We start from the raw sequence: 72089 nt of genomic DNA on the forward strand, positions 1-72089 counted from the left end.
CCTTCCAGATTCTGAGCATGGGCCTGTATACGGGAAATGTCCATCCCTGTTTGCAATGAGGCTGTCAAACAATCTTTGAATATATGCGGTCCCAAACCACTCACAAACCTGTGCACCCGATCTCCCATGTCGGCCACCATAGTCGGGGCATACCTGGCCAAGGAATTAAACTGCATACTATACTCCCGGGCACTCATACTCCCTTGCTTCAAATTCAGAAACCTATCTGCCCTAGCTCAGCGGACCTCGGGTGGCAAGTAGTGACGGATAAAATCAACCACAAATTCCTGCCATACAGGTGGAGGCGCATTCTCTCCTCTTGATAGCACCCAGTTGTTATCCCATAAAATTGCCACGTCCCGGAGTCTATAGGAGGCCAACTCCACGGACTCGGTGTCAGAAGCATGAATAATTCTCAATGGCCTCAGTACCTCATCAATAAAGCCCTGTGGGTCTTCATCCGGCTTCGACCCAAAGAACTCCGGAGGGTTTAAAGTCATGAAATCACGGGCTCTAGTACTGGCGGATCGATCACTCGGGCCCGCATTCTGTCGTTTTGCTTGGGCGGCAACCAACTGTGTCAATAACTGGATGGCCTCGGTCATTTGTTGACCCGAAGCAGTCGATGGAGGAATTGGAGCTGGAGCTCCCCCTTGTTCTTCCACATTAGGCGGGGTGGAGGAAGTGCTAGATGGAGTCTCATTTTGCGACTCGCACTCGCCAATATTCACCGGAGACTCTCTTTCTATCCGCCTCTTTGTCATAGTCTTGCCCTTCTGGACGGCTGTAACTTTCCCCTTCGGCGGCATTTCTGAAATCACAACACACTATTAGAGAGGGTAAAACCTTATACATGGCTCTAGCGCACGATCTCATAAGAAGAAGGATGGTCATTTTTCCTAAATGCCCTGTAGCTTCCTGTTTATTAGCGTGGTGCGCAACACACCATAAACAAGACTATACTAGACACGGCTCGTAGACACTCCCTAGGACTGAACGGCTCTGATACCACTTCTGTCATGACTCGTCTGGGGGCCGCGACGGATACCCGGGGCCAACCACCGTGCATCCTTTGTCCTACTATCTATCATGTTCATTTTACAAGAACGTTTTTTTTCGTTGGGAGCATAAGTAGCCTCACATGCACAAGCCTTTTGGTCATTGAAATAATAATATACATATACGTATAATCATAACATTATGGGACCATACTACCTGCACATACGTATCTACGAGCCTCTACTAGAGTATTAGACATATGGACGGGACAGGACCCCGTCGTGCCCAAAACATACATATACATAGGTATCAAAACATGAACATAAGCACCTCCGAACGATGGAGTGCTTTCAATCAGCTGGCGGCTACTAGGAGTCTGGATCAAGCTCACCTCCCTGTCTACCTGTGGGCATGAACACAGCGTCCAAAGAAAACAGACGTCAGTATGAATATTGTACTAAGTATGAGAGGCATAAGCAATAACAATACATCAATGAATTAAGAAGGTGTCAACGAGGAGCAACCCGTACTGACTGTGAATTATAAGGAATTAATACATGCTGGCTTACTTTTGTAATCGTTATCATCTCATGTATACACAATATATATATATATATATATATATAAACATGCCCGACCATATAGGTATGGTGTAATAGTCAATAACATTAGCCCGCGTCTAGGCCTCCCGCGTCCGGGGTACCATCTCAAGCCGCCCACTAGTGGTGATCATGCCCGGCCCATTAGGCTCGGTGTAAAACATAGCAGCCCGCCTTAGCGGTGACATGCCCGGCCAATTAGGCACGGTGGAATCCTTTCATTACAAAATCAATTATTACACATTACTAAGAAGCATTCATTAAGCTTTGAGGACAACTACAACTGTATCGGGGTGACGTAAGGTCGTGACCCCCGATTTTCCTTATGGGCACTCATTAACATCCTGCCTCACCCTGAAGGGGACAATATATAAGGTGAGTGTAGACAATGGGTGGCATCATTAACATTTTTGGAAACATCCTATCATGAACATCTAGCACTTGCACGCTCTAACTCATTACCTTGTGTAGCAAATTAGGGTCTTAGCCTTTCCGGTATATTGAGAAATTCGTGAAGGAGAAGGGAAATCATGCTACAATATTCATGCCATAGAAAGAAAGGACTAGCCTCACATACCTTTGTCATTTAGCTAAGCTATGGTTAACTTGTTCTCCTTTCGCTTCACGTCTCTACCTTCAAGAGAGAATTCATATTATCGTTAGTTAATCGACTAATAGAATGCGTCACCATTTCTAGAAAGAATTGGGCAGCACTTCCCTTGTTTATACTACTCTTCCCATAATCTATATCAACTTCCAACGCTCACTACTACATTCACAATATTGTAGTCAACAATCATCATTTATATGCATTGACCCCAATCCACCACTTTTCTCCATTTTCCCCCGCATTTATTCTTATAATTCATTATTGCGTTTTCGTGTATATAATACTTATTTCATGATACAAACGTCATTTATAACGTATTCACAATCACAACACATCAACATTCATGATTCAACCCCACTACCATTCAACCATTACACTATTCACCCATTTATGACCCATTTGCTATGTCTTTCTACAATTCAAGTATTTCATCATTTAATCTCTCAAACCATTGAAGAAGAGTCATAAAACTTACCTAATAATGGATGAACAGATTTTGAGTGGAACTTCCTTCCTTGCACCAAAACCCTAACTCACTCATCTTGAACTCTTCTTGACTTAGATGAGCTTTTGATGGGTTTCACACACTTGATTCCATGGATTTGGTGTAATTGATCATGGTTTCCTTTTGATTTCTTGTGGATGAATGGTGGGGAAGGTTCTAGAGAGTTCTTGGGTGTGGGGAGAATGAGAATTAAATGAAATAAAATGAGGGAGGGGTCTTATATTATTTCATGAAATCAGTCCCGATCAAGATGCACGGAGCGATCGACGGAGTGTCGATCTGGTCGTCGATGACGTTAATTTCCAGTGAGCAATCTGTTATTTCCTTCATTTCGACGGTGAGAAGAACGGTCCGTCGATATGAAAGACGGAGCGTCGATATGTCCATCGAATAGTCTTAACCCTATTTCAACTTTACGGTGCGATCGACGAAGCGTCGACTGGTTCGACGGTACGAAGGACGGCCGTCGAACTCCCCTTTCACTGAACTTAGTCGGAGTTTATTCGATGAACTGTTCTTTCTTGCTGTTAACTTCTTTGGAATCTTAATTAAGATTATTAATGGTCCCCTTCTGACTTGTGGGGACTTCAGGTAAGTCTTAACTCACGTTAGTCCCTTCACCGCTCAGCAACCCCAAAGTTTCGAGGTATAACATTGGCTCCGCAGCTCGGCATATTCTTTCATGCATCGAAGGAAGGCCTCGTGCTGCAAAATAACAGACTGCGAAGAAGAGGAAAGTCTCAAATTAAACGCTGTCATAGTCTATAAGAGATAATAAAATTGGGGACGTTAAACATACCAGGTTGGTGGAGTGCATACCCTCGTTAAAGAGACATTGCCACGAGACACGGTCCTCATCTGAGACAAGGGGCCGAAGGTAGCTAGTCACTCCAACCGATCGAGAGATGAAATTTGTGTCCACCGGGATGGTGACAATGATGGACCTCATCTCATTCGAGTTAGCACTCGGAGCTAGAAAAATATCCACAAGATTTGGTCGAGTGACCGACTCGGTAGCTCTCAAAGGCCGTTTGTGCCCTTGAAAAATAGGAAATTTAGACCCTATAGGGTCCGCCATAGTGGTAGGAGTAGGGGCACCAGCCTCAAACATACCTTCAAAATCCTCTTGCTCGAGGAGAGGGGATGAAATAGTCTCGGCCACTTCGGACACTCGCTTCTCACCCAAGGGCGGGTCATATTCTACTAAAATAGGACTGATAGGGGTCCCGGTTCCCAATGAGCCAAGATTTGGAAAATTGGAAAATTGTACATCTCTACCCGCACCCTCGGCAGTCTGACCGGTTCCCACATTTCCCTCCGCCACTTTAGCTGGAGTATCACTTGTTTCAGTACCAGGGTCGATGGTCGCATCGGTACAGACGAATCTCATGAGAAGGTCATCCTCGGGAATGTCTCTCAATGTTCGAGTCTGAGTAGTTCTCTTCCTTTTCTAACCCGTCGAAGATGAGGGCTTGGAGAGTCTACTTCATTTCTTGCTCTTTGAAGCCTCGGCAATGACTTAATCCACACTTGCCGGATTAAACATTTCTTCTGTCGCCGGGGGAGCATCCGAAGGCTCAGGACTCAAATTAGGCTTGCCCCTCTTTAGATCTGCCTAGCAGATCATTGATCATCAGTAAAGATTACAAAGTAATACCAAAAAGGTGAAAATCAAATAAACGGGAAGCTTACCATGGTTTTTTGCAACCCACTTGCCTGCAGAAAGGTCTTTCCAACTACGGAGTTCATGGGGGTGATGTGCCATTATGGCATCCACCCACTTCTCAAAACCGGATATGGTATCCGGTAACCATTCTTTGGCTAGAGCAAGAAAAGAGTCAAAAGGAAAAAGTTAGACAAATAAAGAGTTTACAAGAAACGGAGGAAGTGAGAGTCGCCGAGGGCACTTACGAGCTTTATTCCACTGCTCGGGAAAGGGGAGATAGTGTCGAGGAATGATCTCCTCGATCTTGACTCGAATGAAGCATTCGATCCAACCTCGATCTGTGTTTTTCATCCATGCTGGAAAGGATCGGGTACTTTCCATGCTTTGTAAGCTTCACGATCCTACCACGAAAGATCCGAGGAGAGTAAACATGGATCAGGTGGTGCAGAGTAAACGGGACCCTGACGTTGTTAGCCAAAAAACGGATGCATGTGACGATCCCCCAAACATTCGACCCGATTTGTGCCAGGCACAATTTATCTTTCTTGCACATAACCATAATCACCTCGTCAATCGGAGGCTCTAGATTGAATGTGAAAAAGTAAGTATAGACGGACGATTACCCTTCCACATAAGTAGTAATGTCATCGTCGGGGCTCGCGATTATGATCTCAGAAGGGCGGACCCTCCAACCGCAATCCGAACGAACCTTGGAGTTGATAGTCGCATCAATCGCGGAGGGGTAACGCCTGACGTCATAATCCCGGTCGACTTTGTTACCCCTCGGGGGCTTTTCAACCATAAATTTGAAGTCAAAATGGTATATCGAGGGGATGACATCTTTACCTCAGGGTTCGTATGGGGCTTTTGCCTCAGTCTCGATCGACCGGGGAGATCCCGTCGGAGAGGCCTCATGAGAGGAAGACCTTAGGCTCAGAACCAATTTTTGATAAATATTTGGTGAAGGAAGAAAAGATGAAAGAAAATTTTATAAAGATTTATAGATCTGGGAAAATCTGAAGAACATGATGAAGATTCCGATGAGTAGTTTGAAGATTCCGACGAGTAGTTTGAAGATTCTGATGAGAAATTTGAAGATTCCAACAAAGGTTTGGCTTCTCAGATGTAGAAAGCAAGAGTTAAGAACGAGGAGTAACTTTTTTGAAGGCTGTAAATAGTAAAAATGAGGAGGGACGAACTATTTATAGGCGAAGGGTAATTATGACTGAAACTCGTTGATCAGATAACCGAAGGGACAGCCAATAAGAAAGGCACACGTGGTTGAAGCCAGACGGACGTGACGATTGACAAGACGTTTGGGGTTACCTCTTATTAAAAAAAATTTATAGGAGAAGTTATCGACGAGCCCGAAATAACAAAGATTCGAACGAAAAGAAAAATCCTGTTCGGTTCGGGGGAAATTAAAAACAGATGGCAACATTCACAATCTAAAAGAGATTGATTTAAGTCAAACAAGTTCCTACTACATTTGTGACGGATACCCGACTATCTCAGTTACATTAACCGCATAAAACAAAATGGCCTAACATACGGTCCTAAACTAGAAACGCAAAAAATCTAGTCCGGTATGGTAACCCGAAGGTTGAGAACTTCGGTTCACGTCCTCGGATGCTTCGGTGTATTCATGCATCAGCTAAAAGGCTTCAAATCGTACTCAGGCACAGCCGAACTATCACCAAGGCTGTTTTGCTCCAACGGATCATCTTCATCTAGAATAGTCACCGGGGTTGGTCCACCACGGGAGATCTCTCCCTCAGTTCACAGAATATGGTGTGATATGACTCGAGAATCTATCCCTAAAGGGGTGCTGAAGTGCTCGCAGTAACTCTCCGTCTTGTTGCCTTCACCGAAGCAGCTGTGTCACACCATAATCTCCCTAGGGTGTGATGGGCACCCGACCCTTACTTAGGGCCGAGCGAACCCTCTGACCCTTAGTGCACACATAACCTTTTTGGACTTTTAAATCAAATAAAGATGAAATACGTAGTACAACTTTTAGAAATATTCTTTTTCGTTGTTCTCAAATCAAACAAAATCTGTAATCATGTGGAATTCATATCATAATACAAAATGACACATCGGCTGATGGAGCCGCTTACAGAACTGACATTCTATACCCACGACTCTGTCTGCAAAGTCTCTAACATCAATCAGAAATCATAGCACATATACTCTAACTCGGCAATACTCCAGGAGGAAGTAGAGCTCGCCAATCCCGCTGGAACATCTTCTAGTAATATCTTCCACTCATCTGGGTGTACCTGCGTGGCATGAAACGCAGCCCCCGAAGAAAGGGGGTCAGTACAGAATATGTACTGAGCATGTAAGGCATGGAATACAGAAAACAGAAACATAACCGGAACAACGGTACAAAAAGTAAGTACATTAGCCAGAATACCAAGGTGCTTGTTTTTCGAACGTAAATCATGCGTACCGGTGTCATATGTCAGAAGAAGTACAGAAAATGAGTAAATCATCCAGAGTACCGAAATACTTACTTTCCAAACACAGATCATGCATGCCGACATTATATGTCATCATATACATATACATATAACAGATCCCGGCCCTCTAGTGAGGGACGCGGTGGATGGAGTCATCATGTATGCTGACATCATATATCATATACACATATAACAGATCCCGACCCTCTAGTGAGGGACGCGGTGAATGGAGTCATCATATATGCCGATATCATATATCATATATGCATATAACAGATCCCGACCCTTTAGTGAGGGACGCGGTGAACAGAATCATGAATGCATGTCAAAACCATATATCATATATGCATATAACAGATCCCGGCCCTCTATTGCGGGACGCGGTGAACAGAATCATCAATGCATGTCAAAACCATATATCATATATGCATATAACAGATCCCGGTCCTCTATTGCGGGATGCGGTGAACAGAATCATCACATGCCATCTTGGCCGCCATCCCCATATCATCATGTCATCATATACAGATGTACATATAACAGAACCCGACCCGCAAGGGAGAGGGACGCAGTGAACAATGCAGAGGAAGATGCACGATAACAGAACCTGGCCCGGGACGCAGTGAAGAACATACTAAGGCTTGCACGAGCAGAGTAGTGCGAAACCATATGCACATAAATCAAGACTCGATAGACAAGTATACTTACCGACATCTGAAGGCTCAGAAATAAGTTTCAGATCAATCCGACTTAGTATAAGAAAGTTATGGGCGTTTTAAGTACAGAACTTTCTACGAACGTTTCAGAAGCCATTTTTGGAAAATCAAAGCAACAATCATATCAAGTACCTTTCGGATATCGTTACGGATCAAATCAAATAGAGATTTTGGAACCATATGTACGTATCAAAATATATCAAAGACTCAATGGAATAATCAAACGCGCTATCATTTGAAAATCAAGACATTAGTCATATTAATTATCTCTCGAATGCCATTCGAAAACATATCAAATAGAACTTCGGACATCACAGGTACGCATCAAAACCATATGAAATAGGTTATGGAAGTCAAGAATATTAGCCATCCTAGTGGCTCTAAGAATCGGAATTTCTTTGAAATCATACATATACTTTGTCATGTTGGTTTCACAAATATCATGCCAAAAGAAAGAAAGGGTAAGCCTTACATACCTGTCCCACGTCCAATTAGCTACGCTTATTCGTCCAAACTTGCTAGTCTACATTCAAGAGAATTGACGTAACCATTAGACTCATCGACATGTACTTGTCTTAGTCTTTCAAATGAATTCGTTTATAATCTGCCAAAATTTCGGCAGCATTTCCCCTGTAAATACACCATCCCCGAGAATCTAACTCGGCCAATTTTATCAACAACAATCCGAGAATTCAACTCGGCCAAATTATCAACAACAATATCAACAATCACATCTCCAACTTCAACAATTATTTCAAATGCATTCTAACACTAGCAATTCTTTCTACACAATTCGACGGCATTTCATTTTTATTAAATTCGATCACATATATTCAAGCTAACACCAATGATCCCACATTCAAGTATTAATCCGAAATCATTATAACATGGTTCAAGAATACCTCAAATGATTCACATAATATTCCAAACAACCCAATCAACATTTTACTTCACCCGAAACCTTCCAAATTCAATAAGAACAATGACAACACATTTCCTTCCTTCGATTCATGAACTATACCAATGATTCACACACTAACAACATTATTCTTATAATTACAAGAAACCATATTAGAATCACATTAATTCCTCCAAAAATTTCTCAACGATTACAACTTCATTTCAATTCATCCAACCTTCATTTTCATCATGGAATTCACAACCACAACAATCAAATTACTAAATAAAATCAATTCATTTGTTCTACACAACACAACTATATTCGGCCACCACCAACATACCCATATTTCATGAATTTCATCCTTTTCTACATACTACAATACTCACAATCATCCATAACACATGAAAGAAGATTGAATACATACCTTTTTCTCTTAGCTTCTTGGCTTGGCTAGGGTTGTGAACTTGCACAAATATATGGTTTTATTGCTCCAACAACCACTCCATGTTAAAGAGGACGTTCCAATTGGTTGGAATACTAGAAGAAAATATTTTTTCTTGATCAACTCCATGGAGCCAATTGTCCTTAGCCATGGCCGAATGGCTCTTTAATTTTTCTTGAAGTTTCCTTGAGTTTTGAAGATGAAAATATGTCTTGCTTTATTCCTCTCTCTACATATATATATATATATATAGCTCCTTCCAATACCATGTGAACACATGCCCTCTTTCTTGAAGTTTCTTAAATATTAAAATAAAGATGACTAATTATTTTATTTTGTCATCACTTTTCCATATTTATATATATATATATATATATATATATATATATATATATATATGCCACACGGCCAAAGTGGCCTTCTTCAAGAATTTTCTTGAACATTTTGTGAAATTCCCGTTTTGCCCCTAGCCTTTCACAATATTACCATGGGCTACCTTGTGAATTTCCCTTTTTACCCTTAGCCTTTCTCAACATTTCCACACTAATGAACAGCTTGTACATTAAAATAACTTTGAAAAATAGCCTTGCCCTTAACTTCTCACAATTATCTTGAATTATCCGAACGTACAAAATACGGGCTATAACAAGCTGCTACATCCTTTTCTTCGACAGCATCTCCGGTATCCTCCTCCCTAATGTTTTCCCCCTTTAAAGAGGATCTCTTCGTAGGAAGTCCTGAAAACCAAGGGTTCGGGATCAGATTACAAAGTTAGAAAAATGGGCAAGGAATTTCACAAGAAGATTGAAACTTACCTTGGCTTTTGCCTCTCCACCCTTCGAGTGCCATGTTCCTTCAAGAGCAGCCCACATCACGAGAAGCACCTGACAGTGCAACTACCATTTAAAGATAGTGACGACTAGTTCGGGTTTGGCCAAAATCGGGGTAGGATTCCACACTTCGGGGAAGTTTACAGACAGAGAACAATGGAGTTGGTCTGTGCGGATCATGAAAAACCAATGCAAGCATCCCCTATCAAAATCATCCTCAGGGTCTATAAGGCGTCGAGCCCCATAAGAATACAAATGAACTATGCCACCTCGGATTACACGGGGTACGTAGATATGGATCAGGTGGTCGAGGGTAAAAGAAACCCTAGCTATGTTGGCCAAAATCTCGATGCAGCATACGAGCCTCCAAATCTGCGGAGCAATTTGGCTGATGCAGACGCCGTGTCAGCAGCGAAAATCCTCTATCACCTGGGGGATAAGAAGAGAAAACCCAATAACAAAAAGGTAAGTATAGGCTAATGAATAACTAGTAATGTGGTGGTTGATTCTTACCCCCTGATCAACGGGGAGGATGTCGATACCCGCACCCAAATTACAACCATTTCGAACTGTGGGAACGGTGGCAGCATCAATATGGGATTCGAATTTCTCCACGGATTCGAGGTGGTGAGAAGCTTTGCAGTCGTTCGTGTTACACTCCTTGTGTTCATAGTGGTAGAACCCATGGTTTCCTAGTCTGGTAGGCCCTCGGAATAGAGACTCGAGCCCGAGTTTAGAGGTAGAAAATGTCTTACCCCGTGTACAAGGGTACCAGCAGATATTCCTGGTGATTTATAGAGTTAAAAGTTGAGTGAATCGAATCGACGCAATCTGAACTGAATCAGAAAAATCTGCAGAACACCAGTCATCGTTGACAGGTCGTCGACATGCTCGACGGACCATCGATGTGCGGCATCGACAGGATCCCGCAGCCTTGCATCTACAGGCGCAGGTCGACAAAGCAAGTCAACGGACCGTCGACCTGCTCGTCGAACCGAACGCTGTAGCCTTTTTGGCTTCCAAGTATAAATAGGTGGTCCATGACCATATTTCATATTTTCCTCCTTCCAAAATCAGAAAAACCCTAAGATATTCTCTCCCAATATTTTTCATCATATTATTGAAGGTTTGACAAGACCCAGACCCCGTAAAGCCGAGATGGTGAAGAGAAAGGTTGCTTCTAGGGTTTCTTCAAGGTTGTAAAGTTGGGGAGTTGAAGTTGGAGTGATTCTTGGGATTCTTGGCCCCTCAAGGTATGTACATGTTTTCTACCCTTATATATTAAGTTGAGTATTAAGAGGTTTAGTGATTCTAGGCAAAGAGGGGATAGTTGTGGAAGTGGTAAGTGGATGAAAGATAAGATAGTGACTTAGGGTTATTTTAGAGATGATTGGGAATGGATTTGAATATATTTTGATATATATATATATATATATATATATATATATATATATATATATATATATATATATATATATATATATCTGTGTGTGTGTGTGTGTGTGTGTGTGTGTTGTCATTGTTGATGTGAGTATTGTAGTTGATGTGGGATCGATGAGGAGTTGTAAGCTCATAAAGGAAATTATTGTCTATAGTTCATTGAGCTTTATATGTATTTGAGGATGGTTAGTAAGCAAAGTAAATAGCCTAATTAAGCCCTATGTTATTTTAATTGTAGACTTGCAAGTTCGAGAGGTAGAAGTTGGACGATTGAGTATACTTCCAGGTATGTTAAGGTCATTCCTTTCTTCTTTTAGCATGTTCCTATGATATGATCGAACAAGCGAGTAAGCGAGATTTCATATTACTCTACTCTTAGAAGTATTAGGAGTACTTCAGTATTTGAGGTTCATTTACCCCATTTATGAGTAATCCTTCTGTTCATGGGTCCAGTGTTATGTAGCTAGTTCTGTTCATACAGCTTATTCATGCATACACTCATTATACATTTATGTACATTGACCCGTGACTAGAAGGCGTTATATACACATTACTATTATGATGATGATATTGATTATGGCCACAGAGGAGCCAATACGATATGACGAGATGCCATAGAGGCTTACAGGAGTTATATACGCACATACATCAGGCGTTATTTATGCACACATATCAGGCGTTATATACGCACACATATAGATGCACGACCATCATTGATAGGTATGAGCATGCATATTATGTGCCCACAGAGGCATTGTCAGTTACGCAGATTTATGCAGATTTAGGCAGATGCTAGTTCATACAAGTACATGCAGTTAGTCGTTTCAGTTTATGAGTTTAGATCTTATCCATGATTCTTATGTATATATATATGTTGTTGTTCTTAAGCCTTACATACTCAGTACATTATCCGTACTGACTCCCCGTTGCTCGGGGGTCTGCGTTCATGCCCGCAGGTATAGGGAGACAGACAGGTGGTCCAGCTTAGTAGGACCTCTAGATCTAGGAGTGGTCAGTATGCTCCATTTGATCCGGAGCTACAGTCAGTTTTGGTATGCCCCATTTTGGATGTGTACATATAGGTATTGTCACGACCCAACCCCGTAGGTCGTGACTAGTGCCCGAGATGGACACTCGTACATACTTACTAACCAAAATTTGTTTGCGCTTAACATATTAAGGACCTTCGTGCATGCTAGGCAACATATCACTTATATCGTTACTTATAATATAGTCCACAAACCGATCAAGTTATCGCAGTGTAGGGAAATGCCAAACATGAACCAAATTAACATAACCGGACAAAACGACCCATGACCCACATACATGTCTACAGGTGTCACGACCCAGCCCCGTGGGCCGCGACTGGTGTCCTGCTGGGACACCCCAAACGAACTCACACCCAGACCATCGCAATCAGACTCGTCCAAACTCAACGTACGTTATTCGAACTCAACATCGGAATCAGACATCTACCAAACACTTATCCTAAGCAGTCGCCCGTACTGATCAGACAAATCACAAATCAGAAAGGAGGCGGAATGTACATCGCCAAATTTCACACACACACATCAGAAGGGTGGCGGAATGCACATCGCCCCTAAATGCATACACATACATATAAACTCAGAGGCCGACTTGGCCATAGTAGCGTACGGGCCGCTTAAGATCGTAAAACAGACTCACATGCAAACACACCGGACCCACGACCCACACATCTGACTACAGGCCTCTAGACAAAACAGAACATACAAACTTAGGACGGGACAGGGCCCCGCCGTACCCACTCATCCAAATATACAGAGTACAGACACAACCAAAAGATATGTACCGAAAGTAGGCTCCGGATCAAGGGGAGCTCTTCAACACAGCCGAAAGAGTAGCCTAAACTGGAGGACCATCCAAACGAGCTTCGGTACCTGCGGGCATGAAACACAGCCCCCGAAGAAACGGGGGTCAGTACGGGAGACGTACTGAGTATGTAAAGCAGAAGGTATATAAATTACAAACACAGCTGGAGTCAGAAAGAACAAACACACCAACATCGTAAACAAAGCAAACCTGTGCGGGAGGCGAACGTACAAATGCAAATCAAATCATGCATAGGGTATAGGAACGTGGTCACCCCCCGACGCTGGTGCCACAACACATCATAACTCCAGAAGTTTTCAAATCTCCGTACAGTCTCCAGACACATCATATCACACACACATCATATCATCAGAACATATCAAATGCCATATCACATCATAACTCCATAAACGGTAACCGGCCCTATGGCGAGGCCTCGGAAACCGTAACACATCATAACTCCCGAATATATTATAGCGCGCACGATCACAAAGTCGGCCCGGGTACCGACGAACGAAGTCACAACAGACAGCACGAACAGAGTAGTGCAGAAACCATATGCATATCAAAATAATTTGTCGGACTCAACATATCGTTTACATATAGGTAGATACTGACGCCAGAAGGCTCGGAGTAGGAATCGAATTGATAAAAGTAGGCATATAAAGGTTACGAAGTTCCAAACTGTCAAATTCGTAAGAAGAACTGTTTATAAGTCATTTTCCGAAAATCTCACATCATTCAAAGTACAGAACGTACATTGATGGCATAGGAAGTTTCAAACACATCTTTGGGTCATAAACAGACGGTTGCGGATCATAACGGACACAAACGAATCAAACAAACCGAATAAGGGGAGCCTCGGGGCTCGCGGGCCCACCTCGGGTCAAATTGAGGCGGCGGGCACAAATCGCAGATTTTTGGCTCCATAGAGTCATTTACAAAAGTTTCGAAGAGTTTCGGACTCAACAGCACAAGTTATGGAGGTACGAGCGTTCTTTTACCCAAATGGGACCAAAAGGTTTCAATCGCGCTGAATGAATAGTGCTCGAACTTGAACCTCGATTTCCGAGAGCAGAGTTATTCCCGTGATTCCGAAATTTACCTAGTGGGTCTAGGACATGCCAAAAGAATGAGAAGTAGGCTTTACATACCTGGTTGGCGCCTTACGCTCCTCAAATCGCAATTCCCGTTTCGTCCAGAAACTGCAAATGGTCACTTTTACCAGTTACTATTCATGAGAATTAACATTTTAGTCTTTGGGCTATATTTGGCTACCGAAGTTTCGGCAGCACTTCCCCTATAAATCTAACGCCCCCGAGACTTAGCTCGGCTCAAAATATAACAACATCAACAGCCCAAACATCATTACACAATACGAATCACAATCAAACACACTAACTTCATAATTGCACCTTATTTCATAAGTTGATAATCCTATTTCCAAACTTCACAATTTCAACTCATACCCACATTATTGTATTCATTCATTCAAGATTATTCCATTACATAGCAAACAAGTTCCAAACCATATACAATCATCCCCAAGGTTCACTACTTTCCAATTTTTATTCAAAACACCAAAAGTTACGACGAACGTTCTAACTTACGTCGTTTCATTCCAAACTCATTATCATCAACCATAAATCTTATTTAAGGTCTTTAGTGTCATAAATATACTATGATATACACAAATATACCAAATGTATACGCTTTCCGATAACGTCCGAAATTATTTTCTAACACCAACTCAATTCCTTAATCAATCCTTTACAACATAAAGACCGCAACAACACATTATTCACATTAAACAAGATAAAATTCTTATGGCTTGCACCACACAAAACTCACGGCCAAACCCACACTTTTTACACACACACACCATGCACAAACACAACCCCATCCCACAATCTTCACACTAATTCAATCACCAACACCTACATATCCATTTCATAACATTAAAACATAAAAATCTTACCTTTTTCTTGAGTTTCCGACTTGCCGCAAACGTCGCTTTTTCTCCGAACTGCTTGTATCACAACGAAGAGCACCTCGAACTCACCAATTATTCCAAAGAGGCTAAGTGACGGGATTAGAAACAAGCCACGAATTTTTTTTTTCTTTCTCTTTCTTTTTCGGCCGAATGCCCTCTTTTGTGGGTGTTCTTGAAATTTTTTTGTGTTTATCTTGAAATCCCTCAAGTGTGTATAATATATATCCAAGTAGGAGTCATGTGCATAGCACATGACTCATTAAAAGTGGGCTTGGGCTTGCCTCCTTGGCCGGCCACCTTATTCATTGGGCCTAAATTCTTGTATTCAATTTTCTTGGCCCGATTCATTAAAAGTCCCGTTTTGTAATTTCCGAAACAAATTTCCGAAATTCCAAATTTACCCTCGGCCTTCCCCGAGGTCTTAACATTTATGACTCCATAACCAACATGTTCATATTCACCAAAATCAAAATATTTCCTCAACGCACACAAGTCTTCTTTCTTTCTTGATTTCCCGTTATACGAAAATACGGGACATAACATTCCTCCCCCCTTAAGAACATTCGTCCTCGAATGTTGAATCGAACTCATGGGTGTCGTACTACTCCGGGAGGGTTCTCTTGATAGTTGTCCTTTATTGATTTCTCTGACATGTCTTCTTTACCAATACTAGGGTAGATTCTTCACATCACTGACTCAAATACCTTCATAGTACCTTTTCTCATACTCTACGTAATCACCGATCTCTGCATTATATTCTTGTAAGGGACGGACGCTTTCCAGACATCGTCGTCAATATCATCTTCTTTTCACACTCCTGAGTTTCCTTACCTCATCGTCGTAATCTCACTTTACTTCATATCAGACACTTCATGCCAAATAGATTCAGAACTAAAGCCGGACACGCATAAACATATCGGACGGATTCATAATTGGAGGGCAGACATACTCAACTATGGCGGACGGATTCGTAGTCAACATCAAGGGGTACGGAAGCATATCAGACACATCTGAGATCGGAGTCAAACGTACAAAGGTGTAACAAACAAATTCGTAGACGGAATCAGACACACGGGGATATACTAAACGGATTCACAATCAAGCCAGACGTACGGATTCATATCGAACAAACCCGAAATCAGAAGCATACCGAATCGTGATCAGACAAACCGAAATGTATCAAACACACGCACGGTCAAAATCAAACGCACCGAAGCATATCAGATGGATGTATATCCAGAGTCAGACCCACAGAGGTGTGCCAGACAGAAACGGATTCAGAATCAAACGCACAAAAGGTTCATCGGACGGAACACAGTCGAACGCAGGAATACAGAGGCGTACTAGGCAGAGCCTCATCGGGATCGGGAGTGCAGAAGCACCACAGATAGATTGTCAATTTAGGATCAAATTATTCATATTAAGGCTCCACTAATTCATGAGAATTTCCCTTTATTTGCAAACTCACTCACCAAATCATCACACAATTCGTCTTGCGTCTTACGTATCGACTTCCTTCAAAATTCCACTTACTCACACTGCTTATCTTCTATTTACCACAACATTAGTTTCCGGGCTCGGCTCTTAGCCCTCATGGCCCTGAATGAAAATCATACACACACACATACACATACACATACACGTACACACGTTTACTCATACCTTACTGGCGAACATCTCTGGCTGTTATTCGAATTTGTTTAATTTCCCAAGAGGGGTCGTACCCTTTTCTTTTTGCCCATTTAGTCCGCCTCGTTCCGCGCGACTCTCGAAAGGGCACTAATTATTCCACACTCATTCTATTTACCTTTGGTTACCCCAAGTTTTCATTTTCCTTAATCATACTTACACTTGTGCAAAATTTTACATTACTTCCCAGGGGGTCACCCATCCAGGATTGCTCTGGCTTGAGCACGCTTAACTCCGAAACTTTCGCGCATTTTGACACGTTAAGGCTGATATAATTTCGTCAATTGCCCCGCACGACCTTTGTCACGTAATTTTAGGCCAAACGGGGCCTTAACAAATTTTTCGGAAATTTTTCGTAGCGGGTCCCACTCTCGGCTAAGCTGTACCATTACCTTGTCGCCTTTCTGAATTCCCAACATTCACTTTCATACACATATACATATGATCACAACTAACCCACGAGTCTAAGCCTCCAAATAATCGATGTGATCCGATAGGGATGCCACCGTAAGGTGTTCTCTGGCTACCGTCAGAAGAAAACTAAAGCCCGATAAGTATCGCGGGGCCTTTTGTACTTGGTCTCCATTTTTACTCCTATATTTCTGGAAAAATTTGGGCAGAGTTTCCTCTGTATTTCTTACTATCCGAAACCTGTACACCAGAAATACCAACCACGCCTCACAGGGCCAACACATATGCACACACATACATATCATATCACGTCGTAACGCAGCCACACAGGGCTGATGACTTCAAATAGAAATTACAACATCGTCGACACTTACCACACGTGCCCAACTCGAACGGCATCGGGGCACCTCCCTGTTTACCTTCATCCAGGATTTCCAAAATCACTCGAACGGTGGGGATATTTAGTCGCCCTTGCCTTGGGTCACCCGGTCTCTAATTCCCTTAAATTTCCGTCGTCTTCCTAGGACAACGTTTTTGCGAATATCATACATATTAAGAAAATTCTAAAAACTCATACACTTATAAATAGTCAATATCGGGTCTGACCTGGGGAGCTGCCGTGAGAGGTATGTCCACTATCATCCACGTCTGTCTGCTCCCTGCCTATCCGGTCTCCACTATCACCTGCATCTGAATCGGAGGGGTACGGACGATCAGACAAATCCCGGCTCACCAGTGACCCAGGCCAAGAACCGGAGAAATCCATAGCACTCTCCGAGGTGGCCGGGCTATCAGGGTTCTCCCTAATGACAAGAGCTGGCGCGTATTTGAAAATCTCCTCCTGAGTCATTCCAGAAGAATGCTCCGATGGGCCTGCCTCATCACTATCCTCCTCCGCGGAGGTAAGAAACTCCGGAGGGGTCATCGCCAGACCCTCCGAGATATCTGTGTCGTAGCCATCCTCCACGGGATCCTCCGCCCCAGGGATCGGGGACTCTGGAGCAGTCGTAGAGGGGTCCTCCGACGGATCCGTATCGTAGCTATCCTCCGGGGAATCCTCTGAAGGATCCGTCTCGATCGAGTAACTGGGGCCCTGCCTACTTGGCCCTGGTGACAGCCTGGGGGCCTTCTTGGCACCCCCATCCTCATCGTCGGAAGCCGTCCTCTTCATCCTTCACCAACCTACAATCACCTGCAGGAAGAGGGTCAGAATCATTTTTTTCCCAAATACCGTCACTTCTGCTCCATGGAGCCTTGTTGTAGGCACAGCAATTCGTAAAGGAGAATCATCCTAATCATATAGCTTTATCGCACGATCTAAGAATCCAAAGAAGGGGTAACATCCTAAATGCCCTGTAGCTTCCCGTTTATAGATGTGGTGCACAACACATCGATAAACAAGACTCTACTAGACACGGCCTGTAGACATTCCGAGGACAAACCGCTCTGATACCACTTTTGTCACGACCCAGCCCCGTGGGCCGCGACTGGTGTCCTGCTGGGACACCCCAAACGAACTCACACCCAGACCATCGCAATCAGACTCGTCCAAACTCAACGTACGTTGTTCGAACTCAACATCGGAATCAGACATCTACCAAACACTTATCCTAAGCAGTCGCCCGTACTGATCAGACAAATCACAAATCAGAAAGGAGGCGGAATGTACATCGCCAAATTTCACACACACACATCAGAAGGGTGGCGGAATGCACATCGCCCCTAAATGCATACACATACATATAAACTCAGAGGCCGACTTGGCCATAGTAGCGTACGGGCCGCTTAAGATCGTAAAACAGACTCACATGCAAACACACCGGACCCACGACCCACACATCTGACTACAGGCCTCTAGACAAAACAGAACATACAAACTTAGGACGGGACAGGGCCCCGCCGTACCCACTCATCCAAATATACAGAGTACAGACACAACCAAAAGATATGTACCGAAAGTAGGCTCCGGATCAAGGGGAGCTCTTCAACACAGCCGAAAGAGTAGCCTAAACTGGAGGACCATCCAAACGAGCTTCGGTACCTGCGGGCATGAAACACAGCCCCCGAAGAAACGGGGGTCAGTACGGGAGACGTACTGAGTATGTAAAGCAGAAGGTATATAAATTACAAACACAGCTGGAGTCAGAAAGAACAAACACACCAACATCGTAAACAAAGCAAACCTGTGCGGGAGGCGAACGTACAAATGCAAATCAAATCATGCATAGGGTATAGGAACGTGGTCACCCCCCGACGCTGGTGCCACAACACATCATAACTCCAGAAGTTTTCAAATCTCCGTACAGTCTCCAGACACATCATATCACACACACATCATATCATCAGAACATATCAAATGCCATATCACATCATAACTCCATAAACGGTAACCGGCCCTATGGCGAGGCCTCGGAAACCGTAACACATCATAACTCCCGAATATATTATAGCGCGCACGATCACAAAGTCGGCCCGGGTACCGACGAACGAAGTCACAACAGACAGCACGAACAGAGTAGTGCAGAAACCATATGCATATCAAAATAATTTGTCGGACTCAACATATCGTTTACATATAGGTAGATACTGACGCCAGAAGGCTCGGAGTAGGAATCGAATTGATAAAAGTAGGCATATAAAGGTTACGAAGTTCCAAACTGTCAAATTCGTAAGAAGAACTGTTTATAAGTCATTTTCCGAAAATCTCACATCATTCAAAGTACAGAACGTACATTGATGGCATAGGAAGTTTCAAACACATCTTTGGGTCATAAACAGACGGTTGCGGATCATAACGGACACAAACGAATCAAACAAACCGAATAAGGGGAGCCTCGGGGCTCGCGGGCCCACCTCGGGTCAAATTGAGGCGGCGGGCACAAATCGCAGATTTTTGGCTCCATAGAGTCATTTACAAAAGTTTCGAAGAGTTTCGGACTCAACAGCACAAGTTATGGAGGTACGAGCGTTCTTTTACCCAAATGGGACCAAAAGGTTTCAATCGCGCTGAATGAATAGTGCTCGAACTTGAACCTCGATTTCCGAGAGCAGAGTTATTCCCGTGATTCCGAAATTTACCTAGTGGGTCTAGGACATGCCAAAAGAATGAGAAGTAGGCTTTACATACCTGGTTGGCGCCTTACGCTCCTCAAATCGCAATTCCCGTTTCGTCCAGAAACTGCAAATGGTCACTTTTACCAGTTACTATTCATGAGAATTAACATTTTAGTCTTTGGGCTATATTTGGCTACCGAAGTTTCGGCAGCACTTCCCCTATAAATCTAACGCCCCCGAGACTTAGCTCGGCTCAAAATATAACAACATCAACAGCCCAAACATCATTACACAATACGAATCACAATCAAACACACTAACTTCATAATTGCACCTTATTTCATAAGTTGATAATCCTATTTCCAAACTTCACAATTTCAACTCATACCCACATTATTGTATTCATTCATTCAAGATTATTCCATTACATAGCAAACAAGTTCCAAACCATATACAATCATCCCCAAGGTTCACTACTTTCCAATTTTTATTCAAAACACCAAAAGTTACGACGAACGTTCTAACTTACGTCGTTTCATTCCAAACTCATTATCATCAACCATAAATCTTATTTAAGGTCTTTAGTGTCATAAATATACTATGATATACACAAATATACCAAATGTATACGCTTTCCGATAACGTCCGAAATTATTTTCTAACACCAACTCAATTCCTTAATCAATCCTTTACAACATAAAGACCGCAACAACACATTATTCACATTAAACAAGATAAAATTCTTATGGCTTGCACCACACAAAACTCACGGCCAAACCCACACTTTTTACACACACACACCATGCACAAACACAACCCCATCCCACAATCTTCACACTAATTCAATCACCAACACCTACATATCCATTTCATAACATTAAAACATAAAAATCTTACCTTTTTCTTGAGTTTCCGACTTGCCGCAAACGTCGCTTTTTCTCCGAACTGCTTGTATCACAACGAAGAGCACCTCGAACTCACCAATTATTCCAAAGAGGCTAAGTGACGGGATTAGAAACAAGCCACGAATTTTTTTTTTCTTTCTCTTTCTTTTTCGGCCGAATGCCCTCTTTTGTGGGTGTTCTTGAAATTTTTTTGTGTTTATCTTGAAATCCCTCAAGTGTGTATAATATATATCCAAGTAGGAGTCATGTGCATAGCACATGACTCATTAAAAGTGGGCTTGGGCTTGCCTCCTTGGCCGGCCACCTTATTCATTGGGCCTAAATTCTTGTATTCAATTTTCTTGGCCCGATTCATTAAAAGTCCCGTTTTGTAATTTCCGAAACAAATTTCCGAAATTCCAAATTTACCCTCGGCCTTCCCCGAGGTCTTAACATTTATGACTCCATAACCAACATGTTCATATTCACCAAAATCAAAATATTTCCTCAACGCACACAAGTCTTCTTTCTTTCTTGATTTCCCGTTATACGAAAATACGGGACATAACATTCCTCCCCCCTTAAGAACATTCGTCCTCGAATGTTGAATCGAACTCATGGGTGTCGTACTACTCCGGGAGGGTTCTCTTGATAGTTGTCCTTTATTGATTTCTCTGACATGTCTTCTTTACCAATACTAGGGTAGATTCTTCACATCACTGACTCAAATACCTTCATAGTACCTTTTCTCATACTCTACGTAATCACCGATCTCTGCATTATATTCTTGTAAGGGACGGACGCTTTCCAGACATCGTCGTCAATATCATCTTCTTTTCACACTCCTGAGTTTCCTTACCTCATCGTCGTAATCTCACTTTACTTCATATCAGACACTTCATGCCAAATAGATTCAGAACTAAAGCCGGACACGCATAAACATATCGGACGGATTCATAATTGGAGGGCAGACATACTCAACTATGGCGGACGGATTCGTAGTCAACATCAAGGGGTACGGAAGCATATCAGACACATCTGAGATCGGAGTCAAACGTACAAAGGTGTAACAAACAAATTCGTAGACGGAATCAGACACACGGGGATATACTAAACGGATTCACAATCAAGCCAGACGTACGGATTCATATCGAACAAACCCGAAATCAGAAGCATACCGAATCGTGATCAGACAAACCGAAATGTATCAAACACACGCACGGTCAAAATCAAACGCACCGAAGCATATCAGATGGATGTATATCCAGAGTCAGACCCACAGAGGTGTGCCAGACAGAAACGGATTCAGAATCAAACGCACAAAAGGTTCATCGGACGGAACACAGTCGAACGCAGGAATACAGAGGCGTACTAGGCAGAGCCTCATCGGGATCGGGAGTGCAGAAGCACCACAGATAGATTGTCAATTTAGGATCAAATTATTCATATTAAGGCTCCACTAATTCATGAGAATTTCCCTTTATTTGCAAACTCACTCACCAAATCATCACACAATTCGTCTTGCGTCTTACGTATCGACTTCCTTCAAAATTCCACTTACTCACACTGCTTATCTTCTATTTACCACAACATTAGTTTCCGGGCTCGGCTCTTAGCCCTCATGGCCCTGAATGAAAATCATACACACACACATACACATACACATACACGTACACACGTTTACTCATACCTTACTGGCGAACATCTCTGGCTGTTATTCGAATTTGTTTAATTTCCCAAGAGGGGTCGTACCCTTTTCTTTTTGCCCATTTAGTCCGCCTCGTTCCGCGCGACTCTCGAAAGGGCACTAATTATTCCACACTCATTCTATTTACCTTTGGTTACCCCAAGTTTTCATTTTCCTTAATCATACTTACACTTGTGCAAAATTTTACATTACTTCCCAGGGGGTCACCCATCCAGGATTGCTCTGGCTTGAGCACGCTTAACTCCGAAACTTTCGCGCATTTTGACACGTTAAGGCTGATATAATTTCGTCAATTGCCCCGCACGACCTTTGTCACGTAATTTTAGGCCAAACGGGGCCTTAACAAATTTTTCGGAAATTTTTCGTAGCGGGTCCCACTCTCGGCTAAGCTGTACCATTACCTTGTCGCCTTTCTGAATTCCCAACATTCACTTTCATACACATATACATATGATCACAACTAACCCACGAGTCTAAGCCTCCAAATAATCGATGTGATCCGATAGGGATGCCACCGTAAGGTGTTCTCTGGCTACCGTCAGAAGAAAACTAAAGCCCGATAAGTATCGCGGGGCCTTTTGTACTTGGTCTCCATTTTTACTCCTATATTTCTGGAAAAATTTGGGCAGAGTTTCCTCTGTATTTCTTACTATCCGAAACCTGTACACCAGAAATACCAACCACGCCTCACAGGGCCAACACATATGCACACACATACATATCATATCACGTCGTAACGCAGCCACACAGGGCTGATGACTTCAAATAGAAATTACAACATCGTCGACACTTACCACACGTGCCCAACTCGAACGGCATCGGGGCACCTCCCTGTTTACCTTCATCCAGGATTTCCAAAATCACTCGAACGGTGGGGATATTTAGTCGCCCTTGCCTTGGGTCACCCGGTCTCTAATTCCCTTAAATTTCCGTCGTCTTCCTAGGACAACGTTTTTGCGAATATCATACATATTAAGAAAATTCTAAAAACTCATACACTTATAAATAGTCAATATCGGGTCTGACCTGGGGAGCTGCCGTGAGAGGTATGTCCACTATCATCCACGTCTGTCTGCTCCCTGCCTATCCGGTCTCCACTATCACCTGCATCTGAATCGGAGGGGTACGGACGATCAGACAAATCCCGGCTCACCAGTGACCCAGGCCAAGAACCGGAGAAATCCATAGCACTCTCCGAGGTGGCCGGGCTATCAGGGTTCTCCCTAATGACAAGAGCTGGCGCGTATTTGAAAATCTCCTCCTGAGTCATTCCAGAAGAATGCTCCGATGGGCCTGCCTCATCACTATCCTCCTCCGCGGAGGTAAGAAACTCCGGAGGGGTCATCGCCAGACCCTCCGAGATATCTGTGTCGTAGCCATCCTCCACGGGATCCTCCGCCCCAGGGATCGGGGACTCTGGAGCAGTCGTAGAGGGGTCCTCCGACGGATCCGTATCGTAGCTATCCTCCGGGGAATCCTCTGAAGGATCCGTCTCGATCGAGTAACTGGGGCCCTGCCTACTTGGCCCTGGTGACAGCCTGGGGGCCTTCTTGGCACCCCCATCCTCATCGTCGGAAGCCGTCCTCTTCATCCTTCACCAACCTACAATCACCTGCAGGAAGAGGGTCAGAATCATTTTTTTCCCAAATACCGTCACTTCTGCTCCATGGAGCCTTGTTGTAGGCACAGCAATTCGTAAAGGAGAATCATCCTAATCATATAGCTTTATCGCACGATCTAAGAATCCAAAGAAGGGGTAACATCCTAAATGCCCTGTAGCTTCCCGTTTATAGATGTGGTGCACAACACATCGATAAACAAGACTCTACTAGACACGGCCTGTAGACATTCCGAGGACAAACCGCTCTGATACCACTTTTGTCACGACCCAGCCCCGTGGGCCGCGACTGGTGTCCTGCTGGGACACCCCAAACGAACTCACACCCAGACCATCGCAATCAGACTCGTCCAAACTCAACGTACGTTGTTCGAACTCAACATCGGAATCAGACATCTACCAAACACTTATCCTAAGCAGTCGCCCGTACTGATCAGACAAATCACAAATCAGAAAGGAGGCGGAATGTACATCGCCAAATTTCACACACACACATCAGAAGGGTGGCGGAATGCACATCGCCCCTAAATGCATACACATACATATAAACTCAGAGGCCGACTTGGCCATAGTAGCGTACGGGCCGCTTAAGATCGTAAAACAGACTCACATGCAAACACACCGGACCCACGACCCACACATCTGACTACAGGCCTCTAGACAAAACAGAACATACAAACTTAGGACGGGACAGGGCCCCGCCGTACCCACTCATCCAAATATACAGAGTACAGACACAACCAAAAGATATGTACCGAAAGTAGGCTCCGGATCAAGGGGAGCTCTTCAACACAGCCGAAAGAGTAGCCTAAACTGGAGGACCATCCAAACGAGCTTCGGTACCTGCGGGCATGAAACACAGCCCCCGAAGAAACGGGGGTCAGTACGGGAGACGTACTGAGTATGTAAAGCAGAAGGTATATAAATTACAAACACAGCTGGAGTCAGAAAGAACAAACACACCAACATCGTAAACAAAGCAAACCTGTGCGGGAGGCGAACGTACAAATGCAAATCAAATCATGCATAGGGTATAGGAACGTGGTCACCCCCCGACGCTGGTGCCACAACACATCATAACTCCAGAAGTTTTCAAATCTCCGTACAGTCTCCAGACACATCATATCACACACACATCATATCATCAGAACATATCAAATGCCATATCACATCATAACTCCATAAACGGTAACCGGCCCTATGGCGAGGCCTCGGAAACCGTAACACATCATAACTCCCGAATATATTATAGCGCGCACGATCACAAAGTCGGCCCGGGTACCGACGAACGAAGTCACAACAGACAGCACGAACAGAGTAGTGCAGAAACCATATGCATATCAAAATAATTTGTCGGACTCAACATATCGTTTACATATAGGTAGATACTGACGCCAGAAGGCTCGGAGTAGGAATCGAATTGATAAAAGTAGGCATATAAAGGTTACGAAGTTCCAAACTGTCAAATTCGTAAGAAGAACTGTTTATAAGTCATTTTCCGAAAATCTCACATCATTCAAAGTACAGAACGTACATTGATGGCATAGGAAGTTTCAAACACATCTTTGGGTCATAAACAGACGGTTGCGGATCATAACGGACACAAACGAATCAAACAAACCGAATAAGGGGAGCCTCGGGGCTCGCGGGCCCACCTCGGGTCAAATTGAGGCGGCGGGCACAAATCGCAGATTTTTGGCTCCATCGAGTCATTTACAAAAGTTTCGAAGAGTTTCGGACTCAACAGCACAAGTTATGGAGGTACGAGCGTTCTTTTACCCAAATGGGACCAAAAGGTTTCAATCGCGCTGAATGAATAGTGCTCGAACTTGAACCTCGATTTCCGAGAGCAGAGTTATTCCCGTGATTCCGACATTTACCTAGTGGGTCTAGGACATGCCAAAAGAATGAGAAGTAGGCTTTACATACCTGGTTGGCGCCTTACGCTCCTCAAATCGCAATTCCCGTTTCGTCCAGAAACTGCAAATGGTCACTTTTACCAGTTACTATTCATGAGAATTAACATTTTAGTCTTTGGGCTATATTTGGCTACCGAAGTTTCGGCAGCACTTCCCCTATAAATCTAACGCCCCCGAGACTTAGCTCGGCTCAAAATATAACAACATCAACAGCCCAAACATCATTACACAATACGAATCACAATCAAACACACTAACTTCATAATTGCACCTTATTTCATAAGTTGATAATCCTATTTCCAAACTTCACAATTTCAACTCATACCCACATTATTGTATTCATTCATTCAAGATTATTCCATTACATAGCAAACAAGTTCCAAACCATATACAATCATCCCCAAGGTTCACTACTTTCCAATTTTTATTCAAAACACCAAAAGTTACGACGAACGTTCTAACTTACGTCGTTTCATTCCAAACTCATTATCATCAACCATAAATCTTATTTAAGGTCTTTAGTGTCATAAATATACTATGATATACACAAATATACCAAATGTATACGCTTTCCGATAACGTCCGAAATTATTTTCTAACACCAACTCAATTCCTTAATCAATCCTTTACAACATAAAGACCGCAACAACACATTATTCACATTAAACAAGATAAAATTCTTATGGCTTGCACCACACAAAACTCACGGCCAAACCCACACTTTTTACACACACACACCATGCACAAACACAACCCCATCCCACAATCTTCACACTAATTCAATCACCAACACCTACATATCCATTTCATAACATTAAAACATAAAAATCTTACCTTTTTCTTGAGTTTCCGACTTGCCGCAAACGTCGCTTTTTCTCCGAACTGCTTGTATCAGAACGAAGAGCACCTCGAACTCACCAATTATTCCAAAGAGGCTAAGTGACGGGATTAGAAACAAGCCACGAATTTTTTTTTTCTTTCTTCTTTTTCGGCCGAATGCCCTCTTTTGTGGGTGTTCTTGAAATTTTTTTGTGTTTATCTTGAAATCCCTCAAGTGTGTATAATATATATCCAAGTAGGAGTCATGTGCATAGCACATGACTCATTAAAAGTGGGCTTGGGCTTGCCTCCTTGGCCGGCCACCTTATTCATTGGGCCTAAATTCTTGTATTCAATTTTCTTGGCCCGATTCATTAAAAGTCCCGTTTTGTAATTTCCGAAACAAATTTCCGAAATTCCAAATTTACCCTCGGCCTTCCCCGAGGTCTTAACATTTATGACTCCATAACCAACATGTTCATATTCACCAAAATCAAAATATTTCCTCAACGCACACAAGTCTTCTTTCTTTCTTGATTTCCCGTTATACGAAAATACGGGACATAACAACAGGCCTCTAATACAGACAACAGAATCATATAACGGGACAGGGCCCCGCCGTACCCAAAATAATCATAAACACAAAGGTATATATATAACAGAAGGATCTGTACCAAAAGTATGGGCTCCGGATCAAAGAAGCGCTTCAGAACAACATAATGTGTACCCTAGGCTGGCGGATCACCTCAATAAGCGTCTGTACCTGCGGGCATGAAACGCAGCCCCCGAAGAAAGGGGGTCAGTACGGAATATGTACTGAGTATGTAAAGCATGGAATACAGAAGACAGAAACATAACCGGAACGACGGCACAACAATAAAGGTATTATCCAGATTATTAAAGCGCTATTTCCAAATCACAAATCATGTATGCAGATGTCAGATGTCAGAAAAGTACAGACTCAGAATATCAGAATGATTATTTCCCAACACAGATCATATAGGCCGAAGTCATCTGTCAAAAGAAGTACAGAATACCAAAAAGCTTACTTTCCAAACACAATCGTGCAAATCGGAATCATGTATCGTACGTGTGCATATAACAGATCCCGACCCTTTCGTAAGGGACGCGGTGAACAGAATCATCTGATACCAAATTTAGATGTCATATATGCATGTAACAGATCCCGGCCCTTTAGTAAGGGACGCGGTGAACAGAAAATATCATATGCCAGAATCATATATCAGAAGAAATACAGAAGGTAAGTAGCTTATCCAGAATGTCAGAATGCTTACTTTTAAATCACAAATGATGCATATCAAAGTCATGCATGGGGCACAGGAGCATGGTCGACATTCCTGTCTCTGGCGCCATAACACACCATACTCCAAAAGATATCATATCTCCGAACATCTCCGTCACATAACACATCATAGCATATCCTCGGTACCCGGGGACATATAACACGCCGGGGAACCGGACACATCATACTTCGTAACATATACACGGTACCCGGGGACGGACAAATATACACAGTACCCCGAGACCGGACACATCATACTTCGGAATTCATATATGGAACCTGGCCCTCGAACAAGGGGCTCGGCGAACCATCCGCACGATACATACCGACCCGGGACCCGGTGAAAGAGATCATGACACATGCACGAGCAGAGTAGTGCGGAAACCATATGCATATACATATTTAAATGAATCCCAAGACTCGACGAATAAATACATATACATACTGATATTAGAAGGCTCAAGGTAAGCATCGAGTCCATCGGAATTAGTATACAAAAGTTACGAACTTTCAAATTACAAAACTTTCGAAAAACACATCATAGGTTAATTTCTGAAAATTTAGTATCATTCATTTTGAGGAACTTTCAAATAACATTATAGGGTACTTCAAACGGAGCATTAGAATCATATACACATATCCGAAATATACCATATAAAACATTTCACGAAGACTTGATGGAATAACACAACGACAAGTCAGGTAAAATAAATCGGACGGCGGAATGATACGAGGGCTGTCTCAAAATAGTATTTCTGGAATCGTATTTTCTCCTCAAAATGTATATCCGAATGTAACGGAGAAGTTAAAACACTATCCTTTGGTAGCTAGAACTATAAACAAAAGTTCCCTTTAAATACCATACGGAAATAAGTCAAATAGAACAATACAAGAAGGTCTCGGAAATCGTGGGCCCACCTCGGGTCAAGTCGAGAGGGCATACATAAATTACGAATATTAGACCTTATGAAGTCATCCACAAAAGTTGCAGGACAATCCGGTTCCATTTGTGAAAGTACGGACGTTTAAACTATTTTCTTATCAAAACATAAAGTACCTAATTCAATTTCATTGAATGAATAGGGGCCAAAATTAGGCTCGGATTTCTAGGAATGGAGTTTTCCCCAAGACACGTATCATAGCCTATTACGACTAGGACATGCCAAAAGAAAGAAAGGTAGGCTTTACATACCTTATTTGCTTCTTACGCTTGTCCAAACTCAAATCCCGTTTCCTCAAAAATCTACAATTGGTCACAATTGCCAAATATTAATTATAAGCCTTTAGGAATTCAATCTTAAATCCATACTTGTCTACATAAATTTGGGCAGCATCTCCCCTGTAAATGTGTCATCCCTGAGAATTCAACTCGGCCAAAAATACAACAACAAATCCGAGAATTTAACTCGGCCACAATATCAACAACAATACCAACAATTATTCTAACAATATCCACCATCGATTCAAAACGCATACTAGCATTAGGAATTTCGTTCTACAACTTCAACGGCGTCTCAATTATATTCAATTCATATTTGATCACACATTCAAGTACTAATCCAAGATCATTCAACACAATTCAAAGCATTTCAAATCATTTTACAAAATATACAACAATCCAACCAAAAACCATAATTCACCCGAAACCTCCAACCTTCGACACAACATTCACAACACATATTCTTTTTCCAATTTCATCAACAACGACAACAATTTGCATCTTACAATTCCATTCCCACAATTTCATAAATTATAATAAAATCACAAAATTTCCTAGAACAACTTAACAACCAATTTTTCATACCAACTTGAACTAGTATCCTTCCATTTACATTACAAGGCCACCACAACACAATTAACATAATAAATAAAATTTTGATCATTCCTCTCCATCAACAACCATTTTCGGCCACACACACACATACCCATAACACAAAATTTTCATGCTTTACATTCACTTCCATATACTACAACATATATATATAATTCTTACAAGAAAAAAAGAGTAAAATTCTTACCTTTTCCAAATTCTCCACTTCGTAAAAAAAGTACTTTCTTGCTTCCAAAGTTGTATCACATTGAAGAGGGCTTTGAGCTTAGTAGTAATTCCACAAGAGATGAATTTTTGAACTAAATATTTGAGCTCCAATTTTTTTTTTCTTTTCTTTTCTTTGGCCGTATGGCCCTTTCTCTTGGCTCTTGCTCTCAATTTTTTTTGTTTTCTTGAATCTTCTAAAAGAATATGACTAATGGCCCCCTTTATTTATTTGTTGTATTGAATTAATTTGGCCCATGGGCTTGGGCCCTAGCCCAATTACTTGGTTAAATAATTTGTAATTCACGAAACTAATTTCCAAAATTTCAATTTTTCCCTTAGCCTTCCACGATATTTTCGCGTCAATATTTTTCATGAACCTCAACATATATATTAACCAAAATCAAAATATTACCTCATCTCTTGCAAGTCACAATTATTTCAGATTTTTTTCAAATATGCGAAATACGGGATATAGCAGGTATGATGGGGCCCTATCCCGTCCCTTTCTACAAATTTTATTCCAGTAGAGGTCTGTAGACAGTTGTATGTAGTAGTCAGAAGATGTAGCCTTATCGGCTTCTATTCTTTGTGTACAGTTTATGTAGCAACCTAGCTGGCTTGCACTATTCTTCCGCATGTTGGGTATGTGTATGTTGATTGTACAGAGTTCTAATGTTTTCTTTTTATGAGATTACTTTATGCCATTTATGGGTCTTTGATGTTCAGTATGTTTCAGATAAGTGTTTAGGGGTGTTTGGTCGCTAGAGGTCAGACTCCCGTCACGGCTCATCGGTTTGGGTCGTGACAGAAGTGGTATCAGAGCAGTTTCGACCTAGGGTTGTCTACAGACCGTGTCTAGTAGAGTCTTGTTTATGGGTGTGTTGTGCACCACATTCATAAACAGGAAGCTACAGTACATTTAGGATGATGTCATTCTTTCTCTCTTAGATCGTGTGATAGAGCCATGTGTTAATCGTTCGCTTCTGATGAATTGTTCTGATTTCAGTGATGCCCCACAAGAAAGCTACAACCACCCAGAAGGGCAAGAGGGTGGCCGGTGAGGCCACTAGCCGTACTCGACAGGCCATGAGGGCCCAGGAGGAGATTCAGAGTGAGGGGGCATCTGAGACATCGCATACCCCGCCTCCAGCACCAGCCCCAGTTCCTCAGCCGGATGCAGAGGCCCAGGATGTACAGGATGCTGTATGATTGTTGACCAGATTAGTAGCCGCCCAGGCGCAGCGGCAGGGAGTTGGTGTTGACCCAGCAGACAGGGCCCGTAGTTCGAGGGTTAAGACCTTCCTTGGGTTAGGTCCTCTTGAGTTTTCTGTGGTAAAGCAAAATATGGACCCCCAGGATTTCATTGATGGTATGCAGAGGACCTTGAGGGTTTTGCACGCGGATGTGGTTGAGTCGGTACAGTTGGCTTCATATAGACTCCGGGATATTTCGATACAGTGGTATCAGGAATGGGAGGTATCTAGGGGAGAAAATGCCCCTCCAGCTGTGTGGCGAGAGTTGTCAGATGCTTTTCTTCGCCATTACTTACCTCTAGAGGTCCGACGGGCCCGAGCAGACAAGTTCCTACGTATTGAGCAGGGCAGTATGAATGTGCAAGATTATTGTGTACACTTCGATTCCTTGAATAGGTATGCCCCATCTATGGTGGCTGAGATGGAGGATAGAGTTCATCGCTTCATGGCTGGGTTAGGGCCACACTTGATAGATGAGTGCACGACGCCTGTACTAAAGCCAGGCATGGACATCTCCCGTATACAGGCATATGCACAGAATTTGGAGGATCGTAAACACCAGTAGCGGATAGAGCGCAAGCGTGACCGGAGTAGTGGTAAGAGAGCTAGATCTTTTTATATGGTTAGCGAGTTCAGGGGAGGACAGAGACAGCAGCATCCCAGGTATTCTTATTAGTTGGTAGGGAGTGCACCTCCATGGTTTCCAGGTCCGAGATTTGATCAGTCTTCTTATTCCAGAGCGGGCAAAATTTCTAGAGCGTCAGGCTCATAATACCGACCAGAGTCAGGTCAGATGAGGCCCCCTTTGCCGTGATGTGCTCAGTGTGGCAAGTTACACGCAGGTCAGTGTCGGTTGGGTTCAGATGTTTGCTATGCTTGTGGATAGCCCGGCCACAGGATGAGGGAGTGCCTGATGGGGGCTGGTACAGGTATGGTTCAGCCTATAGGGTCTGTGGCTGGCTCTTCTTCTGCAGTGCGCCCTCCAGGGTAGGTTTTTCCGACGCCAGCAGGGCGAGGTAGAGGGAGGAGTGGAGCATCCATCTCGAGCGGTCCTCAGCACCGCGTGTATGCATTGGTTGGTAGACAGGACTACGAGACGTCTCCTGATGTTGGTACAGGTATATTATCAGTTTCCTCCCACGATGTTTATGCACTGATTGACCCAGGTTCAACTTTATCGTATGTTACGCCCTTTGTTGCCAGCAAGTTTGGGATAGAGCGCGAGTTAATTAAACCTTTTGAGGTGTCTACGCCAGTTGGTGATCCGGTTATAGCTAGACGAGTATGCCGTGACTGTGTTGTTACAGTTTGTGACCGCCATACCGTAGCAGATCTAATTGAGTTAGATATAATTGATTTTGATGTTATTATGGGCACGTACTAGTTAGTTTCTTGTTATGCTAATGTTGATTATAGAGCAAAGATGGTTCGATTCCAGTTTCCAGGCGAGCCAGTCCTAGAGTGGAAGGGAAATGCTGCTTCGCCTAGAGGTAGGTTTATTTCCTACCTTAAGGCAGAAAGAACGATAAAAAAAGGGTATATTTTTCACCTAGTTCGAGTTCAAGATGTGCAGGCAGAGTTGCAGACTCTTCAATCTGTTCCTGTGGTTAATGAGTTTCCAGAAGTGTTTCCAGATGAGCTTCCAGGCATTCCCCCAGAGAGGGAGATTGATTTTGCTATTGACTGTTGCCGGAAACTCAACCAATATCTATCCCTCATTATAGGATGGCACCTGTGGAGTAGAAAGAGTTGAAGGAACAGTTGAAAGATTTGCTCGAGAAGGGCTTTATCAGGCCTAGTACATCACCGTCGGGAGCGCCGGTGTTATTTGTGAGAAAGAAGGATGGCTCTTTGCGAATGTGTATTGATTATAGGCAATTGAATAAAGTGACTATAAAGAATAAGTATCCGCTCCTGAGGATCGATGATTTGTTCGATCAGTTGCAAGGCGCTAAATATTTCTTGAAGATAAACTGGAGAACAGGATATCACCAGGTCAGGGTCAAGGAAGAGGATATTCCGAAGACGGCATTCCGGACTAGATATGGCCACTATGAGTTTCGTGTTATGTCGTTCGGGCTAACTAATGGCCCACCTGTATTCATGGATCTTATGAATCGTGTATTCAGGCCCTTTTTAGATTTGTTCGTGATTGTGTTCATAGATGATATTCTGGTTTATTCGCCGTCAGAGGCCGATCATACAGAACATCTGCGGATAGTGCTTGGAATTCTTCGAGGTAAAGAGTTGTATGCCTAGTTTTCTAAGTGTGAGTTCTGGTTGAACTCTGTGGCTTTTCTGGGTCACATTATTTTAGAGGAAGGCGTTAGAGTGGATGCCAAGAAGATTGAGGCTGTGAAGAATTGGCCAAGGCCCACGACACCAATGGAGATACGTAGTTTCTTGGGCTTGGCAGGTTATTATAGGAGGTTTGTAGAAGGATTTTCCTCTCTTTCATCCCCAGTGACCAAATTGACTCAGAAATCAGCTAAGTTCCAGTGGACAGATGCTTGTGAACAGAGTTTTCAGACGTTGAAGAATAAGCTAACTTCAGCACCAGTTTTGACTCTTCCAGAAGGAGCAGATGGCTATGTGGTAAATTGTGATGCTTCAGGTGTTGGATTGGGTTGTGTGTTGATGCAGCACGGTAAGGTTGTCGCTTATGCTTCTAGACGGTTGAAGAATCACGAGAAGAATTATCCAACCCATGATCTTGAGTTAGCGGCAGTGATCCATGCCTTGAAGATATGGAGGCACTACTTATACGGTGTCCATGTTGATATCTATACTAATCATAAGAGCCTCCAGTACATCTTTACGCAGAATGATTTGAACTTGCGTCAGAGGCGATGGTTGGAGAGGTTAAAAGATTATGATGTGGATATTCTATATCATCCCGGGAAGGCTAATATAGTAGCCGATGCCCTCAGTCGTAAATCTATGGGTAGCTTGTCTTACCTGTTGCCAGAGAGAAGAGAAATGGTCTGTGAGGTTCATCGATCGGCTAGCCTCGGAGTTCGATTTCTAGATTCAGGTGATGTAGGAGTTACTGTTCAAGACACAACGATATCATCCTTGGTAGTAGAGATAAATGAGCGTCCGTATGAGGATCCTGCTCTAGTTCATTACCGAGATATAGCCCCTCAGAAAGAAAAGACACCCTTTGTGATCACAGGTGATGGAGTACTCAGGTATCGAGGTAGATTGTGTGTCCCTAGTGTTGCAGGACTCCGTCAGCAGGTTATGGGAGAGGCACATTACTCCAGCTATTCTATTCATCCAGGCTCAACGAAGATGTACCATAATCTCAAGGAAGTTTATTGGTGGAATGGTATGAAAAGAGATGTAGCAAAATTTGTGGCAAAATTTGTCGCCCAGTGTTCAAATTGTCAACAGGTCAAAATAGAGCACCAGAAGCCTGGAGGTCTATTGCAGGCTATGGAGATTCCAACATGGAAGTGGGAGGTAATTAATATGGACTTTATTACAGGGTAGCCCCGTACTCAGCGGAAGTGTGATTCAATATGGGTCATAGTTGATAGGCTTACCAAGTCAGCTCACTTTCTGCTTGTCAAAACTACTTATGCAGCGGAGGATTATGCAAAGCTTTACCTTAAGGAGATTATACGACTTCATGATGTTCCTTCCGCTATTATTTCAGATAGGGGAGCACAGTTCACAACTAAATTCTGGAAATCTTTTTAGCAAGGATTGGGGACTCAGGTGAGTCTTAGTACGACATTTCACCCCCAAAGAGATGGACAGGCGTAGCGTACTATACAGACCCTTGAGGATATGCTTAGAGCTTGTGTACTTGACTTTCAAGGCAGTTGGTATGGTCATTTCCTCTTATCGAGTTTGCATATAAAAACAGTTACCATTCCAGTATTCAGATGGCTCCTTATGAGGCCTTACGTGGGCGGAGATGCAGATCGCCCATAGGGTGGTTCGGGGAGAATCAGTTACTAGGCCTAGACTTAATTCAGCAAGCAGTTGATAAGGTGAAAGTGATTAGAGATAGGTTGCTAACAGCTCAGAGCCGACAGAAATCCTATGCGGATAATCAACGACGTAAGCTAGAGTTCGAGATGGGTGACTGGGTGTTCCTTAAAGTTTCGCCTATAAAGGGAGTAATGAGGTTTGGTAAGAAGGGTATGTTGAGCCCTCGATATATTGGGCCATATAAGATTATTCGTATAATAGGTACAGTGGCATATGAGCTAGAATTGCCTTCTGAATTAGAATCGGTACATCCAGTATTTTATGTATCATTGCTTTGTAAGTGTATCGGAGATCCTTCAAGAGTGATACCAGTGAATGACATCCAGGTGACCGAGCAGTTATCATACGAAGAAGTTCTAGTGGCTATATTGGACAGACAGGTCCGTCGGTTGCGAACCAAGGATGTAGCTTCGGTTAAAGTCTTGTGGAGGAATAAGAATGTTGAGGAAGTGACTTGGGAAGCGTAAGAGGCAATGAATACTGAGTACCTGCATTTTTTCCCAGCAGTACAGGAGGTTCAGTCTGAGGCATCATCGCCTCCAGGTATTATTTCATTTAAGTTATCATGATTGGTCGTATGAGGCCATAGTATTGTGTGTTATAGTATGTGGCCCTGTGTGGCATTATTTTGGGTTGTTGCGTGCAGGGTGGATTGGTATAAGTACAAGGGAAACTCTGCCGAAATTTTTATAACCCGGGATTGTTCGAACCTTTGAGGACGAATGTTCCTAAGGGGGAGAGAATGTTACACCCCTCGTGTTCACAGTGGTAGAATCCATATCTTCTTAGTCGGGTAGGCCCTTGGAATAGAGACTTGAGCCCGAGTTTGGAGGTAGAAAATGTCTTACCCCGTGTACAAGGATACCAGCAGATATTCCTGGCAATTTATAAAGTTAAAAGTTGAGCGATTCGAATCAACACGATCTGAACTGAATCAGAAAAATCTGCAAAACACCAGTCATCATCGACGGGTCGCCGACATGATCGATGAACCATTGATGTGCGGCGTCGATAGGATCCCGCAGCCTTGCATCTGCAGGCGCAGGTCGACGGACAAGACCAAATATTTTCTTTAGGGTTGCATCTTAGTGAAGTTTTGACACCCGGACCCCGTAAACCCGAGATGGTAAAGAGGAAGGTTGCTTCTAGGGTTTCTTTAGGGTTGTAAAGTTGGGGAGTTGAAGTTGGAGTGATTCTGTGATTCTTGGCCTCTCAAGGTATGTAAATGATTTCTACCCTTATATATTCAGTTGAGTATCAAGAGTTTTAGTGATTTCAGGTAAAAAAGGGGATAGTTGTGGAAGTGGTAAGTGGATGAAAGATAAGATACTGACTTAGGGTTATTTTAAGAGATGATTGGGAATGGATTTGAATATATTTTGATATATATATATATATATATATATATATATATATATATATATATATATATATATGTGTGTGTGTGTGTGTGTGTGTGTGTGTGTGTGTGTGTGTGTTGTCATTGTTGATGTGAGTATTATAGTTGATGTGGGATCGAATGAGGAGTTGGAGAGTTGTTAGCTCACAAAGGAAATTATTGTCTATAGTTCGTTAAGCTTTATATGTATTTGAGGATGGTTAGTAAGCAAAGTAAATAGCCTAATTAAGCCCTATGTTGTAGACTTGCAAGTTCGAGAGGTAGAAGTTGGACGATTGAGTATACTTCCAGGTATGTTAAGGTCATTCCTTTCTTTTTTTGGCATGTTCCTATGATATGATCTAACAAGCGAGTAAGCGAGATTTTATATTACTCTACTCTTAGAAGTATTAGGAGTACTTCAGTCTTTGATGTTCGTGTACCCCATTTATGAGTAATCCTTCTGTTCATGGGTCCAATGTTATTTAGCCAATTCTGTTCATACAGCTTATTCATGCATACACTCATTATACATTTATGTACATTGACCCATGACTAGAAGGCGTTATATACACATTACTATTATGATGATGATATTGATTATGGCCACAGAGGAGCCAATATGATATGACAAGATGCCACAGAGGCTTACAGGCGTTATATACGTACATATATCAGGCGTTATATACGCACACATATCAGGCGTTATATACGCACACATATAGATGCACGACCATCATTGATAGGTATGAGCATGCATATTATGCGCCTACAGAGGCATTGTCAGTTACGAAGATTTATGCAGATTTAGGCAGATGCTAGTTCATACAAGTACATGCAGTCAGTCGTTTCAGTTTATGAGTTCAGATATTATCCATGATTCTTATTTATATGTATATGTTGTTGTTCTTATGCCTTACATACTCGGTACATTATCCGTACTGACTCCTCGTTGCTTGGGAGGCTGTGTTCATGCTCGCAGGTACAGGGAGACAGACAAGTGGTCCAGCTCAATAGGACCTCTAGATCTAGCACTGGTCAGTACACTCCATTTGATCCGGAGCTACAGTCAGTTTTGGTATGCCCCTTTTTGGATGTGTACATATAGGTATAGGAACGAGGGGCAGTGGATTAATTGACCTTGTCTAATCGGATAGGAACGTTTCGGACTCAGTCACCTGGACCCAGCAGTTCCCGAAGAGTTGCGTTTCTAGTTGGTGATAGTACGAGAAATTCTGCCCATTGCGGATTTCACTCTGCACGGCGCATCATGCAGCTGTCAAGCCCGATATTTCGGGGATCACTATCCATGATTTATTTAGTTACCTTGTCGAATACAAATACTTGTACTATAAATAGGCGGTAAATCCTCATAAGAGAGGGCATCTCATTTTTACTCTCCTTTATGCAATTACACTCAACGTTAACTTTTAAAGTTCTGTAAGCATCAAAGTCAATAGAATTCTCATAAATTGGATCGAAGTGCTTAAGCCTTAGTCTGTGCCATCCATTACAATCTTCGCTGAGGCTATCTCTTACCTTCTTATTCTCAATCTTTATTTCGTTATTGTTATTCTTTTGTTCTGTAAACGAATCAGGTCGCGTATCCTTTAAACCACATACAAATTTAATTGCTACCTTTTTGAGGGGTAAACATATATACTGATAATCCTTTTGTTTTCACTGTATTTAACTGTATCTCAGTGTTTACACTCAGAAAATGACAAAATGAAGAAAATACACTGTAATTAAAAAGGAAGAATACAATCAAAACCGGTCGGATCTCCAGTGAAATACAAAATACCATTGCATTTACACTAGAAGAATGAAGAATACATTCAAATCCTTTTAAAAATACACTGTATTTACATAGATCTGAGATAGATTCTGGTCAAATACAAAAAATACAATAAAAAAAATCATGAATACAGTCAGATCTAATATACAAGAAGGAGAAAAAATCATAGATTCCGGTCCAATCTTATGTCAAATACAAAAGGAATACACTAAGAAAATGACGAATACACTCAAATACATCTGAGATACAAGAAGGAGAAGAAGCCATGAATTCCGGTCTCCACCTTCATCAATGCCAGCAGGGCAATCAATTAGAATAAAATCAAGCCCACCTTCATCACGAGCTTTTAAAGCATCCACAAGCCAAACCAATGCTTTCCCATCAAACCCAATTGGCAATTTAGGTCTAGGCTTGGAAATACATAACAACTCAAAATTAGACCACTTTTTATCACGTACAAGTTCCTGATAAAGTCTATAATCATTGTTAAGAACCCTTACAACAACGTAATTAACCCAATTTTCTATCCCTAGAAGTAGGTCTAGGTTACGTAGGTGTTACATCTCGGAAATTTCGGATTGTTGCCTTGTGAGTAGGCTAACGTGAGCTTAAGGTGATTATGAAACCTTTACGAGATTGAGGAAAGTATTAGATAGCTTAAAGTGCATACTATAGGATTTTGGAATCATATGGGTATGTGAAATTTAGTTTGTTGAAGGAAGTGAAATGTAAGTCGCGTTCGGAAAGGTTTCGCTATAATTGAGCTAATATTTATTTGGTAATGTCTTGAGGGGCTGCTCTAGGGGATATTTTATAGTTAATGAATTGTTACATAAGTGCCAAGAAGGTTCCACGAGGATTAGAAGTCAAACGAGTCGACGAGAATGAAATTCGAGAATTTCCAGATGTACGGCCATTTGTACGGACCATATAATTTATACAGCCCGTATAATGGTCCATAGAAAGCTACCAGAGAGGGGTGATTTCATGGTGAGATTATACGGTCCAATTATACTGCCCATATAATTGGACGTATATCCGGGTCGGGCCAGAATTTTATTTCGTTATATATGGCCCACTTGTTCATTTATTTCATTTTCCACATTCTCTCCAAGTCTTGAGAGCTCCCAAAGCCCTTCTCCCAACATATTTCACTCAAACCCAAGAGATAACAAGGATAAAGAGGCAAGAATCAAGATATCCACGTGATAGAAGTCTTGCTAGGGTTAGTAGACTACAAGAAATTCTTGAGTATTGAAGCTAGGGTTTTCGCATAAGTTGATAGTTGCTCCAAAGCTCATTCTTATGAGATAAAGAGGTTAGTTTTCATGTTTATTTCATGTTATAAAAAATGTTAGTTGTTGAACAACTTGGGTAGAAGGAGAAAGTAGAAGTTGATGTCTAAATGTAGTTTTCATGATGTTTTTGAGTAGTGAGCTAACTTGAATCATGATTCTTAGTATGATATGGATACAATCTTGTTATAGAAGGTAATAATGATGATGAGAAAGAGTTCTATGAAAAATGTGCAAAATTTGGTATGAAGTTGCTAGTATGAGTTTAATGTGAGAACGAATATGGAAGACTTAATGAAATGTGATCACTTGATTGTGATATTGTAGATGTTGTTATGGTTGTTGGGGGTTGTTTTGTAATATGGTGGAAGTCGATGAAATAGTGAAAATGCTGCCCAATTTTCATTAACTCATGAATTATTCTAGTTTGGATTTGAGAGTATCTTTAAGGCTTAACCAAGGTATGAATCCCTTTAAACGTAGATTTTTCCAAGCTTCGATGGTGAACGTTAAGTAGTTAAGGAGACAGTGAAGTATGTAAGGCTAACTCTTCTTTCATTAAGGCATGGTCCCATTGCTAAATACCCTCATATGAGTTCTATAACGTCTTCCAAATGACTTCATTCCTAGAAGCGCTAAGGCTCATGATCCTTGATAAATCTCCTGATACCATTGGTCCCATCCTATAATAGTTGATTCTCTAAGGAAGGATATAATGAAAATGATGATGACGATGATAATGTTGAGAACGTGTATGTACTCCTATGTATACATATCTATGTATTAAAGTATGACTACTAAGAACACCGAGCTTATATGGCGGGGTATGATACCTATCGCGCGCACACCACTACAGTTGAGTACGGATAACACTGAGCCTTGGTAGGGCCAGGTACGTATAACACCGAACCTTATCATGGTCGGGTATGTAAGACAACGAACCTCTATGGTCGGGTATGATATTACTACTAGTATAAATGTATGAAATGGAAGGACCCCATTAGAAAGAGGGTAAGTAAATACGATGAACAACGCTAGAGGTATAAATGGTTTCATTATCTCATGACTTCTCTATCTTATGTCATTTATTATGCTTCTGTTATGATGTTGATCATGCTTTATATACTCAGTACATTATTCGTACTGACGTCCTTTTGTTTGTGGACGCTGCATCAAGCCCGCAGGTGGACAGGGAGATAAACTTGACCCATAAACTGCTTGCTCAAAGACTGTATAGAGGAGCTCCATTTGATTCCGAGCTGCAGCTTTTGGGTACTATTCTTTTCTGTATATATGGGCATGGCGGGGTCCTGTCCCATCCTTATGATGATGTTTCATACTCTTCTTAGAGGCTTGTAGACAGTCATGTATAGTAGATGTCTTTTGCCTTGTCGGCCCATACTTTTGGTATATTATTTTGTTAGCCTCGTCGGCTTTTGTGATGCGAATATGGGTGTAGTTGTTGATGTTGATATAGAAGTGTCATAGCCCAATGAGATTCGTATTATTGATGTATAGAAATCATGAGTAGGCCATGTGGTTCAACTAGTTGTGAATATGAATGTACGATGAGAGGTATCGGGTGGGTTAGCACCTGGTGCCCGTCATGGCCCTCCGGTTGGGTCGTGACAGTAGACCCACATCGCAACCAATAACGACTATAGAAAAAACCTAAATGGGCTAAGAAGAGACTGATATTTGCGGTGGTAGTGGTTTTGTTACACCTTGGAAAAATCCCCGTTAATGTACAGTGAATAGGCTAGCGAGGAACACGAGGTATACGATGATTTGGGTAAGTAAGAAATAGCATTTGATGGTCCTAATCGAGATTCAAAGACATGTGACAAAAAGGAAGAAGTTTTGGCAAAGAAAGTAAAGGATATGTTATGTGTCGGGTAGGAATTATGAGTGACAAGTTAATGATGGAATAATGATGTCTTAGAGAAGGGTGATAATGTCCCTTAGATTGGTATTGAGGTGTTAAACAAGTGTCAAGAAGGTTCCATAAGGATCGGAGATCAAACGAGTCGATGAGAACGAAAACGGAACAACTGGGCACTATACGGCCAAACATACGGACCGTATAAATTATACTGGCCGTATGTGAGGCCGTATAATTATCCAAGAGGGACACCACTCTCTGGATCAAACATATAGACACACATACAGTCCGTATAAAATGTATGGACCGTATGTTGGTCTGTATAAGTTGGTCGGGACAGCTTTGAATTTAATATAAGGGACCCTTTCTCATTTCATTTCATTTCATTTCATTTCCACTCTCTACACTTCAAGAAGCCTCTAGAATATTCTCCATCATTCATCCATAAGAATTCAAGGGAAAATCAAGATTTACAACACCAAATCCATGAAAACAAGTGTATGAAACCTAGCCAAAGTTCATCTACACCAAGAAAACTTAAGGTGAGAGAAATAGGGTTTTGGTGCTAGAAGAGTATTTCCATTCAAGGCTTGTTAATCCATCATCTAAGGTAAGTTTCCTGACCATACCATGTTGTTTAAGGTATTGGAAGGCTAAGACACTTGAATTGTAGAAAGACATAGAAAATGGGTCATAAATGAGTGAATAGTGGTTAGGGTGAATCATGAATGTTGGTATGTTGTGATGGTGAATATGTTATAAATGACATTTAGACCATGGAATAAGTATTATATATGAGAAAATGCGAGAATGAGCTATAACCATAAATTGTGGGGAAATTGAAGAGAAATGGTGAATTGTGGTAAATGTAGATAAATGATGATTGTTGCTTGCAATATTGGGAATGTTGTTGTGAGCGTTTGGGAGTTGATATAGAACATGGGCAAAGTAGTAGAAACAAAGGAAATGCTGCCCAATTTTCTCTAGCTTTGGTAAGCCGTTCTTGTAATTGTTAGCTAATGATGATATGAATTCTCTTGAAGGTAGAACATGTGCATTAAAGGAGAACAAGCAAGCAAAAGACTAGTTAAACGACAAAGGTATGTAAGGCTAATCCCTTCCTTCAAAGGCATGAATCCTTCAAGCTTTCCATGATCCTCCTATATGATGGAGCTTATGAGTCCGTAAATATACCAAACTACATACGAGTATGATAAAGATGATGATGAGTAAAAGTATAGAGATTCTAAAGTTCTTGATATGATGCTCCTATAACGTTAATGATGTCATTATGTTAACACTCACCTTATATACTACTTCCTTCGAGGTAAGTCAGGATACTCATAAATGTTCATAATATAATCGGGGGTTCACGACCTTACGTCACCCCGACATAGCCATAGTTGCCTTCAAAGTCTAATGTATGCTCCTAATGATAAATGTGAAATGCTGTTAAGTCATGATATGTCTATAAGATGATCAATAATGCTAGCCTGTAATATGCCTATGTTATGTATGAAAATGCCAAGCTATGATAAGATTATGATATGTTCATGAGATGTGTAATAATGATGGGTTATGAATGATTATATGATGATATGATTCCACCGTACCTAAATGGCCGGGCATGTCACTGCTAAGGCGGGCTGCATATGATTCCACCGTGCCTAAATGGCCGGGCATGTCACCGCTAAGGCGGGCTGCTATGTTTACACCGAGCCTAGAAGGCCGAGCATGATCACCACTAGTGGGCGGCATATGATGGTTACCCGGACGCGGGTGAACGATGAGGATTATGATGTGATGATATATGCGATGTGATGACATATGTACCACGATTATGTAAAATATGATATATGTACGAAATGTATTTGCCTATGAAACTCATGCAGGTTATATCTTTCTCTTATGGCTCATGATCCTTCTATTATATTTATTTCATTCTCGACTTACATACTCAGTACAATGTTCTTACTAACGTCCGTCTTCTTTGGACGTAGTGTTCATACCCACAGGTAGACAGGGAGGCGAGCTTGATCCAGACTCGTAGGAGCTGATAGCAGATTGAAAGCACTCCTTTGTTCCGGAGGTGCTTGATCATTCTTTTGTGTATATTTGTATATGTTGGGCACGACGGTGTCCTGTTGTCACGACCCAGCTAGGGACCGCGACGGGTACCCGAAGCTAGTTACCGAGCACCGCTCACTGTATTACTTATCTTACTCATTTAGTACTCTTTTATCAATTCTACATACCAATTGTAGGAAAATCATACTTAATCAAATATAAATACTTTATATACATTTGTCTCTCGGCCATCAAAATAATATACATACATAAGAAAACATCTTGTGAGTCCATCTAACCCACACTGCGTATCTACGAGCCTCTACTAACATAATGAATACATGGACGGAACAAGACTCCGTCATGCCCAAAATATGCATATATGAATGTACATCAAAAGAATAGTCATAAGCACCTCTGAACAATGGAGTGCTATCTATCAGCGGATAGCTACTGAAGACCTGGTCCAAGCTCTCCTCCCTGTCTACCTGTGGGCATGAACACAGCGTCCGAAGAAAGGACGTCAGTACAAATATTGTACCGAGTATGAGAGGCGTACATAATGAAAGGAAACATCAGTAATATGAGGATAACATCAATATGAGACAACTGAATCTGACTGATAATCATACATGAAGTAATGCATGCTGTCTTACTCATCATCATAACATGTATGCATCATATGCAAGCTGCCCGTCCATGTCGGAACGGTGTGATAATCAATAATATTAGCCCGCGTCCGGGGTACCATCTCATGCCGCCCACTAGTGGTGTCTGCCCACGCCCGTAGGTCGTGGTGTATCCGTATCGCCGCCCGCCGAAGCGGTGTCTGCCCGGCCAACTAGGCCCGGTGTGAAATGCTCATGACATGCTCAATATAAATGCTCATAGTAATAGGCTTATCATAAAATACTTATCTTATCATAATACGCATATAAGACTCATCATCAACTTTACTCTATCGGGGTGACGGAAGGTCGTGATCCCCCGATTACATTATGAAACCATCATGGACATTCCACCCCACCTTGAAGGGACTAGTGCATAAGGTGAGTGTAGGCAAGGAATAACATCATCATCATTCTAGTGTCATCATATCGTATAACTTATCTCATATAGACATTCATAAGTATAAGCTTTTAACTTCTTAGAATGCAAGAACTCATGAAAGGAATAGGGATTCAAGTTAAAGGATTCATGCCATTAGAAAGAAGGACTAGCCTCACATACCTTGGTCGTTTAGCTAAGATATCGCTCACTTGTTCTCCGTTGATATCACGTCGTTACCTTCATAAGAGAATTCGTATCAGCATTAGTAACTGATTATAAGAACGTGTCGCTAATGCTAGGAGAAGTCGGACAACGCTTCCTTCGCTCATACTACTTTTCTCACGTTCTATATCAACTCCCAATATCATAATCGACAATCGTCATTTACGTGCGTTTGGAAAAATCCACCATTTTCCTCCAATTTTCCCTTATTTCTACTTCTAGCTCATCCTTGCGTGTTCATACATTTAACGCTTGTTTCATGATAAAAACATCATTTATAACGTATTAGTACTCACAACACTTCAATATTCATAGTTCGATTCCACTATCATTCATTCATGCCACTATTCACCTAATAATGACCCATTTCTATGTTCTTCTACATTTCAAGTGTCTAAGCTTTCCAATACATCAAACAATATGGAATAATCATGAAACTTACCTTGGAGGATGGTTGAACAATCCTTAAGTTAAAATACTTCACTTAGCCAAAACCCTAGTCCCACCTTCTTGGGAATTTCTTCACTTAGATGACCCTTTATTGAGTTCTTACCCTTGATTCCATGAAATTAGTGTTGTTGGTCTTGATATTCCCTTTAATTCTCTTGAATTCTTGTGGAGGAAATATTTGGAGAGTTCTAGAATGTCTCTTGAGGTGTATGGATGAAAATGAAGTGAAATGAGGCTTAAGTCCCTTTTAAAAATCACAAAATCTGATTTTTAATGAATTTTTGTCGGGGTGAACAGTGGTCGTAAACCACCATATACGAACCGTATTTTGATTTACGGTCCGTCCACTGTGGTCGTTTTTAAGCATTCCAAAAACAGAAAGTTTTGCTGGTGGACATGGCAGTTTACGACCTGGTTTACGGTCCGTAAACCAGTTTACGGGCCGTAAACTGGGTCGTATTTAACCATATTCAACATTTACAGAAAGTTGAGATTTTTGACAAGCTGGAGGACGACTGCACTATACGGTCCGTAAATCACTTTACGGGTCGTATAGTGCCATATACGACCACTGTGCTGAAAAATTTTCTGCGACTTTCTTATTTCCAAAAATTCTTAATTAGCCATTCCCGACTTAATAAAACATCATTCACTCAATTTTTCATCATTCCACTCATCATACAAGTACGGCGAAATTTCCGAGGTGTAACATTCTTCCCCCCTTTTGGAACATTCGTCCTCGAATGTTCGACACTCGGGGATTCTGGAAAAATTTTGCCAGAGTTTCCTTTGTGATTTGGATACTACCTTTCCATTACAACAACCCACAATATCTTCGCCTCACAGGGCTATATCACAACATCAACACTTTTATGGTCACACACGACCAAAAATATAAAATTAAAACATACATACCTTACACCATCGACGTCTCATCTTGAATCTCTTCTGGGGATTGGAACAAATGGGGGTACATGGATTTCATCTTCTCCTCCGCTTCCCAAGTCATTTCTTCCCGATTATTGTTCCGCCATAGAACTTTGACTGAAGTAACCTCTTTATTCTGAAGCCTTCGTACTTGTCTATCCAAAATGGCAATGGGCATCTCCTCGTATGTTAGCTCTTCTGTTACTTGCACATCATCAATCGGGACTATTCTTGTTGGGTCTCCAATACACTTGCGGAGCATCGAAACATGGAATACTGGATGCACAGACTCGAGCTCTGAAGGTAAGTCCAATTCGTAGGCTACTCGACCCACCTTGCGAATGATTTGGTAGGGTCCGATATATCTGGGACTTAGCTTTCCTTTCTTGCCAAATCTCATCACTCCCTTCATCGGCGATACCTTCAGGAACACCCAATCGCCCACCTGAAATTCCAAATCTCGTCGGCGATTATCTGCATAAGACTTTTGGAGACTTTGAGCTGTTAACAGTCGGTCTCGAATCACTTTAACCTTTTCAACTGCTTGTTGGATCAAGTCGGGGCCTATCAATTATACTTCTCCGGTTTCAAACCATCCAATTGGAGATCTGCATTTTCTTCCATATAAGGCTTCATACGGGGCCATTTGAATGCTGGAATGATAGCTGTTATTATAGGCAAATTCAATAAGAGGCAAATGCTCATCCCAATTACCGCCGAAGTCCAATACACATGCCCGTAGCATATCCTCTAAGGTCTGAATAGTGCGCTCGGCTTGTCCGTCAGTCTGCGGATGGAACGCCGTGCTGAACTTAACTTGGGTACCTAGACCTTCTTGGAAGGACTTCCAGAACTTGGTTGTGAACTGCGCCCCTCTGTCTGTGATAATGCCCAAAGGGATACCGTGAAGTCGTACAATCACCTTGAGATACAATTTAGCATAATCCTCTGCTGAATATGTGGTTCTAACGGGGAGAAAATGAGCTGCTTTCGTGAGTCTATCCACGATCACCCATATAGAATCATACTTCCCTCGCGTACGGGGTAATCCTACCACAAAATCCATGTTAATATCTTCCCATTTCCATGTAGGAATTTCCATTGCTTGCAATAACCCTCCTGGCTTTTGATGCTCGGCCTTCACTTGCTGGCAATTCGGACACTGTGCTACAAATTCTGCTATGTCTCGCTTCATGCCATCCCACCACTATACCAATTTGAGATCGTGGTACATCTTAGTTGCACCTGGATGAATAGAATACCGGGAATAATGTGCTTCCTCTAAAATCCGTTGGCACAAATTTGCCACATTCGGTACACATAGCCGGCCTCGATATCTAAGAACCCCTTCTATGGAAACTTCGAATGGAGACTCTTCCTTTTCCTGAGATAGATCTCGATAGTGGCTTAACTGAGGATCTTAATATTGTCGTTCCTGCACTTCTAGATTCAATGATGAAACTGTGGGGTCATTGACGCTAATACCTGCATCTCCTGAATCAATGGGCCGTACGCCGAGACTTGCTAACCGATGGACTTCACGAACCATTTCTCACTTTTCCGAAGGAACTCCACATAAACTACCCATCGATCGGCGGCTAAGTGCATCTGCTACTACATTCGCCTTCCCTGGATGATATAGAATGTTCACATCATAATCCTTCAGTAATTCCAACCATCTCCTTTGCCGCAGGTTCAACTCCTTCTGTTTGAAAATATATTGAAGGCTTTTGTGATCTGTATAGACGTCCATGTCCACACCATATAAGTAGTGTCTCCATATTTTCAATGCATGAATGACCGCAGCTAGCTCAAGATCATGAGTGGGATAATTCTGTTCATGTTTTCACAACTGTCTCGAAGCATATGTAATAACTTTCCCATTCTGCATCAATACACATCCTAATCCCACACCGGAGGCGTCACAATACACTACATAGCCATCTGATCCTTCTGGAAGTGTTAGCACCGGCGCTGAGGTCAACCTGTTTTTCAACTCTTGGAAGCTACGCTCACAGGCATCACTCCACTGCAATTTAGTCGACTTCTGGGTTAACTTTGTCAATGGGGATGAAATAGATGAGAAGCCCTCTACAAATCTTCTATAGTATCCTGCTAACCCAAGGAAACTACGAACTTCTGTAGGCGTCGTAGGTCTTGGCCAAGTCTTCACAGCTTCTATTTTCTGAGTGTCAACTCGAACACCATCATCTGAAATAACATGACCCCGGAATGCAACAGAATTAATCCAAAACTCGCACTTCGAAAACTTTGCATACAATTCTCGATCTCGAAGAACACCAAGAACAATTCTTAGATGATTTGCATGTTCTGATTCTGTGCGAGAATATACCAGGATATCGTCAATAAACACTATCACAAAAAGGTCCAAGAACGGCCTGAACACATTATTCATTAAATTCATGAACACCGCCGAGGCATTCGTCAACCCGAACGACATTACTCGAAACTCGTAGTGACCATATCTTGTCCTGAAGGCAGTCTTGGGAATATCTGCTTCCCTAATTCTCACCTGATGATAACCCGATCTCAAATCTATCTTAGAAAACCATTTAGCACCTTGCAACTGATCGAACAAGTCGTCAATTCTAGGAAGGGGATATCTGTTCTTCACCGTCACTTTGTTCAACTGCCTGTAGTCGATGCACATTCGTAGCGATCCGTCTTTCTTCCTTACGAACAAGACTGGTGCTCCCCATGGCGAGGAACTAGGCCTTATAAACCCCTTCTCAAGTAAATCTTTTAGCTGTGCTTTCAGCTCTTTCAGTTCTGCTAGAGCCATTCGATATGGAGGAATAGAAATAGGCTCTGTGTCTGGTAGTACATCAATAGCAAAGTCGATCTCCCTTTCTGGAGGAAGGCCTGGTAACTCGTCGGGAAACACATCTGGGAATTCATTCACTACCGGGACAGACTGGAAAGTTGGCACTTCCGCTTCCGTGTCATGAACCCGAACTAGATGACAAATATAACCCTTGGCTATCATCTTCCTCGCCTTAAGGTAGGAAATAAACCTACCCTTTGGGGAAATTGTATTACCTTTCCACTCGAGTATGGGCTCTCCCGGAAATTGGAATCGAATTACCTTTGTCCGGCAACAAACATTAGCATAGCATGATGCCAACCAATCCATACCCATAATTACGTCAAAATATATCATCTCAAGTTCAATTAGATCGGCCCTTGTCTGACGGTCACATATAATGACCACACAGTTCTTATATACTTGTCTCGCTATTACGGGATCACCAACTGGAGTGAATACTTCGAAAGGTTTATTGGCTCAGGTCTCACCCCAACACAATCTGCGATATACAGAGTAATATATGAGAAGGTAGAACCCGGATCAATCAGAGCATATACATCATGGGAAAATATAGTCAGGGTACCTGTGACAACATCTTGGGAAGACTCAAGATCCTGTCGCCCAGCTAAAGCATACACACGGGGCTGAACAACACCTGAAGTAGATGCTCCCCCTCTACCTCTGCCTCTACCTGCTGTAGTCTGAGGAGTCTGTGCTGTCGGGCGTGCTGAAGAAGAACCCACTGCTGCACTTGTAGGCTGAGTCCCAGCTCTATCTCTTGCTGAGGGGCAATCTCTCATCATGTGACCGACTTTCCCGCAAGCATAACAAGCATCCGAACCCTGACGACACTGTCCGGAATGTAATTTGCCACACTGGCTACACCGCGGCACTGGAGGTCTCCTCTGGCTAAAGTCTCCCCTGGACTGCGAATCTGAGGCCCTCGAACTCTGCCCCTGGCCTGACTGAGTAGAACGATCAACCCTCCTATCTGAGAATCTAGGAGGTGCACTAGTCACTGACTGACCTGAGTGCCTAGAATATGTCTGTCTCGGTCCCCCTCGGTACTCACTGCTCTCCCCCATAGATCTAGCCCTCTTACCTTGTCTTCTGTCACCCTCACGATCACTTCTCTACTGTCGTTGTCGTTCCTCGAGGTTCTGAGCATGGGCCTGTATCCGGGAAATATCCATCCCGTCTTGCAAAGAGACTGTCAGGCAATCTCTGAACAAGTGTGGTCCTAAACCACTCACAAATCTATAGACTCGGTCTCCCATGTCAGCCACCATAGTCGGAGCATACCGGGCCAATGAATTGAATTGCATACTATACTCTCGGGCACTCATGCTTCCCTGTTTCAAATTCAAGAACCTGTCCGCTCTAGCTCGGCGGACTTCAGGTGGAAAGTAGTGAGGAATAAAGGCATCTACAAATTCTTGCCACACAGGAGGTGGTGCATTCTCCCCTCTTGTTATCACCCAATTCTTATACCATAATACCGCCACGTCGCGAAGTCTATATGAGGCCAACTCTACAGATTCAGTCTCAGAAGCATGCATAAGTGTTAACGTCCTTAGCATTTCATCGATAAAACCTTGCGGGTACTCATCAGGCTTCGACTCAAAAAATTCTGGAGGATTTAGAGTAAGGAAATCACGGGCTCTTGTACTAGCTGAACGATCACTTGGGCCTGCATTCTGTCGTTGTGCCTGAGCGGCAACCAACTGCGTCAATAAATGTATAGCCTCGGACACTTGTTGACCCGAAGCACCTGGTGGAGGAATCGGAGCTGAGGCTCCTCCCTGCTCTTCTACATTGGGCACGACCTCACTTTGTGATTCACTTTCCTCTACCCCCGCCGGAGGCTCCCTTTCTGCCCGCTTCTTCGTCGTAGCTTTGCCTTTCTGGGCAGCTGTATCTTTTCCTTTTGGCGGCATTTTTCTGAAACCATAATGCACTTTTAGGAATGATATAATTCTAGACATGGCTCTATCGCACGATTCATGAGAAGAAGGATGGTCATTTTCCTAAATGCCCTGTAGCCTCTTGTTTATTAGCGTGGCGCGCAACACACCATAAACAAGGCTCTACTAGACACGGCTCGTAGACACTTCCTAGGGCGAACTGCTCTGATACCACTTCTGTCACGACCCAGCTAGGGGCCGCAACGGGTACCCGGAGCTAGTTACCGAGCACCGCTCACTCTATTACTTATCTTACTCATTTAGTACTCTTTTATCAGTTCTACATACCAATTGTAGGAAAATCATACTTAATCAAATATAAATACTTTATATACATTTTCCTCTCGGCCATCAAAATAATATACATACATAAAAAAACATCTTGTGAGTCCATCTAACCCACACTACGTATCTACGAGCCTCTACTAACATAATGAATACATGGACGGAACAAGACTCCGTCATGCCCAAAATATGCATATATGAATGTACATCAAAAGAATAGTCATAAGCACCTCCGAACAATGGAGTGCTATCTATCAGCGGACAACTACTGAGGACCTGGTCCAAGCTCTCCTCCCTGTCTACCTGTGCGTATGAACACAGCGTCCGAAGAAAGGACGTCAGTACGAATATTGTACAGAGTATGAGAGGCGTACATAATGAAAGGAAACATCAGTAATATGAGGATAACATCAATATGAGACAACTGAATCTGACTGATAATCATACATGAAGTAATGCATGCTGTCTTACTCATCATCATAACATGTATACATCATATGCAAGCTGCCCGTCCATGTCGGAACGGTGTGATAATCAATAATATTAGCCCGCGTCCGGGGTACCATCTCATGTCGCCCACTAGTGGTGTCTGCCCACGCCCGTAGGTCGTGGTGTATCCGTATCGCCGCCCGACGAAGCAGTGTCTGCCCGGCCAACTAGGCCCGGTGTGAAATGCTCATGACATGCTCAATATAAATGCTCATAGTAATAGGCTTATCATAAAATACTTATCTTATCATAATACGCATATAAGACTCATGATCAACTTTACTCTATCGGGGTGACGTAAGGTCGTGATCCCCCGATTACATTATGAAACCATCATGGACATTCCGCCCCACCTTGAAGGGACTAGTGCATAAGGTGAGTGTAGGCAAGGAATAACATCATCATCATTCTAGTGTCATCATATCGTATAACGTATCTCATATAGACATTCATAAGTATAAGCTTTTAACTTCTTAGAATGCAAGAACTCATGAAAGGAATAGGGATTCAAGTTAAAGGATTCATGCCATTAGAAAGAAGAACTAGCCTCACATACCTTGGTCGTTTGGCTAAGATATCGCTAACTTGTTCTCCGTCGATATCACGTCGTTACCTTCATAAGAGAATTCGTATCAGCATTAGTAACAGAGTATAAGAACGTGTCGCTAATTCTAGGAGAAGTCGGACAACGCTTTCTTCGCTCATACTAATTTTCTCACGTTCTATATCAACTCCCAATATTCATAATATTATTCGTAATATCATAATCGACAATCGTCATTTACGTGCATTTGGCAAAATCCACCATTTTCCTCCAATTTTCCCTTATTTCAACTTCTAGCTCATCCTTGCGTTTTCATGCATTTAACTCTTGTTTCATGATAAAAACATCATTTATAACGTTTTAGTACTCACAACATTTCAATATTCATAGTTCGATTCCACTATCATTCATTCATGCCACTATTCACTCAATAATGACCCATTTCTATGTTCTTCTACATTTCAAGTGTCTAAGCTTTCCAATACTTCAAACAATATGGAATAATCATGAAACTTACCTTGGAGGATGGTTGAACAATCCTTAAGTTGAAATACTTCACTTAGCCAAAACCCTAGTCCCACCTTCTTGGGAATTTCTTCACTTAGATGACCCTTTATTGAGTTCTTACCCTTGATTCCATGAAATTAGTGTTGTTGGTCTTGATATTCCCTTTAATTCTCTTGAATTATTGTGGAGGAATTATTTGGAGAGTTCTAGAATGTCTCTTGAGGTGTATGGATGAAAATGAAGTGAAATGAGGCTTAAGTCCCTTTTAAAAATCACAAAATCTGATTTTTAATGAATTCTTGTCGGGGTGAACAGTGGTCGTAAACCACCATATACGGACCGTATTTTGATTTACGGTCCGTCCACTGTGGTCGTTTTTAAGCATTCCAAAAATAGAAAGTTTGGCTGGTGGACATGGCAGTTTACGACCTGGTTTACGGTCCGTAAACCAATTTACGGGCCGTAAACTGGGTCGTATTTAACCATATTCAACATTTACAGAAAGTTGAGATTTTTGACAAGCTGGAGGACGACTGCACTATACGGTCCGTAAATCACTTTACGGGCCGTATAGTGGCATATACGACCACTGTGCTGAAAAAATTTTCGCGACTTTCTTATTTCCAAAAATTCTTAATTAGTCATTCCCGACTTAATAAAACATCATTCACTCGATTTTTCATCATTCCACTCATCATACAAGTACGGCGAAATTTCCGAGGTGTAACACCTGTCCCGTCCTTATGTCTAGTACTCCAGTAGAGGCTCGTAGATGCGCAATGTGGGTGATGTGGTCTCACGAGGTTGTTACTATGTATATATATTATTTTGACGGTCGAAGGGCTTAAGTATATAAAAGTGTTTATGTTTTCAAATGAAATATGATTTTCTTATAATTTGGGTATGAAATTGATAAAGGAACGTTGAATGAGTATAATGAGTAATAGAACGAGCGATGCTCGGTGGTTAGCCCCGGGTACCCGTCGCGGCCCCTAGCTGGGTCGTGACAGGTTTTACCATCTCCGCCTTTGTCGGAGATAATAATGACGACTCTTGGGGTATTTCCGGCGAGTTGAGGCTTGCAGTTGTATTAAAGGATTGAATGGATGGAAGGGTAAAAGTTTCTAGAAGGTTTAAAGGTGGGGTTGGTTTTAGGGTTTTGGGGGATAAGGAATTGAAAGGGGTAAAGGAGGAGGGTGTAAGGTTAGAGAGGCAGTAGGGAGCCGTCGTGAGATTTGGGAGAGGTAAGGGAGAAGAGAGGAGTGAGGGGAAAAGAAATTTGGGAGTAGATTTTGGAGAGAAAGAGAGAGGTGAGGAAGAAGATAGATTTGGGAGGTGAGAGAAAATCAATTTAAAAGAGAAACTTGTTAAATACAGGACACTAGTTACGATTTATAATTTAAGAAAATATTTACGAAAAATAAGTAAAATAAAAGGTAGTTATTATTCATAAATAGGTCTTAGAGGTAGCTATGACAATTAAATTTTTCAATGTTATATTGTATTAGTAGTTACAAAATAAATTAATCAATTAATATTTCCAAGTAAGCATGATAGAGAATTATAATGGAGATCACGCTTTACAATATATTGTCTTTTTAATTTCGTTAATTAAACATTAATATATAATTTGTCCAAGTCACCACAAATAACATTAAAAGATTATGTACTTTAATACCCATTTCAGTACTATTATGTTAACACACACACATAAAATTAAACAATTAGTTGCGATGGTATTCTTTCCATAGATAACAAATTACAACGACAAGTGTCATTTATAGTAACAAATTTTATATTAATTTTGAATACAACATAAATTCGTCTTATAAGTATTTAACCAGTAAAAATATTTACCTACTTGATAAAAGTTAAAACGAACTATATTATTCTTTATATGATAAAAGATGAAAAAAAAAAAAGACGATTGCTTTACTTCATGTCTTATACACAACAAAATTAAGAGATAAGATAATTATTTTTATTTATATGGATATATTAGATGCTAAAAATCATAATGAAACAATCAAAAAATTACAAAAAGATAACTTTAAGACAATATAATAGTTGAAAATTTTCATGGAAAGTGAGTACAAACAATATACATTAAATGAATTTAAAATATTATTTTCGTAAATAAACTTCACACTATTAAGTTTCATTTATTTATTGTAACATGTAATTCCATTAATTTTTAAAATTACAATCTCACTTTTTATGAAATTTACTTATAGATATCCTTAAGTGACCTAATAGTAAAAGTTCTTTATTTATATTGTATATTGTTTAAATTAAATTTCATATTAATTAAGCGTTTTAATTATAATAACATATTACATTATGAGCAAAACACATCGTCCATTAAATTTTAAGGTTTCACAAATCACATTTTTAGAGTTATCTTTAAATATATGAAAGTTTTCAATTTATAATTGCTTTCAAATAGTGTGGATACATAAATACCTTTTAAATATTTATTAATACATTTCTATTCTATCACAATAATTATTTTGTGCAGTAATCAAATGTACAAATAACAATTAATTCTACCTTTTCTATGAACATTTGGATAAACAAATTTGAATATCACATCACTGTCGCTATTTAGAAAAAAGACCTTTTAAAAAAATTATTTTTATTACATAAGGGGTAGAGAAAGGGAAATGGGAAAGGAAATTACAATGTGGGGATTCGAACCCTCACCAACAAAGTGAGAGTTCAGATAGTCAAACCAACTGAGCTACTAGATCCCTACTTAAGAAAAAGGACTTGATAGTAAGGGTGTATTTTACTTCGCACTTCCTGAATGTGAACTTGACGATATTTGAAACTTGTTTGAAGTGTTATGGTGTAGTTATATAAACTACTCCTACTATGATTATCTTAGTAATTTATTAAATGGATTAGATATATGTAAAAGTGGGCAACCCCTTTTTTATTTTATTAATTTTTTTCATCCTTATCCCAAGTAAGATATATACCCTTTTGGCTCTTATCCTCTCCATCACCCCCCAATTTCGTTTTTCTCCAAGGAAATAAAACACCAAAACCTCTCTCCTCATAATATTCATCCTCTAAATCAATCATCAAGACTTGCTTTGGTTGAGCCTCAAACAACTCCACACGATTGAGGTAAGCTACAAACCCGTTTTTGAACTGGACCATTGTTAGTGTTTTCAGCATAATTCCTTGTATAAAGCTTAGTTTTAATTGATTCAAGATGTTCTAGAAAGATATTTCATAGCCCTACAACTTTCAAGATGTTCTATAAAGCTATTTCATAGCCCTACAACTTTCGTTCAGGCTCCAAAACCCATTTTTGCTTGTATTTACTCGAAAAGGAGTAATGAAGTACAGGGCAGGTACTGCCCAGATTTCTGTTTTGCAAACCCTACATGTACTACTGTTAGTATTTTGAGCATATCTTGTAGTACAAAGCTGCTATAAGAGTGATTTAAATTTCTCTGAAACCCCAAGACATGTATCTACAACATTCATTAAGGCCACAAAGTCTATTTTTGTCGTTTACCCCTTTGAAACTGAGCCACAATACAAGACAGTAGTATTGTCCGTAATTCCTGTTTTGATAGTTTATGGTGATTTTCACTGATTTCATGTTTAGTTTCGACGTGCTGAAACTATTGAACTTAAGTAGATATTTGATTGTGTATTTAAGGTATATATGCTCTTGTACAACCTACGAGGAATTGTTTGACGAAGTAGACTTTGGTTGGTCTATGGCGTAAACGATTTGAACTCCTTGAGTTGTGGTAGAACTTGTTGTGTGGTAAAACGCCAAGGTTTGTATATAAACTTGAACTTGGAATATCTTTATTTTCTGGAAGTTTTGAAGTATCTTGATGGGTTGTTTCCTTACTCTTCATCTTATATCATTGTATGGTTATTATCTCAAGTATTGCAAAACTTTCGCTAAATCGCCCACTTGTACGAATTGCTTGATCATTTTGCATTATTGTTGGGACTTTGTCCTTCTTGTTACGGTGACTTTGTCACCGATATCAGCATGCCTCTTGATTCGGATCTTGCCCATCATAACTTTAGATTTACATTTCGTCTTGATGATGGATTTTCGTCCATTTTCGAGTACGAGTGGAAAGCCACTTTCAACATGGCTCTTGATTCTCTTGATTATTGGGTGACGACCCTTCTTGATTTGGGGCTTCGGTCCATCTTGATATTGATTGTGCTTGGTGTGATGGCATGACGTACAAATTGGGCGAAATTGGTTATTTGACAAACTCTCTTGAATAATGCCATAACATTATTCAAACATTTCTCAAAAGAAAGTAAATATAATTCAAAAGAAAGGAAAAATATAAGTCTATCAATTGTAAGTGAATATTAATGCCATAACATTATTCAAACATTTGTCAAAAGAAAGTAAATATAATTCAAAAAAAATCTATCAATTGTAAATGAAAAAAACAGCATGCAAGTTTGAATAATGTTATGACATTATTCAAATGTTTGACGTAATGTTGGAAAGAGTATTATTCAAATGTTTGACAAAAAAAAACTATCAATTGCATGCTGTTTTTTTCACTTACAATTGATAGATTTTTTTTTTGTCAAACATTTGAATAATGTTATGGCATTATATTTATAATTTTTTTTTGTCAAACATCCAATCCATGATGTTCTCACAAACAAATTATGCTTTTAAGTTTTATAATTAATTAAAATTTAAATATTATTAATTTGAAAAATAGATGTCAATTATTTTTTACAATATTAGTTGCAAATATATGATTATTAATTAGTATATTTTCAAGAAACAATGTGTTATTAAATAACTAATTTAATATCATTTATAAAGGCACATATTTTTAAATATTAATTTAATTTTTATAATTAAATTTTCTTTTAAAATTAAACTAATTGCGTAATTACACTTGTGCAACCAAACAACACGCTTATAATTGCACTATAATTACATTATGACAAAGAAACAGATTGTTGTAATTATAATACTGTGTAATTACTACCCTAGTAAGTACACCAATTCCAATTACCAAGTGGCTTTCCAAACAGACCCTAAATATATTGTTCAGGTGTTGCTGTTGGAATGAGAAGTTGGGTTCGAATCACATTTGCAGTGGATCCATCTTCACTTGAGGAAGCTTTAGCGAGGGTCAAGTGCTTTTGCCTTAGCCACACCAAACGAGAGAATGGACACACTCCCTCCATCATCAACTAAAAACCATGCATTGCATGTTCATTACTATAATAATTTGCTGAGGATGAAGCTCTAAATAAATTTCCACTTCTTTTTGTCCGAATAAAATTCAGGAATGCAATGATATTTTATTGAGTATTTCTATGCAATATATAATAAATTACTCCATCCGTTTCATTTCATGTCATTACTATAATTTGGTGAGGATGAAGCTTTAAATAATTTCCACTTTTTTTTTGTTCGAATAAAATTAAGGAATGCAATGATATTTTATTGAGTATTTCTATTTAATATATATGATAAATTAACCTATCTGTTTTATTTCATGTGCTTAGTTTAACCGGGCAATAAGTTTGAAAATGTAAGGAAAAATGTTTGGGTATTTATGCTTGCTTTGTTTGTGTTTGAGTTTGCACACCATAGAGATACGATAGTGAATATAATCGCTTATTTTGCCGCCCCTTTTAGGTATTGAATGCAGGTGTACAATCATTTAGTTTTTTTTTTTAATTTAAAACCACCTAGCTCGTTGCTAGTGGTGTTTTATTCCAAAATCAAAGTATTTACACAGATAGGAAAAAATAAGAACAAAGCAAACAAACTAAAAAAGAAAAGAAACTACTCTAAGCTAAAGACACTGAAAACAGGATCAAGGTGCTGCAAACTGGAGGCATGCTGCAAGTTCTTTTGTTTTGGGATGATAACACTATCAGACACCTCAAAGCTCTCACCAGGTGTTATGTTATCGGACCCTATGATAATTCAAACAAGAGTAAAGCTGCATATGCAATCTGCTGATGTCCATAATCCTGTGTAGACAAGTTGAATCCATTTCACTACCTATATTGATCATAACATGGCTGTTGTAAACTCCTAATCCAAACCTGCTAGAAAAATGAGCAGTAGAACTGCTAATATCACTAGCTAGGCCAGTCTCAGTAGTTACTAGTCATATTACAATCCGATGATGAGTAGTGAGCTTGAACTAGAGTATAAAACATCCTTCTTCAATCTGGTTCCCTTTCCTTGTTTGTTTTGAATCTGAAGTTAGGCCTCATAGATTTATCCATATTTAGCAATCTCTTCCCTGTAGGTGTGAGTTCCTAAACATTGTTAGCTAAAAAATATGCTATTGTATTGCCCTCCCTCAGGACATGGACAAACTGGACTTGTCCTCTCTTTATCCACTCTTTAATCTTATGCACCTTCATACTAACTTTCCAAGGAGTTTCCCAATCTCCTTGAATGATGTTCACCATAGCAAGAGAGTCAGTTTCCATGATCACAGGTAACACTTGTTTATTAACTCAATATTGCAGACTATCATGAATTGCAACTGCTTCTGCATATATATTTGTTGTGTTAGCTATTCTTCTAGCAGCAGCATGAACCAGATCAACCTTTCATCTCTAATACAAAAAACAACTGAGCTTTGGCCTGGATTACCCCTTGATGCACCATCAGTATTGCACTTATACCACCCTGCACTTGGACATCTCCATTATACTGTTTGACCTCCTACTCTAGGATTAAGTCCTTCTAAAAGTTGTACCATCTGAGGCCAAGTATGTGGGACATTCTTCAACCATGGATATAGACTACGTATCAAGTTATGAATGTTTTGATTAATGCAGTAAATGACTTTACTCTTACTCATCTGTGCTCCATTCATGAATGCATTTCTTCTCTTCCACAACTGCCAGCAGATGAATGATGGCATTGCTTCAAAAACTAGTTTCAACTTGACTGCACACTTTGTATTCCACCATTTTACCACTGCTTGATGTAACTGCAATAGAGGGCCTATGACACCTGCTGTTGTGGTATAGTATTGCCACACTTCTGCTGCACAATTACTAGTCAAGAAAAGATGTTGCAATGTATCCTCTGACTATGAATTTAGACAGTATCTACAACTTGATACAATGGAAATATTCATCCTTTTGAGTACATCATCCACTGGGAGTTTAGCTTTACACATCCTCCATAAAAAGAATGAAATTTTGAATGACACTCTTTGATAACTCAATGACTCTTGCTCCTGCGGTCTCATTAAGTTCCATGCACTACTCACTGTAAATTTGCCAGACTTAATTAAAGTCCACCATGGTACATCTGGGTTACACCTCGGAAAATTTTTCGTTAAAGCACAGCTAATAGACTAACGAAGGGCACGAGGTATACGATATTTCTATAAGTAAGAAATAGCATTTGATGACCCTAATTGAGATTTCAAAGACATTCGAGGTAAGAGAAGAAAGTTGCCGAGAAAAGGCAAGGTATACGTTACGTATCGAAAAGGATTTATGAGTACCGAATTAATGATGACTTAATGATGTTTTGGAGAAGAGTTATAACGTCCCTTAGATCTTTAATGAGGTGCTAAGCAAGTGTTAAGAAGGTTCCATAAGGATTGGAGATCGAACGAAACGACATAATCCATTTCATAGAAGTGGAGTTATACGACCACTTATACGGTGCGTATAACTTTATACGGTCCGTATAAGGGGTCCGTATAACTCCCAGAAGGGAGATGATTTTCTGGTTGGTAAGCCACGGCCACTTATATGGACCGTACAATACTATACGGACCGTATAGGTGTCCGTATAGTACCCGACGGGCTGATTTTTAGTTTTTGTATAAATAGATGCCTTGGGTTCTTTTACTTCATTTTTCATCTTCTACAAGTATTGAGAGCTAAAAACCCTTCTCTAAGCACATTCCACTCAAGTCCAAGAGAACACAAATATCAAAGACTAGAATCAAGTGTTTATGTGTTAGAAAGCTTCCAAGGGTTAGAGGACTACAAAAGATTCCATGGCAGGTGAACTAGGGTTTTGGTTCAAGTGAAGTAATTCCACTCAAGGTTAATTCCTACACAATCTAAGGTAAGTTTTATAGCTTGGATTGGGTCATGATTTTTGATATGTTGTGATTATGGTTATGTTATAAATGATGTTAAGAACATGGGATAGACATTTTATATGAATGAATGTAATAGTGTGCTATGACCATGGATATGGATGACTCGAAGTGAATTGAGAAGTAAGGATAATGTAGGTGAATAAATACCATTGTTATTATTGATGTTTGGGAGTTGATATATGATATGGAGGAAGTCATATAAATAAAGGAGATGCTTTCCAATTTTCTCTAGCTTTAGTCATGTATGCTAAGCTATCGATTTTCTAATGATAGTATAACTCTAATGAAGGTAGAAACGTGAGCATTGAAGGAGAACCTGCAATTGATAAAATAGTTGAACAGAAAGGTATGTAAGGCTAACCCATCTTTCATAAGGCGTGGTTCCTTGGCCAAATATCTAATCTTCTATAAGCCTGTGATGTCCTCCAAATGATTCTATCTTTAAAAGCTACTAAGCTCATGATTTTCGATATGTTACGATTGTACTAAATTCCTCCTATGATGAGTAATCCTCTAGGGATAGATGTAATGATGCTAAAGACGCTTATGTGAAACACCGAACCTTCATGGTCGGGTATGCTATGTAAATGATATGTATAGGTAAATGATATGTATATGTAAATGGTATGTATAGGTAAATGATATGTATATGAATATGAATATAAATACGAATATGCTATGAATACAAAAATGGATACGAAACGGAAAGGAGTACGAATATGAATACGGATACGACTATGGATGTATGTACACAATCACGCATTAGAAATGGAAAGTCCCTATGAAAGGAAAGTAAGTGTTTATGACGATGATACTACTATCTCCCATCCTATGCTATTTCTTATGTTGTCTATTATGCTTTCATAATGATGTTGATCATGCTTTACATACTCAGTACATTCTTCGTACTGACATCCTTTTGTTTGTGGACGCTGCGTCATGCCCGCAGGTGGCCAGGGAGACAGGCTTGATCCATAGACTTATTACTCAGGGACTACATAGCGGAGCTCCATTTCATTCAGAGTTACAGCTTTTGGTATTTATTATTTTGTGTACATATTTATGGGCATAGCGGGGTCCTGTCCTGCCTATATGATATGACATACTCTTCTTAGAGGCTCATAAACATGTGTATATGGTTAGATGTGTTTGTCCTTGTCGGCCTAAATTTTGGATATCATCTTGTTAGCCTCGGCGGCTTATGTACATCTATATGGGCATGGTTATTGATGATGATATATGTCTATAGGTATTGTTTCCCAATGGAATTAGTTTGAATAATGGATGGAAAGTATGATTTAGCTATGTGGCTCACCTAGATGTAAATGTGAAAGTTTGATAAGAGGTGGCTGGGTGGGTTAACACCGGGTGCCCGTCGCGGCCCTCCGGTTGGGTCATGACAAAAGTGGTATCAGAGCAGTTTTGTCCTAGGGTGTGTCTGCGAGCCGTGTCCAGTAGAGTCTTGGTTATGGGTGTGTTGCGCCACACTTATAAACAAGAGGCTGCGGGCATTTTAGGAATGAATGACCTTGTTCTTCATAAGATCGTGCGATAGAGCTATGATATAAGGACTTCTTTTTCCTTAACTGTGTGTTATGTATTTCAGAGATGCATGTAAAGAAAAAGGCTACGGCAGCCCAAAAGGGCAAGACAGTGGCAGAAAAACAGGCTAAAAGAGCACCGCCAACGGTTGTAGAAGAAAGTGAGTCCCAGAATGTGGCTCAATCTCAGTCCTCCCATTCAGTGCCTATTTCTGGGGAGCGTGAGGGAGCCTCAGCCCCAGCTCCAGCACCTCCGGATCCTCCACCGGATGCTTCAGGCCAAGATGTAAAAGAGGCCATTCATTTGCTTACTCAATTGGTTGCCGCCCAAACTCAGCGGTAAAGTACAGGGCAAGGTGATAGGGCTGTTACTGCAAGAGCCCGTGATTTTATTAACTTGAACCCACCGGAATTCTTTGGATCAAAGCTGGATGAGGACCTTCAGAATTTTATTGATGGAATGTTGAGGACACTTCGGTTGATACATGCTTCGGACACCGAATCGGTGGAGTTAGCATCCTATAGATTGAGGGATGTTGCAGTTTATTGGTACACGGTTTGGATGGCTTCACGGGGAGCCAATACGCCTCCCCCGGTATGGCAAGAATTTGTAAAGGCTTTCCATCAGAAGTTCGGCGAGCTAGAGCCGATAAGTTCTTGAATTTGTGGTAAGGAAGCATGAGTGCTTTAGAGTATAGTCTCCGCTTCAATTCTTTGGCTAGGTATGCTTCGGCCATAGTAGCGGATATGGGTGACCGAGTGCACCGATTTGTGAAAGGCCTAGGGCCACATTTGATGGATAGGTGCTTGACTGCGTCCCTTCGGGACAATATGGATATCTCACGCATTCAAGCCCACACTCAAAATTTAGAAGAAAGCTTACAACAACAAAGGAGTAAGCGTGAGCATGATAGGGGATATAACAAGAGGGCTAGATCTTCAGGTCCGATGAGTGAGTTTAGAGGCGGGCACAAACAGTAGTTTTTTAGGCATTCAGGCCATTCTATGACTACTGCGCCTCCACGGTTTTCAGGCCAGAGATTTGATAGATCTACTCATTCCGGGCCAAGTCAGAGTTTTTTCGGTTCTCAGTTTAGAGCCGATTCGGGTCAAGCGAGGCCACTTGTGCCACGATGTTCCCAGTGTAGGAAGTTACATTAGGGTCAGTGCCGATTGGGTTCAGAGGTTTGCTATTCATGTGGTCGGCCGGGCCATATTATGCGTGATTACCCCTCAGTTGGTAGTAGGGGTAGGACCCAACCTTCAGGGTCGGTAGCCGGATCTTCATCATTTGTACGCCCTATGGGGCCAGGTTCACATGTGCCGGTCGGCCATGGTAGAGGCAGAGGGAGAATCCCCAGTTCTAGCGGTCCTCAGCACCGTATTTATGCTTTGGCTGGATGCCAAGATCTTGAGTCTTCTCCTGATGTTGTCACAAGTATATTATCGGTATTTTCTCATGATGTATATGCTTTGATAGATCCGGGCTCCACATTTTCAGATGTTACTCCGTATATTGCAGGTCGATTTAGAGTTAAACCGGAGTCGATCAAACCTTTTGAGGTGTCTACACCCGTTGGTGAATCGGTAATAGCCAGCCGAGTGTATAGAAATTGTGTAGTTGTGATTTGTGACCATCATACTATGGTTGACTTACATGAGTTAAAAATGGTGGATTTTGATGTTATTATGGGCATGGATTGGTTGGCTTCTTGCTATGCCAATGTTGATTGTAGAATGAAAGTGGTTCGTTTTCAATTTCCGGGAGGACCAGTTTTAGAATGGCTGTGTCACCAAAAGGTAGGTTTATTTCCTATCTAAAGGCAAGGAAAATGATCACAAAAGGTTGCATTAATCATCTAGTTCGGGTTCAAGATGTAGAAGCTGAACCGCCGACTCTTCAATCAGTTCCCGTAGTGAATGAGTTTCCGGATGTATTCCCGGAAGAGCTTCCAGGCCTCCCTCCCGAGCGGGAGATTGATTTTGCAATTGATGTGTTGCCAGACACCAAGCCTATATCTATTCCTACTTATAGAATGGCTCCCACAGAATTGAAAGAGTTGAAGGAGTAATTGAAAGACCTGCTTGAGAAAGGCTTTATTAGGCCTGGAGCACCCGTATTGTTTGTCCGAAAGAAGGATGGCTCCTTGAGAATGTGCATTGACTATCGGCAATTGAATAAGGTGACGATTAAGAATAAATATCCTCTTCCGAGGATTGATGACATATTTGACCAATTACAAGGCACCAAATGGTTTTCAAAGATAGATTTGAGGTCCGGGTATCATCAAGTGACAGTTAGGGAGAAAGATATCCCTAAGACAACCTTCAGAACAAGATATGGCCATTTTGAGTTCCGCGTAATATCATTTGGGCTAACTAATGCACCGGCAGTATTTATGGATGTGATGAACGATGTGTTCAGGCCCTTCCTAGATTTATTTGTGATTGTATTCATCGACGATATCTTGGTGTATTCTAGATCCGAAGCTGAACATGCGGATCATTTGCGTACTGTCCTTAGAGTTCTTCAAACTCGAGAGTTGTTTGCAAAATTTTCTAAGTGTGAGTTTTGGTTGAACTCAGTGACATTTTTAGGGCACATTGTTTCAGCCGATGGTATTTGGGTAGATAGCCAAAAGATTGGGGCCGTGAAGACTTGGCCAAGGCCCACAACTCCTACGGAGGTTCGTAGCTTCCTGGGCTTAGCAGGTTATTACAGGAGATTTGTTGAAGGTTTTTCTTCTATTTCGGCACCACTCACAAAGCTAACCCAGAAATCAGCAAAGTTTCAATGGACAGATGCTTGTGAACGTAGTTTCCAAGAGCTAAAAAATAGATTGACTTCTGCCCCAGTCCTGACACTTCCAGAGGGATTGGAAGGTTATGTTGTTTATTGCGATGCTTCAGGCATTGGGCTAGGCTGTGTGTTGATGCAACACGGTAAGATGATTGCGTATGCTTCAAGGCAATTACGAAAACATGAGAAAAATTATCCAACCCATGACCTTGAATTGGCTGCAGTGATTCATGCATTAAAGATGTGGAGACATTACTTGTATGGTGTTCATGTGGATATTTACTGTTACACCTTGGAAATTTCCCCCGCTAGCGTACAGTGATTAGGCCAATGAAGGGTATGACGTATATGGTGTTTTGACGAGGGACAACGTCCTTTAGACTAGTATTGAGGTGCTAAATAATTGTTAAGAAGGTTCCATAAGGATCGGAGATCAAGCGAAATGACGAGAATAAGACTCAGTCAACTGATGGGTTATACGGTCGATTATACGGACCGTATAACATTATACGGCCGTATAATGGACCGTAAAAGAGTCACAGAATGAGGCGGAATGAGGTTGCTGAAGGGATGATTTTACGGTCAATTATATGGACCGTATAAAATTATACGGCCCGTATAATGTACCGTCAAGTTGACACAGAAAAAGGGTAGTCATTGGAGTAGTTTTACGGTCGATTATACGGACCGTATAAATTTATACGGACCGTATAATGGACCGTATAATGATGTCGGGACTGATTTCAATTTTTAAATAAGGACCCAAGTTCATTTTATCTTATTTCATCTTCTCTCTCCACGACCCAACATCTCTCTAGAACCTTCCAAAACTCTTCCAATACAAGAATACAAGTGAAAATCAAGATCAACCACACCAAGTTCATGAAAACAAGAGTGTGAAACCCAAGTAAAGTTCATCCTCCTCAAAGAAAACCAAAAGAGGTCAGATAGGGTTTTGTTGCTAGAGGAGAAACTCCACTCAAGACTTGTTCAACCATCATCCAAGGTAATTTTCATGACCATTTTATGTTGTTTAAGGTATTGGAAAGTTAAGATACTTGAATTGTAGAAGAACATAGTAAATGGGTCATTCAAGAGTGAATAATGTCATGAGTGAGTGGTAGTTGAATTGAATCATGAATGTTAGTGTGTTGTGAGTATGAATATGTTACAAATGACATGAATACCATGAGATAAGTGTGATACATGGGAAAATCCGATAGCGAACCCAAAACCATAAATGTGGGGAAAAATGAAGAGAAATGGTGGATCATGGCCATTGTATATGAATGATAATTGTGATTTGCTATATTGTGATTGTTATTGTGGGTGATTGGGAGTTGATATAGAATACGGGAAAAGTAGTATAAACAAAGGAAGCGCTGCCCAATTTTCTCTAGAAATAATAGTACGTTCTTATAGTTGGTTAACTAACGATCGTATGAATCCTCTTTTTGAAGGTAGAGGCGTGACATTGAAGGAGAATAAGCAGACGCTAAATTTCTTAAACGAAAAAGGTATGTGAGGTTTAACTCTTCTTTTAAAAGGCATGAATCCTTCCAGCTTTCCACAAATCCTTCTATGAGATGAAGCTTAAGAGTCCTTCTATATATTAAATCCCCTACGAGCATGATAGTGATGACAATGAGCTAGAGTCTAGAGACTCAAGAAATTGTGGCATGATGTTCCTACAGTGCTAATGATGCTATTATTGTTAACACTCGCCTTACGCTTTCTTCCCTTCAAGGTGAGGCATGATACTCATAAATGTCCATAATACAATTTGGGGTTCACGACCTTACGTCACCCCAACATAGTATGATGGTCTTAAAGCCTAATGAATGCTCTTAATGCTATTGTATGTTATGACAATAAGATGATAAGAAATGCTAACTTGTAACACTATGGGATACATGGAACCCTAAGAAATGATACATGATGCTATGGCATGAGATGTATAATAATGACGTGTTATGATCGATGTTGTGATGATAAGATTCCACCGTGCCTATATGGCCGGGCATGTCACTGCTAATGCGGGCTGCGTATGATTCCACCGCACCTATATGGCCGGGCATGTCACCGCTAATGCGGGCTGCGATGTTTACACCGAGCTGAGAGGGCCGGGCATGATCACCACTAGTGGGCGGCATATGAGGGTTACCCGGACGCGGGTAACGATACAGATTATGATGTGATGAGGTATATGATGACGTACGTGATGATGTATGGGATGTGATAACATGGATACTATGATTGTGTAAAATGTGAAATATGATAGTAATACGATTGCCTATGACATGTGTGCAGGTTATATCTTTGTCCCATGACTCATGATCTTTCTATTATGTTTGTTTATTTCATTCCTTCCTTACATACTCAGTACAATATTCGTACTGACGTCCTTTTTCTATAGACGCTGTGTTCATGCCCACAGGTAGACAGGGAGGAGATCTTGCTCTGGATTCTTAGAGGCTGCTAGCTGATTGGAAGCCCTCCATTGTCCCGGAGGTGCCTATGATGATTCTTTTGTGTACAGTTGTAGGTGTCATCTCTTAGAGGCTCGTAGATACTCGACGTGGGTCGTGTGGTTCATGGCATAGTCATTATGTACATATATATATATATATATATATATATATATATATATATATATATATATATATATATATATATATATGTGTGTGTACATTATTTTGCTAGCCTAAGGGCTCGTATGTATAAAAGCATTTCGTTTCTAAATAAAAAAATGGATTTTAAATTAAGCATGAATCGGATAAATGATTGCTAAATAATCTTAATAAGTGATGGCACGAGCGGTGCTCGGTGGTTAGCCTCGGGTACCCGTCACGGCCCCTAGCTGGGTCGTGACATTTACACAGATCATAAGAGCCTTCAGTATATCTTCAAACAAAAAGTGTTGAATTTGCGGCAACGACGATGGTTGGAATTGCTAAAAGATTACGATGTTGATGTCCTATATCACCCCGGAAAGGCAAATGTTATGGCTGATGCTCTTAGCCGTAGATCCATGGGAATTTTGTGTGATGTACGACCACAGAAAAGAGAAATGGCTCGTGAGCTCCAGCAGTTAGCTAGCCTAGGAGTTCGATTAGTGGACTCAGGTAGCAGGGGAACTACCATTCAGAATTCAGCAGTCTTGTCGCTAGTAGTGGAAGTGACAGAGCGACAATACGAAGATCCCATGCTAATGCATTACAGAGATACACTCCCTTAGAAGGAGAAGTCATCATCTGAGATTGCAGGAGACGGAGTTCTCCGATGTCGAGGCAGATTATGTGTTCCTGATGTGGCAGGGTTACGCCACCAAATATTGAGGGAAGCCCATTGCTCCCGCTATTCTGTCCACCCCGGAGCAACGAAAATGTACCATGATCTTAAATCTATATATTGGTGGAATGGGATGCATAAAGATGTAGCGGAATTCGTAGCTCATTGTCCCAACTGTCAACAAGTGAAAATCGAGCACCAAAACCCGAGCGGATTGTTGCAAGCTATAGAAATTCCAACTTGGAAGTTGGAAGTAATTAACATGGACTTCATTACGGGCTTACCCCATTCTCGACGTAAGTATGATTCTACATGGGTGATTATGGATAGACTCACGAAATCAGCTCATTTCTTAGCAATCAGAACTACATATATGGCAGAAGATTATGCAAGGCTTTACGTTAAAGAGATAGTGTGGCTTCACGGTGTTCCGGTATTATTATATCAGATAGAGGAACTCAGTTTACAGTTAATTTTTTGAAGTCTTTCCAAGAGGGTTTGGGTACTCAAGTGAGCCTTAGCATGGCATTTCACCCGCAGACTGATGGACAAGCTGAACGTACCATTCAGACTCTTGAGGATATGTTACGGGCATGTATGATAGATTTTTGAGGTAATTGGGATGATCACTTACCACTCATTGAATTTTGTTATAACAACAGTTATCATTCTAGCATCCAAATGGCACCATATAAGGCTTTATATGGGCGAAAGTGTAGATCCCCAATTGGGTGGTTCGAGGTAGGAGAGACTAAATTGATAGGGCCAGACTTGGTCCAGCAAGCCATAGAGAAAGTTAAGCTCATACAAGATCGGTTATTAGTAGCCCAAAGTCGTCAAAAGTCCTATGTGGATAATCGTCGAAAGGACATAGAGTTCCAAGTGAAAGACTGGGTATTCTTAAAAGTGTCACCAATGAAGGGTGTAATGAGATTTTGCAAAAAGGGGAAGCTTAGTCCCCGGTACATTGGGCCTTATGAGATTGTGCGCAAGGTAAGCAAAGTGGCTTACGAATTAGATCTACCTCCTAATTTGGAGTCAGTACACCCAGTTTTCCATGTCTTGATGCTTCGTAAATGTGTTGGAGATCCTAGTAGGATCGTGCCAGTAAATGATGTTCAAGTGACAGAAAAGTTGACTTATGAAGACGTACCCATAGCCATATTAGATAGGCAAGTACGGAGGCTTAGAAACAAAGAAGTGGTCTCAGTTAAGGTTTTATGAAGAAACAATAACAGAGAAGAGATGACATGGGAAGCGGAAGGAATTATGAAATCCAAGTACCCGCACTTATTTCAGCCCCCGGAAGATATCCTAGATGATACATCAAGATCATAAGGTATGTATGTTTTCCTTTTTATGCATTCGGGTCGTGTGTGGCCAAACTATATTGCTATTATGTTGTGGCACTGTGAGGCATTGGTATTATGGGTTGTTGTGACAGGATGGTAGTGCCATATTACAGAGAAAACACTGGTGAAATTTTTATAGAATCCCCGAGGACTTAACATTCAAGGACAAATGTTCTTAAGAGGGGAAGAATGTTACACCTCAGAAAAATTTTCGATAATGCACAGCGAATAGACTAATGAAGGGCACGAGGTATACGATATTTCTATAAGTAAGAAATAGCATTTGATGACCCTAATTGAGATTTCAAAGACATTCAAGGTAAGATAAGAAAGTTGCCTAGAAAAGGCAAGGTATACGTTACGTATCGAAAAGGATTTACGAGTACCGACTTAATGATGACTTAATGATGTTTTGGATAAGAGTTATAACGCCCCTTAGATCGTTAATGAGGTTCTAAACAAGTGTTAAGAAGGTTCCATAAGGATTGGAGATCGAACAAAACGACGGAATCCATTTCAGAGAAGTGGAGTTATACGACCACTTATACGGTCCGTATAACTCCCAGCAGGGAGATGATTTTCTGGTTGGTGAACCACGGCCACGTATACGGACCGTACAATACTATACGGACCGTATAAGTGTCCGTATAGTACCCGACGGGCTGATTTTTAATTTTTTTATAAATAGATGCCTTGGGTTCTTTTACTTCAATTTTCATCTTCTACAAGTATTGAGAGCTCAAAACCCTTCTCTAAGCACATTCCACTCAAGTCCAAGAGAACACAAAGATGAAAGACTAGAATCAAGTGTTTATGTGTTAGAAAGCTTCCAAGGGTTAGAGGACTACAAAAGATTCCATGGGAGGTGAACTAGGATTTTGCTTCAAGTGAAGTAATTCCACTCAAGGTTCATTCCTACACCATCTAAGGTAAGTTTTATGGTATTTCCATGTTGTTTAAGGTATTGAGAAGTTGAAACACTTGGATTGTAGAAGAATATAGAAAATGGGTCATGAATGTGGGAATAGTGTCATTTTTGAGTAATAGGTTGGATTGGGTCATGATTTTTGATATGTTGTGATTATGGTTATGTTATAAATGATGTTAAGAACATGGGATAGACATTGTATATGAATGAATGTAATAGTGTGCTATGACCATGGATATGGATGACTCGAAGTGAATTGAGAAGTAAGGATAATGTAGGTGAATAAAAACCATTATTATTATTGATGTTTGGGAGTTCATTTATGATATGGAGGAAGTCGTATAAATAAAGGAGATGCTGTCCAATTTTCTCTAGCTTTAGTCATGTATGCTAAGCTATCGATTTTCTAATGATAGTATAACTCTAATGAAGGTAGAAACGTGAGCATTGAAGGAGAATGTGCAAGTGATAAAATAGTTGAACGGAAAGGTATGTAAGGCTAACCCATCTTTCACAAGGCATGGTTCCTTGGCCAAATATCTAATCTTCTATAAGCCTATGATGTCCTCTAAATGATTTTATCTTTAAAAGCTACTAAGCTCATGATTCTCGATATGTTACGATTGTACTATATTCCTCTTATGATGAGTAATC

The sequence above is a fragment of the Lycium barbarum genome, chromosome 9 (genome assembly GCF_019175385.1).
Source record: "Lycium barbarum isolate Lr01 chromosome 9, ASM1917538v2, whole genome shotgun sequence".
In the NCBI taxonomy this organism is placed as follows: domain Eukaryota; kingdom Viridiplantae; phylum Streptophyta; class Magnoliopsida; order Solanales; family Solanaceae; genus Lycium; species Lycium barbarum.